General features: G+C 44.6%; 1 protein-coding gene across 2 annotated transcripts; it reads left to right on the top strand.

The window, feature by feature from the left end:
* The first annotated feature begins 15,744 nt into the window (after positions 1-15,744).
* RIC8A (RIC8 guanine nucleotide exchange factor A) lies at positions 15,745-66,343 on the top strand. 2 transcript variants are annotated; one of them, XM_040433937.1, is made up of 11 exons: positions 15,745-15,907; positions 36,908-36,955; positions 46,624-46,716; positions 49,144-49,758; positions 54,417-54,511; positions 55,290-55,440; positions 55,888-55,983; positions 56,793-56,937; positions 60,592-60,736; positions 62,660-62,779; positions 65,192-66,343. In XM_040433937.1, the coding sequence occupies exons 1-11, from the start codon at positions 15,824-15,826 to the stop codon at positions 65,310-65,312; spliced, it is 1,713 nt and encodes a 570-aa protein (XP_040289871.1). In that variant the 5' UTR covers positions 15,745-15,823; the 3' UTR covers positions 65,313-66,343. The 2 variants fall into 2 exon arrangements, with proteins under 2 accessions (XP_040289871.1, XP_040289864.1); XM_040433930.1 differs by lacking the exon at positions 46,624-46,716 and having other exon boundaries at positions 65,192-66,338.
* The last annotated feature ends 5,746 nt before the right edge of the window (positions 66,344-72,089 follow it).

Raw genomic sequence — 72,089 nt, 5'->3', positions numbered from 1 at the left:
GTTGATCCAGGGAGTTATTCTGATTGCCTGATTGGAGTCGGGAAGGAATTTTTTATTCCCCTAAAGTGAGGAAAATTGGCTTCTACCTCACAGTTTTTTTTTGCCTTCCTCTGGATCAACTTGCAGGATGACAGGCCGAACTGGATCAACAAATATCTTTTTTCGGCCTTATGTACTATGTTACTTTTTTTTTTTGCACCTGTGACCTACTTGAACCCGCCGCCCGCCCTGCGTGTGCCGGCCGGCGGCCGCGGCACTCATCGTAGACTCGCTCATCCTCCTCTCATAAAGACGCCCCCTCCTCATGTTGATTGACAGGGCCAGCGGACGCGCTCGTTCTCTGCTGGCCCTGTCTGCATTCAAAATCTGGCGCCGTACCTGTCTTCAGTCGGCGTAGGCGCACTGAGGGGAGGCCGCTCCATCCTCAATGTGCCTGCGCCGGTGACGTCACATCTACACCCGGCGCAGGCGCACTGAGGAAGGAGCGGCCGAGCGAGCGTCCTCCTATCAGTGCGCCTGCGCCGACTGAAGACAGGTACGGCGACGGCGACAGATTTTGAATGCAGACAGGGCCAGCAGAGAACTTAGTTGGATGCTGGATGTTGGTTACAAAGATTGTTTTCCTCTTTGTGTAACCTAGGAAGGGGGTGGGGGGGGGTCTCAGTTCTCAGTCCGCCCCTGGGCAGGTACCGTTCCTCTGTGTCCCTGCCTTCTAGATTGCTGAATACATAACGTTGGACGAATTCTGTGTATACAGCTCAGGAAGTGCTATGCCGCATCCTGTTCCGCATGACCACCAGGGTCAGGAGACTGCAGGAGCTGTTCGGTCTTCCTGAGACCGCAATCAGCCCTGCAGTGAGGCTGTAGAGCAAGGATGGCCAACCTGAGGCTCTCCAGCTGTTGAAAAACTATGACTCCCAGCATGCCCACACTGCCTACAGCAAGGTATGGTGGGAGTTGTAGTTTTACAACAGCTGGAGAGCCGCAGGTTGGCCATCTCTGCTGTAGAGCATAGTATACTTCCATACAGCCTCTCTGGGGGCTGTATTCCCAATGTAACTAGGGTTACTATGTCAGCCGCAGTTACAGGAGAAATCAGCATTCAAAAAAAATATGATGTTAAATGTCCCCCAAAAGGTTTTGCATGACCTTATGGGGGACACAAAGTGTAAAATAAAAGTTAAAAAAATAAAAATAAGTGTTTGATAAAAATTAATTATTAAAAAATAAAAATTTCAGATGCACATATTTGGTATTGCCATGTCCGTCAGGTGAACACTGTAAAATAAAAATTATGCAAAAACAGCTTCCCTCGTCTCCCAAAAAACATAATATCAAGTCATCAAAAAGTCTTATGTACCCCAAAATGGGACCGATAAAAGATACAGTCTGTCCGGCAAAAGGCAAGCCCTCTGACAGCTATGTTGTCAGAAAAATAAAAATGTTATGGATGTTAGTATGTGGAGATGCAAAATTTAACAGATTTTTTTCATAAAAAGTGATTTTATTATGAAAAAGTAGTAAAACATGAAAAAAAAATATACACTTAGTATCGTCATGAACCTGCAGAATAAAGTTATCATCATATATACCACATTGTGAGCCTCATAAAAATTAAAATTTAAAAAACACTGACAGAATTTGAATTTTGGCCACCATACTGTCACGGCTGAGGATGGGGAATACCCTCAGCCGTGCGGTATCAGCAGATGGAGTGGTCGCTGCGCAGCCAGGACAACAGGATTAAGGAGCTGGTGGCCTCCTAATCGCATCCCTAACCTGACCCTGACTCCTAGCTACATGAGCCGACCTTGATGGTAGGAGGGCTCATGCTCCGGAACCTAGAAGTCCCTGCTAGCCCTCAAGATGGCCCTAAACTAGGAGCTGGGTAGACAGCCCGTTCCTCCTGGACACGGAGGAACAGGAGTCTAAAGTGGCCAAGTAACACAGACAAGGAAACATAAATAGACATATGGCAGTGACAGGTAAGTGAGCCTAGTACCACACTTACCTGCCACAGACACACAACCTGGAACCCAAGTGCTGCTGTCCACAAACACCAAAGACAGTGCACGCAACACACATCACAGGAAACCAGGAAACCATATGCTGCAATAAGAAACGACCAAACAAACATCTACCAAACACCATACATGAAGTAAACACACATCTTCATAAACATAGAGAATCACAATTTATGACCACTAGGGTGGCCCTCACTGGCAGATGGAAATGTGACCAGGAGAGTTCCTCCAGCTTACAACAAGGCTGGAGTACCCCTCAGACATCAGGTCTAAACTGAGGCTTTATAGCCCATGCAGCCACACCCACAAACGGACACACCCAGTGCACACACACACTAGGAAGGAAGTTAACCCTTCCAAGCCAGGGAAGGGAAACACACACTTAAAGGAGAAGTGTCCAAAACACGAGACACACTGTGGCTGTTGCCGCAGGCAACGACATGGATGGCACTCATGTCCTGGGAGTCAGCCCGAAGGCCGGGACACTGCCACCACATGTACACAACGACTAAACGTTGCCACGGGCAACCACAGTGAGGGGAACATGTAAGTGCACACCACACAACACAGAGTGCACACAAACATACCAAAGTGCATACAAACACGCACACAACTCCAAGGGAACCGCACACAAAGCTGTTGTCCGCGGCAACCGCACTTGAGGCTAACAACATAATGCCTCAAGCTGCGATGGAAACTACGACCCAAACCGCGGGCAACTGTATGCGGCTCCCAAGGAGTCACGGCCAAAACCGTGGCCGTGACACATACTTCCCAAAAAATGAGATAAAAAGAGATCAGAAAGCTAAATGTACCCCAAATGTTGCCAATAAAAACGACAGCTTGTCTCGCAAAAATAAGCCCCCACACAGCTTAGTCAACAAAATTTTTTAAAGTTATGGCTCTCTTCTGATCCTTGGCATATCCCCGAAGAGCAGTTTATGACCACAAATTGAGTCTTACTGTATTCAGGAGAAAATGGGTAGCAAAATATGAAAAAGAAAGTTTGGGCTTAAAGCATTTTCTTGTAAAAAAAAAAAAATGAAATTTTTGATTTTCACATCCAAATGTTTATAAATTCTATGAAATGCAACATGTCGCCCAAAGACCATTCCAGGAAAATCTTCCCTCCAAAAACCATATTGCGCTCCTTGCCTTCTGAGCACTGCTGTGTGCCGATGCAAAAGTTTACGTCTATATATGGGATGTTTATGTAAACTGCAGAGTCAGAGTAATAAATATTGAGGGAGGTTTGTTTTGTTAACCCTTGATGTGAAAAAATTGATTAAAATGGAAAATCTGCAAAAAGTAACATTTTGAAATTTAATCTCTATTTTACTTTAATTCCTGTAAAATACTAAAAGGGGTAACAACTAGTGTTGGTCGAGCACCAAAGTGTTCGGGTGCTCGAGTAGAACACCTCGGGATGCTCAGGTGCTCTACCGAGCACCTGAGCACAATGGAAGTCAATGGGAGAACCCAAGCATTAAACCAGGCACCCCCTGCTCTGAAAAGGGGAGGGTGTCTGGTTCACATGATAAGATCAGATATTGATGAAAACACCACTGAAATGGTTCTGGAACAGCATGGGGAGGAGGTCTGGATGCATCTTGGACTCCCAGGTCGCTGCTGGGAACAATGTTGTCTGAGTAGTACATAAATTTTACAGACTGACAATAATACGCACAAAACCGGAAATAAAATCGATTTTAGAGGAAAAATTGTTAGGAAACATTCTTTCCTGTATATTTACTTGTATAAAAAGTGCAAGTGCTGGCAAAAATTACAAGGAAGAGGCACTCCGATACAACCTGTATATTACATAAAGGAGGGCCTCATTCACATTGTGGTACAATTGTTCAGGTAGTGGGACTCCTACACTCATAAAGCCTATGCACTAAGTGAAAGGGCTGCCAAAAATTGCAAGGAACCGGCACTCCAATACACCCTTAATTACACATAAAAGGAGGGCATCATACACACCCTTGAAAAATTATGATTGATGGCCTGCTGGTGACCCTCAAAAACATTAGGAGCAAGGGCCTGCTGGTGACCCTCTAAAACATTAGGGGCGAGTGCCTGCTGCTGATCTGACCAAAGAAAAAATTATGGGCGAGGGCCTGCTGCTGAGCTGACCATCTAAAACATTATGGGTGAGGGCCTGCTGCTGAGCTGACCATCTAAAACATTAGGGGTCGAGGGCCTGCTGCCGAGCTGACCATCTAAAACATTATGGGCGAGGACCTGCTGCCGAGCTGATCATCTAAAAAATTAGGGGCGAGTGCCTGCTGCTGATCTGACCATCTAAAACATTAGGGGCAAAGGCCTGCTGGTGACCCTCTAAAACAGTGGGCCGCACTAGACATGGTATAAATTTCGCGGGTCAGAACCAGGTAGCTTTGCCAGAAAGAAATGCAAACACTGTGAGGGGGCACATATGAGCATTACTATTGTAAAGGGGCAAATATCTGGGCATTTTATCTGTGAAGGGCGCACATCTGGGCATTACCTCTGTAAAGGGGGCACATCTGGGCATTACCACTGTAAAGGGGGCACATCTGGGCATTACCACTGTAAAGGGGGCACATCTGGGCATTACCATTGTAAAGGGGGCACATCTGGGCATTACCACTGTAAAGGGGGCACATCTGGGCATTACCACTTGTGAAAGGGGTCACATCTGGGCATTACCACTGTAAAGGGGTTACATCAGGGCATTTACCACTGTGAAGGGGTCACATCTGGGCATTACCACTGTGAAAGGGGGCACATCTGGGCATTACCACTGTGAAAGGGGGCACATCTGGGCATTACCACTGTGAAGGGGCACATCTGGGCATTACCACTGTGAAAGGGAGCACATCTGGGCATTACCACTGTGAAAGGGAGCACATCTGGGCATTACCACTGTGAAAGGGGGCACAACTGGGCATTACCACTGTAAAGGGGGCACATTTGGGCATTACCACTGTGAAAGGGAGCACATCTGGGCATTACCACTGTGAAAGGGGGCACATCTGGGCATTACCACTGTGAAAGGGGGCACATCTGGGCATTACCACTGTGAAGGGGAGCCCATCTGGGCATTACCACTGTGAAAGGGAGCACATCTGGGCATTACCACTGTGAAAGGGAGCACATCTTGGCATTACCACTGTGAAGGGGGCACATCTGGGCATTACCACTGTGAAATGGGGCACATCTGGGCATTACCACTGTGAAGGGAGCACACCTGGGCATAACTACTGTAAAGGGGGCACATCTGGGCATTACCACTGTGAAAGGGGGCACATCTGGGCATTATCACTGTGAAAGGGGGCACATCTGGGTATTACCACTGTGAAGGGGGCACATCTGGGAATTTTGTAGTAGTAATGCCCTCTGTGCCCCCTTCACAGTAGTAATGTCCTCTGTGCCCCCTTCACAGTAATAATGCCCATTATGCCCCCTCCATACTAATAATGCCCATTGTGCCCCCTTAATAGTAATAATGCCCTCTGTGCCCCCTTCACAGTAATATGCCCTGACACACACACCACAGTGGGTTGTTTTTTTTTTACCGAAGCAGCAGCAGGCTCAGCTCGGCTGCAGTGTACACTACAAGGCACACAGTTTTCAGGAGGACTAGAGAGGAGCTGGATCGAGCGAGTGGCTGCAAAGATGGAAAGTTTTTTCCTACCTGGAGGAGGGTGAGCTGCAGCTCTCGGCAAGCACAGAAGTGATGAGAGATAGGTGCGCGCACACTTCCTGACTCAGAGCATGCCCGCTACTTCATAGGCTGATCCCCCTGCTGCTGCCCTGCCCACGTGACCTCCCCTCCTCTGTGGTCACTGCTGGCTGCGCTCATCCCACCTGAGCCATTCAGTGAATGATTCACTGAATGGCAATGGCCGGCCGAGATGAGCGCTCACACATAGTTCGCTGCCTGATGCCGGCGGCACTGTACGGATTTGGCCCGCGGGCTGTCGATTGGGCATCACTGCTCTAAAACATTAACAAGGGCTGGCTGGTGACCCTCTAAAACATTATCGGTGAGGGCCTGCTGGTGACCCTCAAAAACATTATGGGTGAGGGCCTGATGGTGACCCTCTAAAAAATTATGGGTGAGGGCCTGCTGCTGAGCTGACCCTCTAAAACATTAGGAGCAAGAGCAGCCTAATAGGCATGTTGATATGATGGAGGAGGAGGAGGACGAGAAAAGGGAGATTTAACCATACACCCTTTTTAGTGGTGGAAGGGGTGCATGGGAATACAGTGTATTCAATACACCATAAAAGCCACATTTAGAGTGCCTTTATGTTCTGCCGCTTTTCTCTTGTGGAGTAGAGAAGTCAGGGGCAATCCAGGCCTTGTTCATTTTTATAAGAGTCAACCGGTCAGCATTTTCAGTTGACAGGCGGATGCCCCCAGCAGCACTAAATACACGCTCTGACAAAACGCTGGCGGCGGGGCAGGCCAGCACCTTCAAGGCATAGAGCGCCAGTTCGTGCCACGTGTTCAACTTGGACACCCAATAACTGTAAGGCACAAAGGGATCACTGAGGATGCTGACACGGTCTGCTACGTACTCCTTCACCATCTTCCAAAAGTTTTCCCTCCTTGTGACACTAGGCCGCGCATCAGGTTGAGGGTGCTGGCGAGGTGTCATAAAACTGTCCCAGGCCTTGGAGAGTGTTGCCCTGCCTCTGTTGGAACTTCTGTGTGTTCCCCTTGTCTCCCCTCCTCGGTTGGCCAAGGAACTACATACTCTGCAGCCAGCGTTGTCAGCTGGAAATTTTTGGAGCAATTTTTCCACAAGGACCTTCTGGTATTGCACTATTTTGCTCGTCCTCTCTACCACAGGAATGAGAGATGAGAAGTTCTCTTTGTAGCGAGGGTCGAGAAGGGTGAACAACCAGTAAACGGTGTTGGCCAAAATGCGTACAACGCAAGGGAAAGGCAGCCTAACATAAAGTCAGCCATGTGTGCCAGAGTCCCAACAGACAAGACTCGCTGTCCTCATCAGGAGGATGACTCTCAATCTCCTCATCCTCTTCCTCCTCTTCTACCTATCCATGCTGAACAGATGGAATAAAACTTCCATGGGTACTACCCTCTGTAGCGGAGAGAACCGTCTCCTGCTCCTCCTCCTCTTCATCATCCAATTTGCGCTGAGAAGACAAACTGAGGGTTGTCTGGCTATCACCCTGTGTACTGTCTTCCCCCATTTCCACCTCTTCCACATTCAAAGTGTCCGTCTTAATTGTGAGCAGCGAGTGTTTGAGTAGAAGTGGGATGGTTGCGCTGATAATAGCGTTATCGCCGCTCACCATCTGTGTTGATTCCTCAAAGTTGCGCAAAACCGCACAGAGGTCAGACATCAATGCCCACTCGTCGCTTGTGAAGAGCGGAAGCTGACTGGAAAGGCGACGACCATGTTGCAGCTGGTATTCCACTACTGCCCTCTGCTGCTAACAAAGCCTGGAGAACATGTGGAACGTCGAGTTCCAGCGCGTGCTCACATCGCACAACAGTCGGAGAGCTGGCAATTGCGGAAATGTGTGTGCTGTCGATGACTTGCGGAAATGTGTGTACTGTTTGTCACCTAAGCAGATCAGTTTAAGCACGTCCTGTTGCCGCTTCCCCACTGCAGTGCTACACTACTTTGAGCTACTGACTGATGTCTGACTGGTGCTGCAAGATGATAATTCAGAAGTGGAGGAGGAGGCGGAGGAGGAGAAGAAGGAGGGTTGCAAGGGGGGTTGCAGCCACTAATGTAGGTGGTGGAAGAAACCCTGATGGAAGTAGGGCCTGCAATCCTTGGCGTCGGTAGCACCTGTGCCATCCCAGGGTACAACTCGCTCCCAGCCTCCACAATGTTCACTCAGTGTGCCGTCAGGGAAATGTAGCATCTCTGGCCAAAAGCACTTGTCCATGTGTCAGTCAGTGGACCTTCCCAATAACTGCGTTGGTTAGGGCACGGGTGATGTTACGGGACACATGCTGGGGTAAGGCTGGGACTGCACACCGTAAAAAATATTGGCGGCTGGGGACAGAGTACCGCGGGACAGCCGCCACCATCAGGCTGCGGAAAGCCTCAGTGTCCACAAGCCTAAATGGTAACATTTCCAGGGCCAGCAATTTGGAAAGGTGCGCATTTAGTGCTATGGTCTGTGGGTGGGTAGCTGGGTATTTGCGCTTTCGTTCAAAGGCCTGGGGTATAGACATCTGTACACTACACTGGGACACAGAAGTGGATGTGCTAGCTGATGGTGCTTGCGAAGGTCCAGGTGCATTGCGGGAGGCATCCGGGCCTGCGTCTTGTACAGGGGATTGGCCAGCACGTAACAGGGGAAGAGGAGGCAGTGGTGTGACCCGCAAACACTGGTTGTGGACCCAGGCGTTTAACCCCCCTATTAGGGTGCTTTGATGCATGTGGCGAATCATGCTGGTGGTGGTGAGGTTTCTAGTGTTCACGCCCCTGCTCATTATGGTACGGCACAGGATGCAAATGACAATTCTTTTATCGTCCGCACTTTCCTCAAAAAAGCGCCAGACTGTGGAACACCTACCCCTTGGCAAGGGAGGTTGCCACAAGGGGGTTCTCCGGGGAACGGTTAAGGGCCTGTTTGGTGTGGCCCGCCTTCTCCCTTTTACCACCCCACTGCCTCTTCCAGCCTGTTGCGGTGCTGCGGATCCCTCCCCCTCTGTACTGCTGTCCTCGCTCGGCTTGCCACCTTCCCAGATTGGGTCAGTGACTTCATCGTCCAGTAACTTCTCTTCCACTTCCTCACACTGGTCATCCTCCAGACTTGTTGACCTAACAACAACCTCAGTTATTGACAACTGTGTCTCATCCTCATCATAAACCTCTTGAGACACTAATTGCGGTTGACTTATAGGCAACTGTGTCTCATCATCATCATCATCCACCTCGTGAAACACTAATTGCGGTTCCCCACGATCATCTTCTTCTGACTGTGGATGCTCCAGAGTTAGGGAATCAGGGCATACGATCTCCTCATATCCCTCTTCAAGCGGGCTTGGAGAGAGGCCCAAACTAAGGAATAGCGATGAAAACAGCTCCTCGGAATATCTGAGTGTGGGATCACTTGTTTGCCAAGACTCTCCACGGTGGATGGAAGGAGTATCAGGGTGAGGATTCTGTTGACCAGACTCTTGGAAGACAGTTGACCAGACTCTTGGAAGTGGTAAAAAATGCAGGAGGATAAAGTGACAAGTGCACGGAGCCACCACTAATCCTAAACTGGTAAAGACAAATAATACATGAGGCTAAGTGAGACAAAGCATTGTCTATACTAGTGTGATAGATGGTAATACCACTTCCAAGAGTCTACTTTGTGGAAGACAGGGTGGTGCTTAACCGACTGGAAGCATTATCTGCTACAATCCAACCGACCACCTGGTTGCACCGGTCTGACTTCGAGAGTGGTGTCCTGCGCCTCCCTGCAAACTGGGACATGAAGCTAGGTATCGTGGATGAGTTTCTTGTGCTCTGGCAGCAGGCACAGTTTTACCGCGCCCAGGGCCACAGCCTCTGCATGCACCGTCAGCAGCACGGCCACTTCCCTGTCCCTTACTGCTCGCCTTGCGCATATTAAATGGTATATATGCTTGCAAGTATGTCACGCGTACAGCAGCGCAGGTTTTGTAAGTGTATGCGCAAATAAAGTACACAGAATATCACAGATATTTTTAGGATGCGCACACGCTAAACAGGAGGTATAGCACAAGTAATGTCGCTGTCACCACCGCCTAATAAAAAATTACACTGAATGAATGTCACTGATATTTAGGATGCACAAACGTTATACAGGAGATGTAGCGCAAATATGGTAACTGTCCACACCAGATACCATCTACAGAAAAAGTACACTGGATGTCACAGATATTTTTAGGCTGAGCACAAGTTACACAGGAGATGTAGCGCAGATAATGTCGCTGTCACCAGCGGCGAAAAAAAATTACACCGAATGTCACAGATATTTCAGATGCGCTAACGTTATACAGCAGATGTAGCGCAGGCAATGTAGCTGCCACCAGCAGCAAAAAAATTTGACTGAATGTTACTGATATTGCAAATACTCAAACGTTATACAGGAGATGTAACACAGGTAATGTAACTGTCCGCAGCGGACACCGTCTACGGAAAAAGTACACTGGATGTCACAGATATTTTTAGGCTGCCCCCTTGTTAGACAGGAGATGTAGCGCAGATAATGTCGCTGTCTGCAGCCACCAAACAATTGCAAGCTATTTAGCGCAGGTTGCGCTAAAAATATATATTGCTACCAGATACAACTATAGTCCTTAAAAGGACTTTTGGGTCTCTAACATGTTTTAGCAATTTAGTGCAGGTTGCACTAAAAATATATATTGCTGCCACACACAACATTAGTCCTTAAAAGGACTTTTGGGTCTATGACAAGTATAAAAGCTAAAATATTCCTATTTCACTCCCTACACTATCTCTCCCTTCTGCTCTCCAGCTCTCCCTGACTAAGACTGAGCCGAACACGTGTCACCGGGTGCTATATAGCACCCGATGATGTGTTCCGGCCAGCCAATCACTGTAATGCCAGTAGCCAACATGGCTATGGCATTACAGTGAATTGGCAGTACTTACCTGCATGTTTATTGGCTGTATTCGGCCAAACACCACGATGTGCTGAGCATCACAATGCTCGAGTAAAATTAGTGTTCGGCCAAGCATGCAAGCCCAACACTAGTAACAACATTTAATAATAATAATAAAATGTATTTATATAGCGCCACCATATTCCACAGCGCTTTACAAGTTCATAGGGTTCATATACAAAACAAAAATAACTGGATAATATGCAACTGAAACACTAGGAGTCAGGGCCCTGCTCGCAAGAGCTTACAATCTATGAGGAATTGGGGGTGACACATAAGGTAGTTGATTGTGATAAGTAGGATTCCAGCCATTTTTTGAAATGACAGGAGTGGTGCTGGACGATCTGCTTCGGGTTTGGGACTACTAGAGGATCGAGTTTTGGCCAGCGGAGTTGGTGGGGGAGGTTTAGTCGGGGAATAGTCAGTTTAGGGAGCTTGATAAGCCTGACTGAAAAGATGTGTTTTTAAGGCACGTTTGAAGGTGGAGAAGTTGTGGATTGACCTAGTATTCCGGGGCAGACTATTCCAGAGAGTAGGTGCAGCTTCGAGAAAAGTCTTGAAGATGGGAGTGAGACGTACGAATTATGGAGGATGTTAATCTTAGGTCCTAACAGAACGGAGAGCACGAGTCGGGTGGTAGATGGAGATTAGGGAGGAGATGTGTGGAGGTGCAGCACTGTGGAGAGCTTTGTGGGTGAGAAGTTTGAACTGTATTCTCTGGTGGATGGGCCACCAGTGAAGTGACTGGCACAGACTAGTAGCTTCAGTGTAGCGGTTGGATGGATAGATGAGCCTGGCTGCAGCATTTAGGACAGACTGAAGGGAGGCAGTTTAGTGAGAGGGAGACCGATTAGTAATGCGTTGCAGTAGTCAAGACGAGAATGAATCAAGGCAACAACAAAAGTTTTTGCCGTTTCCACCGTAGGAAAAGGGCGGATTCTAGCGATATTCTTGAGGTGCAGACAGGAGCGTGTAAGTGATTGAATATGGGAAACAAAGGAGAGATTGGAGTCAAATGTCTAAAATCAGTTTTGAATAACTTGAGGGGTGTAGTTTCTAAAATCCTCAAAGTGACTTCAGAACTAAATTGGTCCTTAAAAAAGTTGATTTTGGAAATTTTCTTGAAATTTTTAAAAATTGCTTCTGAAATTGTAACCCTTCTAATGTCTTAAAAAATAAAATAATATTACAAAAATAAAACATAAAGTAGACATGGTGAATGTTAATTAATAACTATTTTATGAGGTATCACTATCTGTCATAAAGAGGTTGTCCGAGTTATGAAATATATATATATATATACTGTAAATCTGATGGGCAGTAATATATAACTGAGCTAAGAAAGTTTTAAGTAAAAAAAATAATATTTCCTCATTTCCCCGATTCTCTTCTGGCTCTTTGTTTACCTTCAATAACAACAATCTCTGCCCCACCCCCTGCTGTGCAAAGGGAGTGAATACAAGTGCTGCCCTGAGTGACATGTCTGCCTGTTGGTAGACTCAGCAGAATGTTGTATTTGTAGGATTACAAGTCCCATCTGTACAATGACACTGCTGATACACACAGGATCTTCCCCCTACCTGTTCTTGTGCAGAAGTTGAACTCCTCTAGTCTGTGAGCTCCTGTGCCCAGCATTTGTCTCCTCACTGCCTGCAGCTACTCAGTAAAGCCTTCAGCCCTGAGTCTGTGCAGTTGAAGGGGTTAAGAATCCAGGGAGAGAGCAGACAGCAGCAGATGGCAGAGAACCCCCTTCTGTGCGTGGCCAGCACAGTGACATCTCGTTTACAGACACATCTGTTCTTTCAGGCTTGTGCACAAATCATCAGAGCAGGGAGAGAAGCTGACATCACAGGTCATGTGACCCTCAGTGAAATCTAAGAAACCAGCAACTGGAAATAAAGTAAGTGAATTGTAAAGTCCTTTCATTTGCCTAGTTAGAAACATACAAAGAAGAAAAAAATAACTCGGAGAACCCCTTTAAAAGCAGAGAGATTCAAATTTAGAAAATATAATTTTTTTCTAAATTTTCGGTAAATGTGGGGTAAAAAATATGGAATCACAGAAAACAATGCACTATAATAATAGATGCAAGCATAACATATGGACTAAGCCCTCACTCTATTGATAAAATCTAAAACACTTAGTCAATACATTTTGATCAAAACACATCTAAGCCCATCTATTAAGAAACAAGGTGGTCTCAGTTCAGGCGGGTCCTACGCTAAACCTGCCTATACATTTATGTTCAGGAGCGCAGACCCCGCACATATAGTGTGTTGCTCCTAGTTACCTCCATGTGCAACAGCAACCGGTGGGAGGAGGAGCTCACACACCTATATGTACCACCTTAAAGGGAACCTGTCACCGGGATTTTGTGTATAGAGCTGAGGACATGGGTTGCTAGATGGCTGCTAGCACATCCGCAATATCCAGTCCCCATAGCTCTGTGTGCTTTTATTGTGTAAAAAAAACGATTTGATACATATGCAAATTACCCTGAGATGAGTCCTGTCCCTGAGATGAGTCAGGGACAGGACTCATCTCAGATTAATTTGCATATGTATTAAATCGATTTTTTTACACAATAAAAGCACACAGAGCTATGGGGACTGGGTATTGCGGATGTGCTAGCGGCCATCTAGCAGCCCATGTCCTCAGCTCTATACACAAAATCCCGGTGACAGGTTCCCTTTAAATCAAGGTCGACTATTAGATAGGTGGGGCAAAGGTGCACATGAATACTACTCCCAAAATAGGAGCGTATTCACAAATCAAGGTGCCACTCCTTCAAGACAAGTTAAACAAATCACGGAAAAAAATATATAGGGCTTAGTCCATATGTTATGCTTGCATCTATTATTATAGTGCATTATTTTCTGTGATTGTATAAATGTAGCCATGTACATCCGCAACATTCATTATCATATCGTGCAAGATGTTTTATATATTTTTTTCCGTAAATGCGGATGCGGACAGCACACTGTGTGCTGTCCGCATCTATTCAGTCCCCATAGAGAATGAATAGGTCCGCACCCGTTCCGCAAAATTGCGGAACGGATGCGGACCCATTTGCGGACGTGTGAATGGAGCCTAAAAGTCTCCATTACCTCAGCCCCACATGGTAGCACACGTTCTATTAGTGGGCATTAACAAAAACCAATAGAAACATGAATAAATAACGACAAACACGAATATATGGATGAATAATGGCCACGATGTTTATTAAGTGGTTACACAATGGTTATAATAAAAACTTTTATTCAATAAATAAATACCAAAAATGTTAAAATATAAACCATTAATAATCCATCAAGCTGAACCATGTCCACTAACCCCCTTTAATAAACACCATGACAGCTAAAACAAAGGGTGGGAAGATGGGGGCGCTGGTCTTCTTTCTTCTCAGACTGGCACCGAACCTGGTGAGGTCTTGTAAAGGGCAAATCTTCCCGCCACAAGCTTGAATAACCAATAGGCTGTTGTCCATGATATCCCCAGTAACATCTGAAGTGACCAGAACCAGCTCATACCAGATATACAGCTTGACCCAAAAATAGCCACTTGGTAAGTCCACTGTAAAACAAGAGGGAAAGCAAGGGGAGAGGAACAGAGGACCGTACCAATACAATAAAGCCCACAGAACGTGTGTCCCCCAAGCTAAACGCTCTGGAGGGCCCTATCATGACCACAGTCTGTCTCTGTTCTTCATGTCTCATTTACTTCATTCCTACAGAGAATCAGCTGAAGATCTTATCATCTGGATTCAGGATCATAATCCCAGACAAGTAGAGCAGAGAGGAGGATGAGGCAGCTCTTTACCTCAGTGCTCTGAAGAAACTTGTCCTGCTGTGTGATTAGGACAGGTTTTGTGTGTACTAATAGGACAGCGGCCATTTTGTTTCTCCTAATCATTGCTCCCCAGACAAAACGTGCCATTATAACTAATGTAAGGTAGTTGGGAAAATATTTCTAATAAATAAATGAATAACTGATAGTAGGCACTACCCCACCTTAAATGACTTGGTTCCCACTGATATAGTAAAAAACATTTATTTGTTCACATATGATAATAAAAAAATCTATAAATATCATCTGATTATCTGCAGGGCCCTGCTGATAATGATATTTTATTGATTTTTCTTATCATATGTGAACAAATAAATGTTATTTCCTTTATCAATTAGAAGTCATTTCAGATGGGGGAGTGATAGTTATTCATATAACCACCAACCTGACCAGTCGTCCTCCTGGGTGGGCACCTTCTGTGGACAGGCCCCAAAGCAGCCGCTTCCCCTATAGCTACACCCTTGGACCTGATATTGGGTAGTCAGCTAGTAGAGCACCCCCTTAATCCATAGTCTGGGAAGAGGTGAGCCTGGAGAAGCCCTTTTCAGACAGACACATGGGGTAGACAATAATGGGGGCACACGGGGTAGACAATAATGGGGGCACACGGGGTAGACAATAATGGGGGCACACGGGGTAGACAATAATGAGGGCACATCTGGTAGACAATAATGGGAGCACATGGTGTAGACAATAATGGGGGCACATGGTGTAGAGTAGACAATAATGGGGACACATGGGGTAGATAATAATGGGGCCACACGGGGTAGACAATAATGGTGACACATGGGGTAGACAATAATGGGGACACATGGGGTAGATAATAATGGGGGCACATGGGATAGACAATTATGGGGCACACAGGTTACAGAATAATGGGGGGCACATGGGGTAGACAATAATGGGGGCACGGTCAGCAGACAGCCCAGGTGTATCTGGAGGGAATAAAGCAGCACCTCAGGGCAAACACTACAAGGGGCACCAGAGCCGCGGCACACCATGACTATATCCATGTGGAGGCACCCCGCACTGATGTGAAGGCAGCACGTCAGCAGAATTGCCACCACATGCAATGACTGTGAATGACATAAAGCCTGACGCCTGGGTGTTATGATGACGGCGGAGGATTTGTATAGGGAACAGCACATTGCCAGCCCTGTGCCCCTGATCCACACACGTTCCCGGCGACGTGAGCCGGCCCCGCCCCTCCCGTGACGTCACCGTGTCAGTGCTGAGCTGAAGGAAGAGCAGCAGAATCAGGTCCACTTCCTGCACACACAGGGCGAGCAGCAGGCACACACTCTGCCCCTCCTGCCATGGATCTGGATGCCATCCTAGACAAGCTGGAGACTGGAGAGCAGGAGCTGGTGCAGAAAGCACTGATCGAGTATAACAAGGAGGTAAGGGAGGCACCAGGGTGATGGCTGGATGGAAGGAGGAAGCATTCAGCTTCTAACCCTAGAAATGGGGGTGGGGGGACTGCATGCAAATCCTATTTACATGGATCCCTTTTCTTCCTTCCTCATTATGACTCCTGCCTGCAGTCCTAGAAATGCCCTTTATTTAGGGTGCACTTGTTCTAATGAGCACCCCGAATAAAAAGACTTGTTCTCATCTGGGGAACAGTAGCAATGATGTCACCTTGGTTATAATGTCTTGTCATGTGTTCGGTGCACTACAATTGCTAGTTTTGTGGTCCCGGGTAGAGGACCTGATTTGTAGATGGGTTTAATATGTGTTTTAAGCAAAAAGGACTGCTTCTTGAATAATAATAATCTGCAGTACCAGACACAACCCATGGTCGGGAGTGGCGCTGTTTATGGAAGAGGTATTATTATAATTCTGGATACCGTTTTAAAGCTAAACTCTATTTACCATAAAAATGTAGCTGGGACTAGTTAGTCCCAATATGATCTCCCCTGTGTCGCACTCCCAGGAGTCTAGGAGCACTGTGGTCATTGGTGGTTTTCGTGGTCAGCAAAAGTAGCTCTGCAGGGTTAAAGAGGACCTGTAAGCTCTTTAGTAACTGCTTGAATAAGTCTGGAGCATCTATTCATATGGCTTTATGTTGCAATCCCTATTATTCCTACTAGAAATTTATGAATGAATTGCCAGCAATCAGTAGTAAAGGTCGAGCTGGGTGTTACTAGTTGGGCTGTGTCCCTGGAGATTGCCAGCACTGTTGGAATTCGGCTGACTTAGCAGGAACCCCCTATACCTATACCATCCTATATGTTCCTGGGGGCTAATTATACACATTAAAAAAAAACAACACCCACACAGTAACCTAAACAGTCACCATAGCTGCAACCCAACATTATACATATTAAGTATCAAAATGACTGACACAAATTTAAGGACGACATTGTAATAATTTTTGTGAGAATTTGCCACTTTAGAGAATAAATTGTTATAATTTGAAAGAAAAAAATCTGCATTTTTGTTTTACCTTTTTGTTCCTTAAAGAGGACCTTTCATCAGGCTAGCTCTAGTCTAATTATTATCCTACCTTATAGGGCGGCCCCCACTGATGCCATGGCACTTTTTTTTTTCTCTACAGAATCCCCCGTTCGTCTGCTGTTGGCCCCGTATATTTTGGCGCCTTTATATTATAATAAGGCAACTCGGTAATACTAGGCGGAGACTTGTGTTCTCGGTTATACTAGGCGGAGACTTGTGTTCTCGGTTATACTAGGCGGAAACTTGTATGCTCGGTTATACCAGGCGGAGACTTGTATGCTCGGTTATACCAGGCGGAGACTTGTGTTTTCCCTGGCGTGGTTATCTTCTCCCTGGCTGTGAGCGCATCCAATCAGAGCGCCCCACTCAGAGCGCGAGAACTTGAGCTCATTCTCCCTGGCTAAGGCCTCATGCACACGACCGTGCCGTTTTTTGCAGTCCGCAAAAAAAAGGAAGCCGCCCGTGTTGCCTTCCGCAACAGGCGCCGGCAATATAAATACCTATTCTTGTCCGCAAAGCGCGGACAAGAATAGGAGATGTTATATTTTTTTTAGCGGGGCCGGGGAACGGAGTCACGGATGCGGAAAGCACACTGAGTGCTGTCCGCATCTTTTGCAGCCCCATTGAAGTGAATGGGTCGCATCCGAGCCGCCAAAACGGTGGCTCGGATGCGGACCCAAACAACGGTCGTGTGCATGAGGCCTAAGAGCGAGGGCCAACAGCGGACGAATGGGGGGTGCTGTAAAAATTTTTTAAAAAGTGCCATGGCATCAGTGGGGGCCGCCCTATGAGGTAGGATAATAATTAGACTTGAGCTAGCCTGATGAAAGGTCCTCTTTAAGGCCTCTTTCACACGGCCGTTTTTTTTTCCCGTTTACTGGCCGTTTTTTGCGGTCTGTATACGGTCCGTATACGGAACCATTGATTTCAATGGGTCCGCAAAAAAACGGAATGTACTCCGTATGCATTCCGTTTCCGTTTTTCCGTTCCGTTTTAACATAGAACATGTCCTATATTTGGCCGCAAATCACGTTCCGTGGCTCCATTAAAGTCTATGGGTCCGCAAAAAAACGGAATGCATACGGAAGTGCATCCGTATGTCTTCCGTATCCGTTCCGTTTTTTGCGGATCCATCTATTGAAAATGTTATGCCCAGCCCAATTTTTTCTATGAAATTACTGTATACTGTATTTGCCATACGGAAAAACGGAACGGAAAAACGAAACGGAAACACAACGGAAACAAAAAACGGATCCGTTTAAAACGGACCGCAAAACACTGAAAAAGCCATACGGTCGTGTGCAATAGGCCTAAAGCTGAAAAAAAAAAAAAAAGGAAAAACATAAATAAACTAGGTATTAAAAAATATAAATAAATAAATAAATGCACTAAATTGCAAACAATTGTCTGGTCAGGAAGGGGTCAAGGTCCTCAACCAAGGTCAGCACTGCATGGTCATTGAGGGGTTAAAACAGATCCCGCCTGCTGTTTTCTGGCCCACTCCAGGTCCAGTAATGGGGCGTGTTGTTAAATGGCTGTTGATGATAAAAGAGAGAAAATGATGGCGGCCGTTGTGTTTCCGCAATGTCACAGGCAGGCCGCTGAACAGGGTGAGGTCTCCCATATCTCGCCATATGACCTATTGTTGTAGAACTACAAGTCTCAGGATCCCTGATCCGTTTTCCTCCCATTCCCACTGTGCAGTAGATTAGTAGTGGTGAATGTTTTCTTCCATTCCCATCACAGACTCCGGGTAATTTATCACGTATGTCGAGGCCCCCAACCCTTAATGGGTTTCTGCCATATGATTAATGCGCCCAGCGCGAGAACTGCTCCTGTGTATGAACGGCGTGCCACGTTATCTAGGTGTAGAGGGAAACAGCGTGGGAGGAGAGAACCTGATTGGATGACGGTAGGGTATGATGTTTCTGGGTCAACTCGATTGGCTAAGACATTTTTGCCCTCTCTGAGACCGCACGGAGCATATTACAAGCAGCGGAAGGCCTTGTTCAGACATCAGTGACTCACGGACGTGTTCTGTTCTCTATGGACAACGCACCTACCCATTGATTTTAATGTGTGTATTCACATATCCGTGATTTACCACGGCGCATAGTTACACCAGGAGAACCTAGAAAGTCTCACACCTATTTAATTGATAAATCTTTATTAGTAGAAAGACAAAAATAATAATAAGTATTACATAAATAGCGGTTACAATTAGTGGTAAAATATGCAGGAGGATAAAGTGACAAGTGCACGGAGCCACCACTAATCCTAAACTAATTATCTACACACATATTCATTTACATGCTAGCCTAACATCTTTGGTTGTGTATAGTTACACCAGGGAAGCATGCCCTATTTTCATCTTTGTTTACGGATCCATCTTGTTTCGCCTATGTTTTACGGATCGTTTCTAGGCAATGCTCTTGAAATTAATTTCCAACTGAGCTGTGTCCGTGGAATGCGGATGACACACACAGGGCAGAAAACGGAAACGCAGATCCTTCACAGATGAACCAATGACCGTCTTTTCACGGATGTCATGATGGACGTGTGAATGAGGCCTGAGGCAAAAAAATAGAACATGTCCTATTATTGTCCGCATTACGGACAAGGATAGTATTGTTCAATTAGGGTCCAGCTGTTCCGTTCCGCAAAATACGGAATCCACACGGATGTCATCCGTATTTTTTGTGGATCCGTGTTTTGCGGACCGCAAAATACATAATGTCATGTACATGAGCCCTTAGGCCTCTTTCACACGTCCGTATGGCTTTTTCAGTTTTTCACGGATCCGTTCCATTTTGTTTCCATTGTGTTTGTGTTTCTGTTCCATTTTTCCGTTCCGTTTTCCTGTATGGCATATACAGTCTAGAGTAATTACATAGAAAAAATTGGGCTGGGCATAACATTTTCTATAGATGGTTACGCAAGAACGGAACGGATACGGATGCATTTCCGTATGTGTTCTGTTTTTTTTTTGCGGACCCATTGACTTGAATAGAGCCATGGAACGTGATTTGCGGGCAATAATAGGACATGTTCTTTCTTTCAACGGAACAGAAACGGAATGCATACGGAGTACATCTGTTTTTTTTTGCGGAACCATTGAAATGAATGGTACCGTGTACGGAACGCAAAAAACGGTCTGTGAAAGAGGCCTTAGGCTACATGCACACAAACATTGTTTGTTTCAAAGTCCCTTCCGTTTTTTTTGGGGGTTTTTTGCCGATAGGATGTGACCCATTTATTTCAATGCGTCCGCAAAAAATGCGGATAGCACACCGTGTGCTGTGCGCATCAGAATGTCCGTTCCGTAGACCCGCAAAAAAAATAGAACATGTCCTATTCTTGTCCGTTTTAGGCATTGTTACAGTGGATTCGGCAAAAAATACGCATGGCATACGGATGCCATCCGTTTTTTTTTTTTGTTTGTAGCCTTAGGCCTCCTGCACACGACCGTATGGCTTTTTCAGTGTTTTGCGGTCCGTTTTTAGATGGATCCGTTGTGTTTCCGGTTCCATTCCGTTTTTCCGTATGGTGTATACAGTAATTACATAGAAAAAATTGGGCTGGGCATAAAATTTCCAATAGATGGTTCCGCAAAAACGGAACGGATACGGAAGACATACAGAGTGTTACGTTTTTTTTGCGGACCAATGAGCTGAATGGAGCCACGGAACGAGATTTGCAGGCAATAATAGGACATGTTCTATCTTTCAACGGAACGGAAAAACGGAAACAGAATGCATACGGAGTACATTCCGGTTCCGTATACGGAAAAAAAAAAACGGTCGTGTGCAGGAGGCCTTAAGATTATATTTTTTAAATCTCATCTACACGGTGCGGAAATTGACTTGTGTTGCAGCTTTTGAAATCCGCAGCATGTCAGTTGTTTGTTCGGATTTTCAGTGCAATACGAAGGGTGATATCTGGAGCAAATTTGGGACAAAATCCACAAGTAATACATGCAGATTTTTGTGTGGAAACCCCCCAAGAATCTGCATAAACTACACTGCTGTGTGCATGTACCCTTATGACTAGTGCATTGGATTTAGGCGCTCGCAGTTTTTTCCCCTCCCCTCCATGACGGCACCTTACTTGGAGATTATCCTCCTCCTCCTCCAGCCAGGCAGGGACAGGAAGGTTCAAAAGGGCCCGCCTCCTCACTTATCTTCAGTGTCTTCCTGTCCCTGCCAGGCGGAAGATAGGACACGTTCGTGCTCCGGTCGGGAGCTATCGCGGAGTAGCGGGTGCATTGCGCCAGCCACGGTCTTACCTTGGGCAAGTAAGGCCGTTCCATGGAGCCTGCCGCGGTCCTCTCTATATTCAAAACTCGCGCGCGCCAGCGCGTAGTGACTATCCGCGGCATCCGGACACTCAAAGGAGTTCTTCCGGTTTCCAGGCTGCCTGCTGCCCGAGATTCTCGGCTCCGGCGGGTGACGTCATCTGGGGGCCTAATTGTGGTAGCCGGAGGTTGCCGGGCCGGATGACGTCGGAGGTCCTGGGGAGACTTCCGGCCTACGTAGTGTTTTAAAAACTGGCGCCCTGGTCAAGTCGGATGTCGGCCTCTGACCAGAGAGTTTGCAAGTTTCCTGCAGCCTCAGATATCCGCACTTATGGATCAAGAGGAAGCCATGGACCAACCTGTAGCTGTGAGTGACATCCAGGTTGTGAGTATGGAATGCTGCTTGCACTGTTACTAAGTCTTTTCTCATCTTTTTCCCTTTTTCTGTTTGGAAGAGTGACAAAGATAGCTCTGTAAAACCTAAAATATCGCCGAAATCTAAAATTCCCAGATGTCGCGTATGTTCTGCCAAACTCCCCGATAATTACGCTAAAAAACTGTGTGGAAAATGCATTGATAGCATTGTTAGGGAAGAAGTCCCGTCCCTAAAACAGGAATTGCAGTGCCTGATTAAGCAGGAAATAAAAACCGCTTTTTCAGATTTTGCTGCAGTCGCCAGCGTTCCATCAACATCAAAACAGGAGCCCAGGAAAAAATCCCCCATAAAAACCTCTTCATCCTCCTCTGATATTTCTTCAGATAGTGATGAGGATAGTAACAACTCTGACTCCGATGGCGATTTTAAAAATTTATCTATTTTCATCTGACGATATAAACGATTTATTGAAAGCGGTCAGGGATACTATGGAAATTAAGGAAGAAAAAGTACATAGGTCCGCCCAGGATAGAATGTTTTCAGTGTTAGAAACTAAAAAGAAAAGGGTATTTCCTGTACACAAAAATCTGCAGTCTCTTATCCTAAGGGAGTGGAAAAATCCGGACAGGAAGTTTTTTTTTACCCCGAACAATTAGGAAAAGGCTTCCTTTTGACGAAGAAGAGTTGTCCCCGTTCTTGAGTTGTCCTAAGATTGATGTTTCACTCTCCAAACTAGCTAAAGGTTCTTCTTTGCCATTCGAAGATACAGGATCATTGCGTGATCCTATGGACAAAAAAGTGGATGCTAATCTTAAAAGAACCTGGGATGCGGTCGCAGCTTTGTTTAAACCCAATATCGCTGCCACGTCCGTTGCTAGGTCCCTAAAAAGTTGGTTGGAACAACTAGATGTTCTCTTAAAATCCAATACTCCATATGAAAACTTTGCAGACTCCTTCCCTCTTTTATTAAAGGCCGTAGATTTTTTGTCAGACACAACAGCGGATTCTGTCAGGCTGGCCGCAAGAGCTACGGCTTTAGCCAATAACTCTAGAAGGGCACTTCGGCTAAAAGCTTGGTCCGGAGACACAGGTTCCAAAGCAAAACTATGTAACATCCCGTTTTATGGTAATCTTCTCTTTGGTCAGGACTTAGATAAAATTTTAGAAAAAGCTTCTGATTCCAAAAAGAACTTCCCAGAGGATAAAAAGAAGAGGAAAGCTCCCTTTTTTCGTCCCCAAAAAAAGGTTAGTTTTCAAAATAAAAGGAGTAAAACGGAAAACTGGAGATCAGGAAGACAGAAAGGGAAGGGTTTTATGTTCTCTCCCCGTTCCGAGGAATCTTCCAAAAAATGACGCCAGAGCCCCAGTGGGGGGGAGACTGGGAAAATTTGTGGATTGCTGGGAAAAATACTCATGCAGCCACTGGTTACTAAATACCCTCCACAAAGGATACAGTATTCCCTTTGTCAAAAGTCCCCCCTCTTTATTTGTTCAGACTCCAATTCAGAGCTCGGAACATCTCCAGTTTTGCATGGAACAAGAAATCGAACTGCTAGTCCAGATGAACGTCTTGGTTCCGGTACCAACAAACCAAGTCGGTCTGGGCTGTTATTCCAGGGTGTTCTTAGTAAAAAAAACAAACGGGAAAATGCGTCTCATCATAAATATGAAAGCCCTGAACAGGTCCATAAAGTACGAAAAATTCAGGATGGAATCTATAAGAACCACGGTCAAAGTTCTACAAGAAGGGGTGTTTCTAGCATCCATAGATTTTAAAAGATGCGTATTTTCACGTACCCATTCATCCAGGGTCACAACCGTTCTTGAGAATAGCGGTATGGGTCCAAGGGCATCTAAAACATTTCCAGTTTCAAGCTCTACCCTTTGGGATAACGACGGCCCCCAGGCTTTTTACAAAAATTATGCTAGAGGCAATAACCCCTCTGAGGAGGGAAAAGATAATGATAGTCCCATACCTGGACGACCTTTTAATAGTGGGGGACCTAGAGATCAATCTATCCAAAACGATAGACAGACTGGAGGAATTGGGTTGGATTTTAAATCGGGAAAAGTCCCACTTAGTTACCACACAAAGAATAGTTTTTTTGGGAATTCTCATAGACTCGGTGAGCCAAAAATGCTTTTTACCAGCAGAAAAGATCACAAAGATCCAATCCCAAGTAAAACTATTCAGGCAACAAAAATCCCACACCATAAGACAAACGATGGCCCTGATAGGATCCTTTACAGCTTGTATCCCGGCAGTGAAGTGGGCGCAAATACATTCCCGTCCTCTTCAGACGTTCATGCTAAAAATATGGAACCGAAGACAAGATTCTCTAGACAATCTAATAACAATTCCGGATCCCATTCGATCCTCACTAAAATGGTGGGAATCAAATTTAAATCTACAGAGGGGAGTTCCTTGGATAGTGAGAGATCAGTTGATCCTCACCACGGATGCCAGTCTATGGGGCTGGGGAGCACATCTCCAATCAGTGTCAGCCCAAGGGGAGTGGTCACAATCCCAGAAGAGGTACTCGTCAAACCACCGGGAACTTCTGGGGGTGTGGGAGGCTCTGAGTTACTTCTCAGAAAAATTAAAAAGGTCCAACGTACAAATAAGGTCAGACAACAAGACGGTGGTTGCATATATAAACCACCAGGGAGGAACAAAAAGCAAACAACTTCAAGTCCTAGCCAACAAAATTTTCTTATGGGCGGAGGAGAATCTCCTCTCCCTATCAGCGATTTTTCTAAAAGGGACGCAAAACATCCAAGCGGATTTCCTCAGCCGCAGGAAATTAGATCCGGGGGAGTGGAGTTTAAAAGAGGAAATTTTCCAAACCTTAACACAAAGATCCATGGGATCCGAGAAGTGCAGGAACAGATGCACTAGCTCTTCCTTGGAATTTCCAACTGGCATACTGTTTCCCACCTCTGCCTCTGATTCCAAGGGTTCTCAGGAAAATAAAAGAAGAGACAGCCGAGGTAATCCTAATTGTTCCCAACTGGCCAAGGAGATCCTGGTTTCCTCTCCTGGCAAAGATGTCCAAGGAGGATCCATGGATTCTACCCTGGTCGGAAGACCTCCTCTGTCAAGGGCCAGTTTTCCACCCAAAGACGCAAAGTCTGCATCTCTCTGCTTGGATCCTGAAAGGGCAGTCTTAAAATCTAAGGGTTTATCGGACAGAGTAATTAATACCATGCTAGCTGGCAAAAAAGATGTCACTAATAAAATTTACCGCAAAATCTGGAATAGATATGTTTCCTGGTGTTCAGAAAATACTCCTGACTCCGTGGGAAGTATTCTATCTATTCTAGATTTTCTTCAAGAAGGTTTTAATAAAGGGTTAAAACCTAGTACTCTTAGAGTCCAAATTTCAGCTTTAAGTGTCTATTTAGACGAGAAAATAGCTCTTAATCCGTGGATCATTCGCTTCATGAAGGGAACCGTCAGACTCAGACCCCGGAGTAGACCTCTGGTCGCTCCATGGGATTTAAACTCTGTCCTCTCCGGTCTCACTAAACCCCCCTTTGAGCCCTTGGAGTCAGCCAATATCCGATATCTGACCCTTAAAACAGTATTTCTAGTGGCCATTACCTCTGCACGTAGGGTTAATGAAATACAAGCTTTCTCGGTTAAAAAACCCTTCATGACGATCAGGGACGACAGAATAATTCTAAGGTTCGACAATTCCTTCCTACCTAAGGTTGTCTCGGAGTTCCATAGGATGGAGGAGGTGGTTCTTCCTTCATTCTGTGAAAATCCCAGATCTAAAAAAGAAGAGGCTTTTCACACTTTGGACGTCAGAAGGTGTGTTCTAAAGTATATATCTGAAACTAAAAACTGGAGAAAATCTAATAACCTATTTGTCCAATTTTTAGGAGGTAGGAAAGGATTAAAAGCGTCCAAACCGTCTATTTCACGCTGGTTAAAATCAGCTATCTCAGAAGCCTACATAGCAATAGGGGAACGACCCCCGGTAAATATCAAGGCTCATTCTACAAGGGCAGTTTCGACCTCATGGGCGGAAGAAGCATCCGCTTCCTTGGATCAGATCTGTAGGGCAGCAACCTGGTCGAATCCTCATACCTTTGTAAAACACTATAGGATAGATATTGATTCTAAAAGAGACCTATCCTACGGTAGGAAAGTTTTACAAGCAGTTGTCCCTCCCTAATTTACTAATCTGTTAGTTCTCCAAGTAAGGTGCCGTCATGGAGGGGAGGGGAAAAGTTGAATTAGTCTTACCGGTAATTCCTTTTTCGCGAATCCTCCATGACGGCACCGCTTATATTCCCCCCCCCCCAAAAAAAAAAAAAAAAAAGGGGACTAGTTATAAAATTAAATAATTAGTCTAGAGTTATATGTATGAAATTTAATATGTATAACAGAGAGTGGATAAATAATTGGTGAAGGTCACGAATGAGTGTGTAAGTTTAGGGCCTGTCAAGTCCAGAAGACACTGAAGATAAGTGAGGAGGCGGGCCCTTTTGAACCTTCCTGTCCCTGCCTGGCTGGAGGAGGAGGAGGATAATCTCCAAGTAAGGTGCCGTCATGGAGGATTCACGAAAAAGGAATTACCGGTAAGACTAATTCAACTTTATGTATTACAGGGACTTTACCCTTTACGGTATTTAGCAATAATCCATACATTGGAAAATCTCTGCTGCGTCTGCTCTAACGCTCGCAGTCCATGGAAATCTTACCACGAGACGCTCCCGAGTACATGTGCAAGATGTCAACTATTCAGGAATGGCAGTTTTGGAAATGGGTCGTGTGTAACAACTTCCAAATCGTGAAATATTTAGAGCTGCCGTTGCGAGGAAGCATGGTCTTTAGTGACATTTTATGCAGTCCTGTGTGTGTATAATAGCAATGCTGACACGTTTTGTACATTGCACATACAGAGGATTTAGTTTTAATGCTAAATAACCACATTGTACCTTGTTTTAATTTATTGCGTTTTTGAATCCTCTTAGGCCCCTTTCACGCGAGCGAGTTTTCCGCGCGGATGCGTTGCGGGAGGTGAACGCATTGCATCCGCACGGAATCCTGACCCATTCATTTCTATGGGGCTGTTCACATGAGCGGTGATTTTCACGCATCACTTGTGCGTTGCGTGAAAATCGCAGCATGCTCCTCTTTGTGCGTTTTTCACGTAACGCAAGCCCCTTAGAAATGAATGGGGTTGCGTGAAAATCGCAAGCATCCGGAAGCAAGTGCGGATGCGGTGCGATTTTCACGCATGGTTGCTAGGAGACGATCGGGATGGAGACCCGATCATTATTATTTTCCCTTATAACATGGTTATAAGGGAAAATAATAGCATTCTGAATACAGAATGCATAGTAAAACAGCGCTGGAGAGGTTAAAAAAAAATATAAAAAATCCTTTAACTCACCTTAATCCACTTGATCGCGATGCCGGCATCTCCTTCTGTCCCCTTTACTGAATAGGACCTGTGGTGAGCATTAATTATAGGTCAAGGACCTTTGATGACGTCACTCCGGTCATCACATGGTACGTCACATGATCTTTTACCATGGTGAATCACATACATTGGAAAACCAAATGGCTTCGAACTTGGAACGAGTGATGTGCTCAAGCCTTGGGAATGCAGCGCTCCCCGAGAAACCCACCTCAACAATGACAGTGGCATCTGAGGGGTTAAATAACTGGGATCGGCATCATCACAGATCCCAGTCAATGAGGCCCGAGGCTGTCCCAGGCCATAAATGGGTGAGGCTAACATTAAAGAGGACCTTTCACCGATTATGACAATGTGAACTAAGTATACATACATGGAGAGCGGTGCCCGGGGATCTCACTGCACTTACTATTATCCCCGGGCGCCGCTCCGTTCTCCCGCTATGCCCTCCGGTATCTCCGCTCACTAAGTTATGGTAGGCGGAAATTTCAGTCACTAAGTTATGGTAGGCGGAGTCTGCCCTTGTTCTGCTGTAGCGCTGGCCAATCGCAGCGCAGAGCTCACAGCCTGGGAGGTTCTTTTCTCCCAGGCTGTGAGCTCTGCAATGCGATTGGCCAGCACTACAGCAGAACAAGGGCAGACTCCGCCTACCATAACTTTGTGACCGAAGATACCGGAGGGCATAGCGGGAGAACGGAGCGGCGCCCGGGGATAATAGTAAGTGCAGTGAGATCCCCGGGCGCCGCTCTCCATGTCTGTATACTTAGTTCACATTGTCAGGATCAGTGAAAGGTCCTCTTTAACACTGTCCAAGGTGGTCGGTCCTGGCTGGGGTTGGGGTGTTCCTGAGTGCGGTGCTTAGATGCCCCAAATTTACCAACTAAAATGTTGGTAAGTATACCAGTACAGATGTAAACTAGTGCGTACTTGCCAGTGTTTTAGTTGGTAAATTTGGGGCATCTAAGTCCCACCAGGAGGAATGCCCCAACCTTGCCCGGGGTGCCCACTTGGAGGCAAGTTTACAGTTAGCCCCTCCCATTTGTGACTCAAGACAGCCCAGTTTTGTCAGGACTGTCTCTGAAAATCAGGGAGAGCCCCTGCAAATTCGGGACAATTGCCAAATATGCTATTTGAAACAAAGACATTGGGGGGCTGTTTGGCGGGTACATTTGCACCCTAAGTGTCATACAGGGAGGCTGAAAAGGAACACTCCCTTTTTCTGGGAAGTTTTACATTGCGTATCACATGCGCTTGTCTCATTAGCTCTGGAAGTAATTGGTAATCGATTGTACCGCCTGTGACTGTCTCTGAATTGCTGACTGGCTTCAGACATGGTGCAATTGCGGTGGTTGGGTGTGAAATCCACAGCAGATCTGAAGCAAAGTCCACATTCATTTACACATAGGATTCGTATTGAACATGGTGTGCCGTTATCAGGTAGCCTTGAATCGGCCTCCACATTGTCCTTGATTAATTATTTTGCGTCGGCCCAGAGACTGTGCACATACGGCAGGCGAGAGTTTCAATTCTCTCCTTGCTTCTCAGTATAATGGAGACATATGATCTTCATAAACAAGGTTTAATTGCTCCCTGTAGAGCTCTCAGGATAGAGATACTGTGTGATTATGTACCTCGCGTCTCTTAAGACTTTTTCTGTTTTTTACTTTTTTATATTAAACATTTCAGTATAAAATTTTGATTTCTTTGATACTTTTTCCACAGGCTGTATAAAATAGATATTAGAACTCTTTCATAAAACATTCACTAGCAGATTCAGTATTCATCCAGTCTGTTCCCCAAAGGCCATCGATATACCAGAGCCATACTTTAAAGAGGCTCTGTTACCAAGATCAACCCTATTAAACCGGGCATACTGCCTGGTAAGGCTCCTCATGCTGATTAAAAAATTCTTTTGTCTGTATGCTAAACAGCTGCAGAGATATCTGTGTTGTTATTCTAATGCAAATGAGCAAGTTAAAGCACCAGGAGGTAGGGCTGAATACTTTGAGCAGTGCTTTGTAACGCCCATTGTGCTCTGCACACTCCCCCCTTCCCTTGATTGACAGGGCCAAACATCAGCATGCTGAGGGCATAGCTGTTTCCTAGCATGTACATATCATATACACTATGTACTATAGCTTCACCACACTAAGGCCAAGTTCACACTTCAGTTATTTTTATCAGTTATTGTGAGCCAAAACCAGTAGTGGAGGTAATGGAAAGATCTGCACCTGCTATGTATTTTTTACCCTTTTTTTTTTTTTTCTTTGCTTAGAAACCTGAAACCTATTACTGGTTTATTCACAGGCACAATATATGATTATTAAGAAACCAGCCTAAAACATAATTCTCAATATGATAAAGATATAGGGGGTCATTTATTAAACAGAAATACGCCTTTATTAGACATATTTCTGATGCAGATTGCGGTGCAAAAGTACTTTGCACCGCAATCTGCGTTTTTATTTCCCCCCCACTCCTACCACTCTCTTTCCGATGCTCACTAGGTTGCTGCTTCTTCTTGATGCCTGCTTGTTTACCTCAGATTTTGTGACTCAGGCCATCAATTGACCTTGTCTATACCCAGGCTGGAAGTAAGCAAGCTGGGAAATGGAAGGTACCCTACACTAGGGGGTTACCTTAAAAAAGGTTTCAATCCTGGAATACCCCTTTTAAGGGAGTTATTCTTATGAAGAAGAACATTTTATGAACTACCTTTCTGTATTCCATACATCCATAACTCCATGGCTCTATGTCAGGGGGCCAAATTATTAGACACTTCTCACTATTGGACATACAGGTATATACTTAAATTCTATGTGCACCTTTTTAGATCAGCTCTTAAATTACAGAGGTTTATGGACAGTGTCTCAGATACAGAATGAGTAGGTGATAGAGGTCTCGGCCCACTGGAATTGATACCTATTTTGTATCTGACCCCTGGTATCCTCCGTTACATTGAAAGCTAAAACATAGTTGTTTTTTTTTAACATTTAGTTTATAGTAGGAACAATAGGAATATGTGTTAATGAGCTGAGTTACAACTAGTTATTTGAAATGTATTGGAGAGATAACCAGAGGTCAGTACCTTGGCTGATGGCCTAGTGTACAAGCCCATTATAGCTGATAGAATGGGTCCTTGAAATCCGAACTTCTGTAGGACCTAATCCAGGAACCCCCAATGTACCCTGTCAAACCCTTTTTTGGCATTAAGAGAGACAAATAGTGTGGGGGCCCTGGACGGGTAAGCCAGCTGAATAAGGTCAACCATGCGCCTAGTGCCATCCCTGCACTGCCTCCCAGGAACAAACCCCACCTGGTCAATATTCACACAACCATGGTTTTGGTCCGCATCCGAGCCACATTTTTTGCGGGTCAGATGCAGACCCATTCTCTTCAATGGGGCCGCAAAAGATGCTCCATTCCGTGGCCCCGCAAAAATTGAGGAATGTCCTATTCTTGTCCGTTTTGCGGACAATAGGCATTTCTATAATGGGCCTCCTGTTCCGTTCCGCAAGATGCGGAAGACACACTGGCGGCATCCGTGTTTTGCGGATCCGCAATTTGCGGACCGCAAAACACAGCACGGTCGTGTGAACAAGCCCTTAGGAGGGAAGGAAAGTGTTAACACGAGTAGCCAAACAGTTTAAGGTATACATTCAATAATGATGTAGGACAGAAATTTGCAGGATCATCAGGGGATTTTCCGGGCTTGGGGAGTGTGACAACGGTAGCCATCAGCATATCTGGGGGGATGTCTCTCATGAGGACAAAGCCATTGTACAGCTTGCTTAAATAAGGAACCAGATGCGACTGGAAAGTTTTATAATAATTGGAAACGAAGCCATCAGGGCCTGGAGCTCTGCCTAATGGGGTGGCTTTAAGGGCTGATAGAATTTCATCATCAGAGATGGGCCTGTTCAGAAACGTGAGCTGTTCACTTATGAGGGAGGGCAAGGCTATCGATTCTAGGAAGGATTGAATATCCTTCTGAAGTAGATTGAGGGGTGGGAGTATCGCTATTTAGATTGTACAGTCGGGCATAATATGAGGCAAATGCGTTTGTAATCTCCTGTGGGTGGGTGACCACCGATGCATCATAGTAAAGCTTCTATATTCTAGCCTCCACCAGTCTGCGTTTAAGTCAGCGCACGAGCAGCACTTCCGCCATAACCCCCATGTGGTAGAAGTTTGTCTGCATACGTCTCAATACACATTCATGTTGGTACAGGAGGAGAGTCTCTTGAGACGAGCAGCAGATTGTAACAATATCCCCCTCATATATGCCTTATGTGCGAGCCACAGGGTTGGTAAAGATACATCTGAAGTATCATTAATACTAAAGAACTCTTGAAGTCGGGCACGGTACTCCACTACTATCTCCTTACTTTTAAAGGGAACCTGTCACCAGTTTTATGGTGTCCTAACTAAGGGCAACATAAATAAGTGACTGATTCTCTTAGCAAAATGCTGGGTCACTTTCTTTAATTGACCCAGTCAATCTGCCAACATCTTGTATTGAAAAGCTCCAGCTCATAATGATGAGTCCTGAATATTCATGAGCTCCTGACTCTCTCCGCCTACCTGCTGCCGATTGACAGTTATTTTCCATATGAATCAGCAGCAGGTGGGCAGGGGAGTGGCTATAGCTGTTAATTAAATAAACACTGGACTCAATGACATCACGCTGGACTCAAATCAGCTCATTAGCATGCGGCATGTGGCATCTTTGTGTGTATATTATGAGATAACCATCTGTCACACCAGTAAGTGTACTTTTTAGTAGTTAATGATTGTATATAATTAGTTAGAATATAATCAAATATCCACATGACAGGTTCCCTTTAAGTATGTATGGGTTTAGTATCCATTGCGGGGGCAGGGAACCTGGTAAACCAGTATTAATCTCTAGGCTGATATGCGCATGGTCAGACCAAGAAGCGTACCCAATGTCCGAACTGACCACCTTGTGTATTAAATCTAATGCAAATAAAGGTCCCCGCTTTCCGCTTCTTGGCGGCTGGTGAGTGAAAGATGCGAGGGAAACGACGGTGTACACGCCTCTGCGGGTCTAAATCCTGACTCAGGGCAACTGTCAGACCAAAGAGAGCTCCTGAAAGATGAATTCGGACCTCTCACATTATTAGAGTAGAACTTCAACCCCATATCAGGAAAGTAGATGATTTGCTAGACACAAGTGCCTGTAAGCATACAGGACAATTCTCAAACCGGTATATGCATGCATAGGATAAATTGCAAGGCTCTGAGCCTCAAGGACAAGTAAAGAAAAAGGGGAAAAAAGAGTCCAAAACTAACAAGAAACAAAAAACAGTCTCATTAGGTAGAACTGGTGCGGCTAAAAGCTAACATAGAGAAAACAAGTAGCTGATCAGAGGAAAAACATCTCCACGGAACAGAGCAGACGGTGTGGGGGATATTGCAGGTAGTAGTCACTTACGTGTCCCGTCCCCCAGGCACTCAGCAGGAACAGAGCAGAGATCCAGTATTCTTTTCAAGGGATTTCCTATTAAGGGACAATCCTATCTGGTCTGGAGGGAACCTCTTTGAGCAGTTGAGGCAGGTTGGAGAGTAGCCCACAGCTGTGGAGTTTGCGTGCCGCATCTTGGGGGGTGAGGCAGACATGTTGGTTATCATCATGGAAGATCAGGAGCTTGACGGGGAAGCCCCAGCGGTATCTAATATGCTTATCCCTCTTAGTAACCGGGGCAAATCTCGCTCTTTCTCCCTGGCTGTGAGCGGTCCGCTCTGATTGGATCACGCTTACAGCCAGGGAGAAGGAGACGCCCACAGCAGAACACTGCGTCTCCTCCCCATTGCGAGTTTACTGCTCATTTATAATAATCATCGGGGGGGGATGGAAACAAAAAACACCCATGGCATCAGTGGGGGCCGCCCTACAAGGTAATACCATAATTGGCCTATGTCAAAACTGATGAAAGGTCCTCTTTAAATAAGTATTTATGCTTCTCAGTAGTTTAGAGATAAAGTTTGTTAGATTATGGCACAAAGTAAAAGTATCAGTCACACACTTAGAAAAACTGTTAATTCTTTGACAGAATGGCTCAATATTTTTAATAAAGGCCAATTGAAAATATAATTGTTAGCCAAAAATAAGTTCAAGGCAATCGTTAAAAAATTGCCTCCAAAGGTGTACATAACCTTTAATTTCCCAGGTCAGTGGTCAGTCCACATAATCTGTTGGCTTCATGGCTGATGTTGATGTCTAAGTTCATTTGGAGAAAAACCTACACAGATGACCTATGAGGGCCACATATATTGACTAAATCACAGCCTATAACACTCTGTGCATACCCAGATCACCAAAGAAAAAGCGACCATATGTAAGCAAAAAATACACTGCTCAAAAAAATAAAGGGAACACTTAAACAACACAATGTAACTCCAAGTCAATCACACTTCTGTGAAATCAAACTGTCCACTTAGGAAGCAACACTGAGTAACAATCAATTTCACATGCTGTTGTGCAAATGGGATAGACAACAGGTGGAAATTATAGGCAATTAGCAAGACACCCCCAATAAAGGAGTGGTTCTGCAGGTGGTGACCACAGACCACTTCTCAATTCCTATGCTTCCTGGCTGATGTTTTGGTCACTTTTGAATGCTGGCGGTGCTTTCACTCTAGTGGTAGCATGAGACAGAGTCTACAACCCACACAAGTGGCTCAGGTAGTGCAGCTTATCCAGGATGGCACATCAATGCGAGCTGTGGCAAGAAGGTTTGCTGTGTCTGTCAGCGTAGTGTCCAGAGCATGGAGGCGCTACCAAAAGACAGGCCAGTACATCAGGAGACGTGGAGGAGGCCGTAGGAGGGCAACAACCCAGCAGCATGACCGCTACCTCCGCCTTTGTGCAAGGAGGAACAGGAAGAGCACTGCCAGAGCCCTGCAAAATGACCTCCAGCAGGCCACAAATGTGCATGTGTCTGCTCAAACGGTCAGAAACAGACTCCATGAGGGCCCGACGTCCACAGGTGGGGTTGTGCTTACAGCCCAACACTGTGCAGGACGTTTGGCATTTGCCAGAGAACACCAAGATTGGCAAATTCGCCACTGGCGCCCTGTGCTCTTCACAGATGAAAGCAGGTTCACACTGAGCACATGTGACAGACGTGACAGAGTCTGGAGATGGCGTGGAGAATGTTCTGCTGCCTGCAACATCCTCCAGCATGACCGGTTTGGCATTGGGTCATTAATGGTGTGGGGTGGCATTTCTTTGGAGGGCCGCACAGCCCTCCATGTGCTCGCCAGAGGTAGCCTGACTGCCATTAGGTACCGAGATGAGATCCTCAGACCCCTTGTGAGACCATATGCTGGTGAGGTTGGCCCTGGGTTCCTCCTAATGCAAGACAATACTAGACCTCATGTGGCTGGAGTGTGTCAGCAGTTCCTGCAAGACGAAGGCATTGATGCTATAGACTGGCCGCCTGTTCCCCAGACCTGAATCCATTTGAGCACATCTGGGACATCATGTCTCGCTCTATCCACCAACGTCACGTTGCACCCCAGACTGTCCAGGAGTTGGCAGATGCTTTAGTCCAGGTCTGGGAGGAGATCCCTCAGGAGACCGTCCGCCACCTCATCAGGAGCATGCACAGGCGTTGTAGGGAGGTCATACAGGCACGTGGAGGCCACACACACTACTGAGTCTCATTTTGACTTGTTTTAAGGACATTATATCAAAGTTGGATCAGCCTGTAGTGTGTTTTTCCACTTTAATTTTGAGGGTGACTCCAAATCCAGACCTCCATGGGTTGAAAAATTTGATTTCCATTTTTTTATTTTTGTGTGATTTTGTTGTCAGCACATTCAACTATGTAAAGAACAAAGTATTTCAGAAGAATATTTAATTAATTCAGATCTAGGATGTATTATTTTTGTGTTCCCTTTATTTTTTTGAGCAGTGTATATACTTTATTAGAACACCACAATAAAACACATATAATGGAGTCTTACATCATTGGATGGAGTAAAAAAGGTATAAAAGAGTGACACGGGGGAGGGGACCAATACATGTGAATACATATAGGGGGAGCAGCAAATGTAATTTAAATTAAAAAAAATACACAAGTGTGAACGCTACCCCAAGTTAGTAACAGAAAATGTAGGAAATAGATACTACAGGGAGTGCAGAATTATTAGGCAAGTTGTATTTTTGAGGATTAATTTTATTATTGAACAACAACCATGTTCTCAATGAACCCAAAAAACTCTTTAATATCAAAGCTGAATATTTTTGGAAGTAGTTTTTAGTTTGTTTTTAGTTTTAGCTATTTTAGGGGGATATCTGTCTGTGCAGGTGACTATTACTGTGCATAATTATTAGGCAACTTAACAAAAAACAAATATATACCCATTTCAATTATTTATTTTTACCAGTGAAACCAATATAACATCTCAACATTCACAAATATACATTTCTGACATTCAAAAACAAAAACAAATCAGTGACCAATATAGCCACCTTTCTTTGCAAGGACACTCAAAAGCCTGCCATCCATGGATTCTGTCAGTGTTTTGATCTGTTCACCATCAACATTGCGTGCAGCAGCAACCACAGCCTCCCAGACACTGTTCAGAGAGGTGTACTGTTTTCCCTCCTTGTAAATCTCACATTTGATGATGGACCACAGGTTCTCAATGGGGTTCAGATCAGGTGAACAAGGAGGCCATGTCATTAGATTTTCTTCTTTTATACCCTTTCTTGCCAGCCACGCTGTGGAGTACTTGGACGCGTGTGATGGAGCATTGTCCTGCATGAAAATCATGTTTTTCTTGAAGGATGCAGACTTCTTCCTGTACCACTGCTTGAAGAAGGTGTCTTCCAGAAACTGGCAGTAGGACTGGGAGTTGAGCTTGAATCCATCCTCAACCCGAAAAGGCCCCACAAGCTCATCTTTGATGATACCAGCCCAAACCAGTACTCCACCTCCACCTTGCTGGCGTCTGAGTCGGACTGGAGCTCTCTGCCCTTTACCAATCCAGCCACGGGCCCATCCATCTGGCCCATCAAGACTCACTCTCATTTCATCAGTCCATAAAACCTTAGAAAAATCAGTCTTGAGATATTTCTTGGCCCAGTCTTGACGTTTCAGCTTGTGTGTCTTGTTCAGTGGTGGTCGTCTTTCAGCCTTTCTTACCTTGGCCATGTCTCTGAGTATTGCACACCTTGTGCTTTTGGGCACTCCAGTGATGTTGCAGCTCTGAAATATGGCCAAACTGGTGGCAAGTGGCATCTTGGCAGCTGCACGCTTGACTTTTCTCAGTTCATGGGCAGTTATTTTGCGCCTTGGTTTTTCCACACGCTTCTTGTGACCCTGTTGACTATTTTGAATGAAACGCTTGATTGTTCGATGATCACGCTTCAGAAGCTTTGCAATTTTAAAAGTGCTGCATCCCTCTGCAAGATATCACTATTTTTTGACTTTTCTGAGCCTGTCAAGTCCTTCTTTTGACCCATTTTGCCAAAGGAAAGGAAGTTGCCTGATAATTATGCACACCTAATATAGGGTGTTGATGTCATTAGACTACACCCCTTCTCATTACAGAGATGCACATCACCTAATATGCTTAATTGGTAGTAGGCTTTCGAGCCTATACAGCATGGAGTAAGACAACATGCATAAAGAGGATGATGTGGTCAAAATACTCATTTGCCTAATAATTTGCCTAATAATTATGATCAGGTAGATCATAAGAGTTACTATGGATCTTCAGTCGTAAACTGGACTATTGTGGTATGCTGGTGAATTTTCTTAGTCTCTGTGAGTTAATGTGGTTTTCTTTTCTCTTTCAGAATTCCCAATGTTTCTTCTTCAATGCGGAGCAGAGAGAGCAGAGAAAGGTGAGAATTGTCTTTACAGGAGGTTAAAACATTTTCCAGTCTTCAGTAACCTCATGCCCTGTTCTGTGCAGATCCAACCCTTATTTTTCTCTTTTAACCTGCCCCGTTCATGCATTTAGGGTGTGGCATTTTAAGTTGCTTAGCAACCACTTTAGGATGTGTCTGGGTGACAACTGTTTGAGTTTGTGTTGATTTATCCACTATACTATATACTATACTATATCCTTAAAAGGTATTCTAGGATTTTAATATTGATGGTCTTTCCTCGGGATAGGCCATCAATATCAGATCGGCGGCGATCTGAAACCCCGCACATCCCGATCAGCTGTTTCAGAGTAGTGCTGGCACTACGTGTCTCTATGCATTCTGTAGTGGTGGTAACTGCAGCAGTTACAAGCTCCTTCCACTGCCCAGTGGATGGACCTGTGTTATTCCACTGATGACCTCCAGTGCCAGAACTATTCTGAACAGCAGGGGTGTTGGACTCCCACCGATCAGGGGAAAGGCCATTCAATATAAAAATCCTAGAGAACTCCTTTAAAGCGGTTGTCCAAAGATTTAAAGTTATTTCCTTCCCACAGGATATGTATGTCTGATTGGTGAGTCCAACCACTGGGACCTCCAATGGTCACGAGAACAGAGGTCTTGTGAAATGGCGGTCCAGCATAGTTCCCTTCCATTTATCTCTATAGAACTTACTGGCGATAGTGGAGTACCTTAATGAGTAATGGCGTAGCCGCTTTACGGCTCCTTTCATACGAGGTGGGGTCAAGGACCCAATTTTGTGATCAGTGGTGATCCCAGTGGTCAGGCCTCCCATCATTCAGACATTTATTGGGTATAAGTTAAAATCTTCAGACAACCCCTTTACTATGAAACCTGTAAACTGTTACGGCGTCATTCTGTGCATCTCCAATGTGCACAGTTTTTTTTTTTTTTTGGTTAGGAAGAAGTGGGGTAAACAAGTGTACTGTGCTCCATCATGTTTTCTTCTCTAGAAGCTTATGATGGCAAGAAAAGAAGAAATGTGTTTAACATCACTTCAACCATGTGTAGCATTTCATCCAGCTTATTTGTCATCTGGATACATTTGGGGAAATCGCTCTCATATTTACTTTGTGTTGTTCTGTCTGTCTCCTGGTTGCTGTGGATTACAATATCTTAAGCCGTATAGCTCTGCATTATCACATTTTTAAATTATCCACCCTCCCTTTTTTCTTTCTTGAATTTACTTTCTTCTGTGTCAACTCCCTAAACTGCAGCGCCAGGAGCTGGAAGAGGTAACCTAATGCCATAGTCTAGGAGTAGGCGGCACCCTCCCTTTGTGGGCCAGTTAGATCCGTATTGGCTGATGAATGCAACTGGTTTATGTGAATGGAGTAAATATTGCAGCATATTCTACAGTTCTTCTCCGTGTCTTTGCATCTGTGGCCAGACGTTTTCTGGGTGTTTAATATTGATAGCCCATTGTATTCTATGGGTTGCTGGACCATGATGTGGATCATCTTCCCCATCTCTAGCCTTAAAAGGAACCTGTCACATTTGCAGGCGGCATGTATTTTATTTGCTGTTGCTGTGGTGATAATCCATAATCACTAATTATTGTGTTCACATACCACTTGTTTAATAAGATTCCGTCCATAGCAACCGCTCCTCACAAGACTTTTTTTCTGACTATCTTCTCAAGATGGCCTTCCCACAGGATATGTATGTCTGATTGGTGAGTCCAACCACTGGGACCTCCAATGGTCACGAGAACAGAGGTCTTGTGAAATGGCTAAGACCTCCCTAACTACCCAGAATTATTTCGGCTGATCTCGGGAACGCGCAGTCTCAACCAATCGGCTTTCTCCAGACTTAAACATGCCCTCTTCCTCCTGAGTAATCGCTAATTTTTATTGTTAATATCGGTACTATCACGCATAGGCTGGCACTTTTTCCTATCTATCTAACTATCTATCAATCTATCTTTATTTATTTATTTTGATTTTGGGGAAAGGGAGTGATTTTGAATTTTAATTTTTAATATTTTTCAAAAACATTTTTTTAACGTTTTGTTAGGTCCCCAAGTGGACCACAATTTGCAATCATCAGATTGCAACTTGTACAGAATAATGCAATTTCCTCCATTATTCTGTACAGAAATCACTATATTCCAGTTCAGTGTTGCCACCTGTCGGCCTAAACTTGGATATACTAATAATGAGCCTGGAAGCCTAGTACAGGCTGTGGCTCATTATTACAACAGGGCACTTTCTCCCGATCTCCGCCGGGGGAAAGCGCGTCTGACCTGGAAGCATGCTCTTCTGGGTTTTGGCGTTCAAGATGCCATGGTCACATTTGACCACGGCATCTGAGGGGTTAAATGTCTGCGGTCGGCATTACCGCCATTCGCAGACATTAGCCGCGGGTGCCTGCGGTATGAAACAGCAGGCGCCTGGCGGCTATGGCGCTCACTCCGCTCCAGAGTGGGCACTATATTTAAAGACCCGACGTACGGCGGATGTCGGGAATGGGTTTAAAAAAAAAGCCCATTTTTTTTCCCCAACGGTGCTGGACTGGTCCTCCTGTCACTGGTTGTTTACAAACTGCGGTGGGGATGTGGCATTGGCATGTGACCACTGCAGCCAATCGCCATCCTCAGCAATCTGACGCTACAATGTTCCATACACCTGCACTTTACGGTGTAGCTCACCGATGCTGTGCTCCCAACACTGTCACTTGTGTGGTGATGTGCAGTTGTACATAATGTCACTGCGGCAGCAAATTGCTGACCTCAGCAGTTGTACAGAACGTCACTGCTGCAGACAGTCACTGTTCTCCTTCCGACAACATCATAAACAGCTCCAGGAGGACCGGACCAGCACCACAGAGAACAGCGCTTGAAAAAAAAGGGTGAGTATAACATGATTTTTAAATATTATTTTAGACTATTGCAGGGTTAATCTAAGGTAGTTAATTATCTCGGACAACCCCTGTACTAGAGAGAGGGCGGCTAAAGGATGGTCCTATGGAATGGAATATACATAAGACATGTAACTAAGAACCCCTTTGAAGGGAACCTGTCACCTGTACTATGCTGCCGGCACTGATGCAATGTGAGGGAGAGGAGTCTGCCGAGGCTCGGTGCCACCGTCCTCCCCCACCATCTCCTGACGATGACAGATGGGTTTCTTTCCTGTTACACATAGGAAAGAGACCTGTCTGTCATCGTCAGGAGGCGGGGGAGGGTGGGGACAATGAGCCTCATCGGACTCCTCGCCCACGCATCTCTGGCCTGCGCTGACAGACCGTGTGGGCAGCATAGTAAGCCTTCAAGCCATTGTAACCCGCAGTAATAGAACTTCTTACTTGCCACTTATGAAATAGAACAGACCTCGTTTGTTTTATTCTGGCTGATGCTGTCCTCCGTGATCACAAAGTGGTGGCGTCATAGTTATCCCTGGGGTTGGGAAGGATGAGATATGTATTCCTTAGCAATGCTAAATGTGCGTCAGCTGAAGATTTGGTTAAAGTCAAAGCCATTCTTCTGTACGAGAACATTCATTCACTGAAACAGTCAATGGCTTACAATAGGCTCACTCAGTACTGATGGAGGTCACGGAAGGAGCAAAAATGGAATCTTCAATTATAGTTCCCATTATGTTCTCCTGCGTATAACCAAGGCATACAACTGGACCAGGAATAGACATTTCCCTTTGTTGAGTTAAAGGGTTTTTGTCACCAGAAATACCTAAATGAAACTGGCTGACATTAGTGATGTGCTAATGTCAGATGAACCTAACCACCCTATTCCTAGTTTTATCCATGCCCCCGTTACTCCATAAATGTAACTTTTATAATATGCAAATTAGCATCTAGGAGCGGGGGGGGGGGGGGCGTTGCTCCTGCTCCTAGAGGCTCCGTTCTCCCACCTCTGTCACCTCCCTCCAAGTCTTGATTGACAGGGCCAGGCAGCGTTCACATCCTCCTGCCGGCCCTGAGTGCATGGTAAATCTCACGCCTGCGCCGTGTCGTTTAGTATTCGGCGCAGACATGGTGAAGGAAGGACGCTCGCTGGCTGCCGACTTCCTTACTGCGCCTGAGCAGAACACTGAACAGCACGCCGCAAGCGCGAGATTTACTATGCACTCAGGGCCGGCAGGAGGATGCAAACGTTGCCTGGCCCTTTCAATCAAGACTTGGACAAAGGTGGGAGAACGGAGCCTCTAGGAGCAGGAGAAATGCCCCTCCCCCTGCTCCTAGAGGCTAATTTGCATATTATTAAAGTTACATTTATGGAGTAACGGGGGCATGGATAAAACTAGGAATAGACTAGTTAGGTTCAGCTGACATTAGCACATCGCTAATGTCAGCCAGTTTAATTTGGGTATTTCTGGTGACAGAAACCCTTTAACTTCAGGGACCTTGTGTGGAAAGTTACCTGTGACCGCAATGCGTAGGATACACACTGCACACGTGGTATATCAGTGATAAATAAAGTAGTGACAGAAATGCTGATTTCGGCGGTGTGTCACTCATGAGCTAAAAGTAAGTGGCTGCTGAGAACCAGCATCATAATCATTGCAGCACAGGCCTTGAAAAAAAAGTCAAATCTACTTGAGAAGAGTCCTAGTTATTCCTAATCTCCTGCTCTCTCACCCATCTGCTGATGATTGGCAGTTCTCTCACCCATCTGCTGATGATTGGCAGTTCTCTCCTAGAGAGAAAGGGAGAAAACTAGGTAGAAGACCGTCAGTCATCAGCAGGTGGGCAGGAGAACAGGAATTCATGAATAACCAGGACTCTTCTCAGGTGTCCGTGACTCTTCTCCAGGCCCAGTCTGCAATGATTGTGATGTTGGTTCTCGGCAACCACTTACTTTTAACTTATAAATGACAGACCGCTGAAATCAACTCACCTGTCTCTACTTTATTCTGCCGTTAGTGTGGGTAGTATAAAGTTGATGACAGGTTCCCTTTAACCCCTTAAGGACTCAGGGCGTACCGGTACGTCCTAAGTTTAAATCGCGATTGCGGCGCCGCGGGGGGGAAATCATTCAGCCGGCATCCTGTCACAACGCCAGGGGGGGTCATGTGACCCCCCCCTGTATCGGCGATCGCCGCAAACCGCAGGTCAATTCAGACCTGCGGTTTGCGGCTTTACCTGCGGTTTGCGGCGGCGTCTGGCGGTGCCATCGGGTCCCCATGCGGCTGTAGGGGGGACCCGATGGCATGGAAGGCAGCGCGATGCCTAAGCAAGGCATCGCGCTACCTTCCGGTGATGAGCCTGTGAGATCCAGCCCCCTGGATCTCACAGGCAGGAAGCTGTATGAGTAATACACACAGTATTACTCATACAGCCAATGCATTCCAATACAGAAGTATTGGAATGCATTGTAAAGGGATTAGACCCCCAAAGTTCAAGTCCCAAAGTGGGACAAAAAATAAAGTGAAAAAAAAAGTGGAAAAAAATTAAAGTTTCCCCCCCTCCCCCAAATTTTTTTTAAGTTTCAGGTAAAAATAAACAAAAACGTCATTTTCCCCAAATAAAGTAAAAAAAAATCACATGACCTAACCCCTCAGATGAACACCATAAAAAATAAAACTGTGCTAAATAAACCATTTTTTTGTCACCTTACATCACAAAAAGTACAACAGCAAGCGATCAAAAAGGCGTTTGCCCACCAAAATAGTACCAATCTAACCGTCACCTCATCCCGCAAAAAATGAGCCCCTACCTGAGACAATCGCCCAAAAAATAAAAAAACTATGGCTCAGAATATGGAGACACTAAAACATATATATATATTTTTTTTTTAAAAAGCTGTTCTAGTGTAAAACTTACATAAATAAAAAAAAGTATACATATTTGGTATCGCCGCGTTCGTATCGACCGGCTCTATAAAAATATCACATGACCTGACCCCTCAGATGAACACCGTAAAAAATTTAAAATAAAAACTGTGCTAAATAAACAATTTTTTGTCATCTTACATCACAAAAAGTGTAATAGCAAGCGATCAAAAAGTCACACGCACCCCAAAATAGTGCCAATAAAACCGTCATCTCATCCCGCAAAAATCATACCCTACCCAAGGTAATCGCCCAAAAACTGAAAAAATTATGGCTCTCAGACTATATGGAAACACTAAAACATGAATCATTGTGTAAAACTTACATAAAAAAAAAAAAAAAAAAGTATACATATTAGGTATCGCCGCGTCTGTATCGACCGGCTCTAAAAATATCACATGACCTAACCCCTCAGATGAATGTTGTAAATAACAAAAAATAAAAACGGTGCCAAAACAGCTATTTCTTGTAATCTTGCCTCACAAAAAGTGTAATATAGAGCAGCCAAAAATCATATGTACCCTAAACTAGTACCAACAATACTGCTACCCTATCCCGTAGTTTCTTAGATGGGGTCACTTTTTTGGAGTTTCTACTCTAGGGGTGCATCAGGGGGGCTTCAAATGGGACATGGTGTCAAAAAAAACTGTCCAGCAAAATCTGCCTTCCAAAAACCGTATAGCATTCCTTTCCTTCTGCGCCCCCTGCAGTGTGCCCGTACAGCTGTTTACAGAAACACCCCATATGTGGTCGTAAACTACAGAATCAGGGCCATAAATATTGAGTTTTGTTTGGCTGTTAACCCTTGCTTTGTAACCGGATAAAAATTATTAAAATAGAAAATCTGCCAAAAAAGTGAAATTTTGAAATTGTATCTCTATTTTCCATTAATTCTTGTGGAACACCTAAAGGGTTAACAAAGTTTGTAAAATCAGTTTTGAATACCTTGAGGGGTGTAGTTTATAGAATGGGCTAATTTTTCGGTGGTTTCTATTATGTAAGCCTCGCAAAGTGACTTCAGACCTGAACTGGTCCCTAAAAATTGGGTTTTTGAAAATTTCAGAAAAATTTCAAGATTTGCTTCTAAACTTCTAAGCCTTTTAACATCCCCAAAAAATAAAATTACATTCCCCATATGTCTACTTCATGTTTAGATCATTTTGGGAATGATAAGTAATAACTATTTTTGGAGGTATTACTATGTATTATAGAAGTAGAGAAATTGAAACTTGGAAATTTGCATTTTTTTTTACAAATTTTGGGTAAATTTGGTATTTTTTTTATAAATAAAAATGAATTTTTTTGACTTCATTTTACCAGTGTCATGAAGTACAATATGTGACGGAAAAAACAGTCTCAGAATGGCCTGGATACCGTATTTTTTTCACTATAAGACGCACCGGCCCATAAGACGCACCTAGGTTTTTGGGGAGGAAAATAAGAAAAAAATATTTTTTAACCAAAAGGTGTGGGTTTGGAACAAATGGTGGTCTGTGGATGACGGACACTGTTATGGGGGGATCTGTGGATGACGGACACTGTTATGGGGGGATCTGTGGATGACGGACACTGTTATGGGGGGATCTGTGGATGACGGACACTGTTATGGGGGGATCTGTGGATGACTGACACTGTTATGGGGGGATCTGTGGATGACGGACACTGTTATGGGGGGATCTGTGGATGACGGACACTGTTATGGGGGGATCTGTGGATGACGGACACTGTTATGGGGGGATCTGTGGATGACGGACACTGTTATGGGGGGATCTGTGGATGACGGAAGCTGTTATGGGGGGGATCTGTGGATGACGGACACTTATGGGGGGATCTGTGGATGACGGACACTGTTATATATGTGCCATCCACAGACCCCCCCCACCCCATAACAGTGCCATCCACAGACCCCCCCCCACCCCTTAACTGTGCCATCCACAGATTCCGTGTGCCCCCCCCCCCCCGCCGCCTCCGCCCCCCCAGTATACAAATATAAAATGTATTATTGAATTAAAAGTTATTAAACATGCCCCCCTCACTCCTAATAGTACCGTATATCCTAATTGCTTCTGTATAATGCCGGCAGGCGGGCCGGGCGGCCGGCGCGTCACTCACTGACGTCATTTGCCTGCGCCGCCTGCTTCCTTCATAAAGGAGGAGGCGCAGGCACGTGACATCAGGGAGTTACGCTGCCGCCTGCCCGGCCTGCCTGCCGGCATTATACAGAAGCAATTAGGATATACGGTACTATTAGAAGTGAGGGGAACATGTTTAATAACTTTTAATTCAATAATATATTTTATATTAGAATACCGGAGCGGTGGGGCGGGGCTATAGTACAGTGACCGCACCGCTATTGCCGGCCCCCAGCTCCTCCTCCCAGTCCCTCCCCCGGCCCCCGCTCCGTACATCGCATCCAGCGATGTTAAACAGTCAGCATTCGCCCCATAAGACGCAGGGGCATATTCCTCCCATTTTTGGGGAGGAAAAAGTGCGTCTTATGGGGCGAAAAATACGGTAAGTCAAAGCGTTTTAAAGTTATCAGCACTTAAAGTGACACTGGTCAGATTTGCAAAAAATGGCCAAGTCCTTAAGGTGAAATAGGGCTGAGTCCTTAAGGGGTTAAAGGGGAATTCCACCTTATTCATAAAAATAAATATTTCCCCAGAGAGTCTTAATGATTATTGGTAAAGGTCAATAACACAGAATCCTACACTGCACAGAGTTCCTACACGGAACGGAGTCTCTTTCCTAGAAAAATGCCAATATAAAAATACCATAAAATCAAACTCAAAGTCGATTCTGGGCTGTTACGATGAGCAAGCTATTAAGCCAAAAACTTGCCACTGATCAGCTCATCTCATGCCACCCATATTATGGGTTGTTTAAGAGCTTTAACTTCAGCTATTTATGGAATGGTGTGTATTGGTGTCCGTTTGGCATATTTGTGGCTGTTATATAATCCTGAGCACCCAGTCTCCACCTTCATTGTTCCCACGTCTCATATGAAGCAGTGGGAAACAGAATGGTCTTTGTGAGGTGTCATAAGTGACCCGTTTGACAAGTTGGCTCATCTATAGGTCCTTTTATTCGTCACATTTTATACTTTAAGCAAATCCAGAAATTGGCATTCATACCAGTGGTGAGAATTGTCAGTCAATTCAAGAGGGCAGTGGATAGAAGTCTATTGATAACTCAAGGTAAACAGAATTCTCTCAAATGCGATTGATGGTTATTAATATGACATTGTGTTATTATTTGCATGAAATTTAAGATGTACTCAAAGGAGTTGTCCAGGAGGTAAAAATGACTGGGAAAGGCCTCCGAGTGGGATAAAAGGAACCATACTTGCCACACCAAGCTCCCACTCTGATGCTTACCAGGTCCCCGCTGGTTTCTGCTTCCGGGTCCCATCTCACCATGCAGGAAACGCCTGAAGATACCTGCTCAGTCAGTCACTAGCTGAGAACGGCTTCTTTTATGTTTTTTTTTTATTTTTTTATACCACTCCCAGGCCTCTCAATAATATTTAATGTGTGGACAATTCCTTTAATGCTTACAGTAGGATTACATGTGACTATTTTGCTGTTGATGTCCATGCCCACATGCTTACTATTTTACACCTAGTTGATGTCTACCCTTGCTGTTGTCTTCAATTCCCAAGCTCCTTCAATGTGATAGGGATTATAGTAGAGCTATGCAAGTTTTCCTCCATTTTAGAATCATTGGTGTTCTACTCCGTTTTACAACTTTTACCCGATACCTATTGTTGCTGCCCATCGCCTGAATTCCCTTTGTTTTCCATCTTCATTTTCACCCCCCCATTCATATCTGTAGTTCAGGAAAAAGAAATTCCGAGACTGGGTCCCCAAGTCAGACTCTGACTATGACTCGGATTATTCGGAGGATCAGGATGTTAAACTGCGACAGGTGAGATGTGGTAAATCGATTGTACATTCGGTGACAAAAAAAAGGAGTTGTTGAAATCCAATGAAACTATGTGTGAATGTAAAGATGACATATGTAAGTGATTACAGTATTAGTGCGAAAGGATACATTTATTGGGGAAAACTGTGCAATTGAACCGAGGCTCTAGTACCGTGTTTGGGCCACCTCTAGCCTGGATACAAGATGAGGTATACAGGTTCTGTATGGTATCCTGCCGCACATTTACCTACAGATGTAGCAGCTTGGCCTTTAGATCTTGCTGGCCCCTTAAATGCTCGATTGGTGATAAATCTACCGACCGGCACACCAAGGAACTGTTGTAATCTGGCGGAGACATTCCTTGGATAACCTTGCTGTATGTGGGTGAGCATTATCTTCCTGGAAATGGCAATTGGAAGCCCTGCCATGAGAAGCAACACATGTGGCCACAGGATGTACTGCACATGTCGCGGTTAGTGTCCCTCTTATCGCTACTAGGGGTGACTAACATAAGTAGTTGCTCCCCAGATCATCACACCAGCTCCACAGCAAAGGCAGGATGAAAATGCTCACCACAGGGCCTCCATACTGGAACTCAACCTTCGTCTGATCCCAAACAGTGCCTGGATGCATTGCTAAAGACGATACAGTTCCACTCTGTAAAAGTCCAGGTTTCTTCATTCACTGTAAACAAAAGGCAATGGTGGCTGGCTGTTAATGGCAGGACACATAATGGATGCTGTGACACCAAATTTCCTTCTGCTTTGTGCCTGGAAATGGTCTGGACAGAGACAGGGATGTGTAATGAAGTTGACACCTGTGTCTGGATGGTGTAAAACAAAACCATGGGAGCTGCTCTTGCTTGTCTGTGGATCAAAGGATACTCTCTACTGGTGGTTTGTCTGGACTGCCCGGAACCTGACCGACACGTGTATATGCCCTCATATAACCACTGCTCCCAACAACTCCTAATAGCTATGTCAGAATGGCATTGATAGTGTTGACTGAGTTGAAGCAACCATCCTGCTTCTCTCAGTCCAATGATGCACCCCCTTGCAAAGTCTGTCAGCTGGGCAAAATATCTTTGAGTGCATCACAGAGGCATGTCTAGCAGTCAACAATCTTTCAACAAGAGGTACATTACCCCGAAGTAGCTTCTGATAGCCTTTTTTATAGCACTTTTCTGCCCTCTTGTGGCAAGACTCAGTGTCTCTGCCTGAGACATAACTGCATGCTGAGTTTTGCTAAACTAAAATTTCTATCTGGATGCATTATTATTTTCCTTTGTTGTTTTCAATGAGTATTTAAAGATTCATTTAAAAAAGCATTCTAGCCAAAATAAATTTTCAGGATAAATATATAAATATGTTAAAGGGGTTCTCCAGGAATTAAGAAAATACTTAAATATTACTTTATTATAAATTTATTCCCAAATACTTTTCATTAGTTATAATGGCTCATTTTGTCTAGGGAGCAAGCATCAGGAGAAATAAAACAGCCGCCCTCCTATTAGTCCACGCAAAACCTGTCCTAATCACATAGGAGGACAAGTTACTTCACAAAACTGAGGTAAAGAGCTGTCTCATCCTCCTCTCTGCTCTACTTGTCAGGGATTGGGATCCTTCCTGAATACAGCTGATAAGATCTTCAGCAGAATCTCTGTAGGAATGGAGATCATGAGGAAACAGCTGAAGTAAAGAGAGGACAGTCAGGACAGGCTGTGGTAATAAAGACTGCATACAAGTGCTGCAGCCCATCAGGCACCCCCCCACCTCCTCTCTGTACTTCATGTCTCCTTAGGAACTCCATTCCTACAGATCTTCAGCTGAAGATCTTATCATCGGTATTCAGGATCATAATCCCTGGCCAGCAGAAAGGAGGATGAAGCAGCTCTTTAGCTCAGTTCTGTGTGATTAGGACAGGTTTTGTGTGGACTAATAGGACGGTGGCCATTTCTCCTAATGATTGCTCCCCAGACAAAATGAGCCATTATAGCTAATGAAAGGTATTTGGGAATATATTTAGAATAAAGTAATATTTAAGTATTTTCATTTTATTAATTCCCGGATAACCCCTTTAAGTTTGTATGGGTTTGCCTCTTACCAGGTCCTACAGTAAGATGTCCCGTGTGGACAAGAATTGTTTCAGTGGGTGCTGTACCTCATGTAACTCTAATGCTTCCTCACTTACAACTGCCTCCAGGTCAAGAATTTTGGGTTTTGTATTTGTGGACTGGGACCAATAGATTGGTGTCCTTAAAATTCCATATAGTATGGTCACTAAATTGTAATTTACAGTGGTTTCCAAAAGGAGATTTACTATGTTGGGATTTTCTACAAGGTGAATGAAAACCCTTTAAAAACATTTTTGTTAGCAGTGTATTTGTTTTCTTCTCTTACTCACTTCACATTTTGTTTCTTGTGCTTTTAGAAACTCGGAGAAGTGGTGGTCAAGTTCCTAGAGCGCGATCTGCAGCCTTCCTGCCAATTAGTCTGTCTAGAAACCATACGCATCCTTTCTCGAGACAAATATGGATTAGCCCCTTTCACCAGCCGCTCTGCAATGCAAATCTTGGCCAGATATGCAGGTCTGGACTACTCTGATGAGATGGAGGTGTCTTGTATCCCAGATAGCGAGAGTGCAGTCGAAGCTCTGAAGGGCCTCTGTAATATTGTTTACAACAGTGTTGAAGCCCAAGAAGTGGCCACTGAGTTGCGTCTGGTGTGTGGCTTGGCTCGTCGCCTCAAGCTCTACAATGAAACCAGGTCATCTCATGAGAGCAAGTTCTTCGACCTTCGCTTGCTCTTTCTTCTCACAGCTCTCAGAGTGGATGTACGGAGGCAGCTAGCCCGAGAGTTGAGAGGTGTCAGTCTTCTGACTGACGCTTTGGAAAGCACCCTGGCTTTGAAATGGTCTGACATCTACGAGGTGGTAACAGATCATCTAGCGCCACCTTTAGGCAAAGAAGAAACTGAAAGAGTGATGGAAATCCTAAAGACCCTCTTCAACATTACGTTTGATATCACCCGAAGGGAAGTCGATGAGGTGGGTGTTACATTTTTTACATAGTAATAAAAAACACTTTCTAAAAATCTGTTTCCACTTGGAGAGGAGGCCATACATGCCTGCTGACAGTCTATTAAATACACACAGAGTGGAAGAAAATATTAAAAATGGGTTTGATGATGGCTAGGAAATGCATAATATCGGAAACATGGAGAGTATTGTGGAAACAGAGCCAGTTTTATCTGTGGTCCTTGACCCTATTCTGGGTCCCCACTTAAGGATGGTGCATCATGTGAAGAAGACACTAAAACTGAGCTTGAAACTTAGGGTTATCCCATGACGAATGTAAAAAATGAAAATCAGACATCATATAGTACATGACAATATCTTTCTAACAAAGCTAGAATCAGCGCTGTACCTCACATGGATTCAGGGTTCTCCCCATTCATTGCTCTACTAGATTTATATCAAGCTGAAAGCTCAAGGGGAGGGTCTTTCTGCTGCAGCTAAGGGGGCGTGTCCATGCTCTCCCTATCGCAGCTCGTTAGGCAGTTAAAGGGTGAAACTGAGCATGTGCGACCTTCTCAGTGAACAGGTCAAAGAAATAAGAAAAAATAAATAAAAAATGACAAAAGTATTCAGATCCAGGTGCTGGTTTGAACTGTCGAATATTTTTCGCGGGACAACTGCTTTAGAATACTGCCGCAGGAGGCACAGTGCTTAGCAGTTAGTCACAACTGGGTACACAGCTTGATGGTTACAGAGGTTTCATAAGTTTACTAGGGGTAACTAAATAATCTTCTGTGAAGGTAAGGAGCCTAATAGTACACAGCACGTCTTCTATATACAGTACCTCTCCCTGAGAGCCCTCAGCACACTGCTCAGTGTCTGACAACAACTCCTCCTAGAAAGATGGGGCAGAGCACATGGATCAGCTCTCTCTGGTCATGGCTACACTATGTATGATATCAACAATCTTCCTGCTCCCAACTGTCATCCTCCTGTCAACTGGCTCTCTCCTTCCTCTGATTCAGACTCAACATCTGATTGGCTGTCAGCTCAGCACAATTCTCATTGGTGCTCAGCACATCTCATACGCAAGAGGACAGACAGACATAGAAACGGGGACATCTCCATTACACTCAAGTGATATATGAAACAATGTAAAGGGGCTTCCCCACCCTCTTTACACACCCATTAAAATCGGTGGATGTGTAAGGGAGTTATGTTTTAAAAGGGTTTTCCAGGATTTTTTCCCCCTCTGGATAAGTCATCAGTATCGGATCGGTGTGGGTTCAACACCCGGGACTCCTGCCGATCAGCTATTTTGAGAAGGCAGTGGCACTCCGCTGCCTTTTTGCAGCTTACTACGCACAGCACTGTACATGCTTGCACTCGGCCCCATTCACCTAGAAAAAGCAGAGAGAAGGATGCGGTGCCCACAGGAGTGCCACTGCCTTCTCTAACAGCTGATCAGCGGGGGTCCTGGGTGTCGGACCCCCTACGAATTGGATACAGATGACCTATCCAGAGGACAGGTCATCAGTAAGAAAATCTCGGAAAACCCCCTTTAAGTATTGCATTAATTGAAGTTTCATGCCCTGGACCTGCCAGCTTGGTGGAGTACAACACCATCAAGTTGGTAGGCATTAGGACCACGCTACCCAGCCAGAAGTCTGTCTCCACCTCTGGCTGGGTAGCATGAGGGTTAGTAATGGAGCGAGCTCCTGAGGATATGGTGTAGAGGATGGGAGTGGTAGTGGCCCTAATGAGGTATTATGTCCCAGTGTACGCCCTCAGGCTGTTGCTTCCTGGGGATCAGTGCGCTGGAAAGGTGGTTTGAAGAATCAGACTAGAAGTAAATGAATAAAAGTCGCTCTCTTTACTCAGTGCAAAATATAAGTTGTGGCACATCCAGCAGCAATAGGTACAAAGTGCAGTTTCTGTCGCCAGTTGAGGTATGGTGTCTGGTTATGTGGCAATTAAATGGCACTGTAAAGCTGTAGGTTCTGGTCACTCAGCTGACTAAATGACTTATAGTCTTGATACTGTGAATCTGCAGTAGTGGACTCGCAGGAGAAATTGGTACCTTGAGGAAGGAGCTCTAGCATGTACCTCCTTCCTCTCCACTGTCTAGACTGGAACTCCCTCTCCTGGCAGGAAGTAGGATCAGCCTACTCCTACCAAGAAGGAAGGAACAGGGTGATTGACCCTGTCCCTGCCAACCATACCTCTTCTGCTGGAATACACAACAGAACATAATAAAACATTTGTAGATACCACCAGGTCTAGGGTACTACAGTAATATTTCTATCCAGTCTAGACACTCCTCTGTGACCAAAGCAGCCTGGACTCCATTTTCTTACACTGATACATTGTAGCTAGGGATGAGCAAATCGACTTCGAATGAAACATCTGAAGTGGATTTGCATAAAACTTTGTTCTAATACTGTATGGAGCAGGAGCTCCGTACAGTATTAGAATGTATTGGCTCCGATGAGCCGAAGTTATTGCTTAGCGAAGTCTCGCGAGACTTTGCGTAATAACTTCATAAATTAATTTGTACTGTAAAAAAAACATTTCCCGAACTTGGGTTTAGTTCCAAGTAGTGACGATAAAGACATGCTTCTGATGTATTCAACTCACACAGGATTTCCTGTACTGGAGGCCAATAGATGTGAGTATTAATAGATCTGTACAGGTTTCCAGGCTTTAGATGTAAACTAGAATGTTGCTCTTCACTGACAGCAACATAATCAGACATAAAGGGCTCATAAATAGATAATCTTGTATCTCCGTGCAGATGGTCTCCGTGGTAGATGGTCTATTTCCGGCAGTGTCCATGCCATGCTGTGTTCTAATACTTCTCAGACCTAATTAGCTGGAAATTACCCAGTGTAATTTACATTAATTACTGTCATAATTACTCTTAGTAATGAGGGCCTTGCAGCACCAAATTACAAATGATACAACCTCTTATGAGAGAGAGATCAGCATAACTCCATTCTAGCAAGACCAACCGAGGAAGATTTACTAAAGTAAATGTTATGTGATTATTCATGAAGGTGCCGAAGTCTAATGGTTGTCCACCTTTGGTTATAAGGGAGCAAAGGTTTGATGTGCCCCAGATATTCTGTTTTAATAAATCTAGTATTCTTCCTTAAAGCTAGAGCATAAAAAAAGCAGACCATCCAAAACTATAGAGAAAAGGAAATATTTCTTAGTTTTTATTTGCTCTCGTCGTCTTCAGTTTTATTTCCTCACTTTGGAAGTCACGTAAAGGGAAATTCTCATTCACCCAGAAGCATCCGGATCATGCTCTTTGGCTGGCGACAAGATCAATACTGCAGTCTAATGAGAATTTTACAGTATTACATGGATCAAATGACAAACCCTTCTCTAAACACAGCGTGGCAATCAGCAGATGGTAGTGGCTATGGCTGGCAAAAATAAAGCAATAGATGACCTAATCAAATGGGAGGTTGGTCCTGTAATACATGGCCAGGCCAAGGTCAAGTGGACGGCGCTCCCATTGGCTTATAGAGGGGTGTCCTGACTCAGATACTGTTCTATGCCATCCATATACCCTCTGGAAATAGGTTGTCTTTGTGAAAGAATCTCTTTTCAATATTTTATTTATTCTACTCACTTATATAGTGCTGCCATATTCCGCAGTGCTTCACAGTGTATGTTCACATTCACCAATGGGGCGCCAACAATATGTTGACATATCCTGTTTTCTTCAGTTCACTGGTCAGCTTTGCCGTGTAGATTGGAGAAGAAATAGCAGAGTAATCTCATTATTTAATTACTATACATATACTCACTATGGGGAGATTAATCAAAACAGGCATTTTTTTGTGTCTGTCTTGATATCCCCTGCATTGTCGGAGGATGCACCACGTTTATAATGAGGTGCAGGCCATATCGCAAATTGGGCGAATCCTTCGGCAGTCTGTGCGCCTAAACAGAAATCTTTGGCAACTCAAAGCTGCCGAAGATTTCTGGCTTCATTTGCACCATAAATCTTCCGTACATGAAGATACATTTTTCTCCGCTGTTGACCATGCCTGTTTCCCACCATTGCCCCGCCCCCTTTGGAAAAGTGGCGACAGTGGCGTAAAAAGAGGCACTTGCAACTTTTTCTAAATCGCATTTAAAAAGTCGCAAACGCACAGCTTGCTACTTTTTAAAGCCACTTCTCTGGGGCAAGGGAGATGATAAATCTCGCTCTATGTCTCCTTTTGCCACCCCCTAGTCGATTGGGACGGGCAATATACACAGTCTCTTCTCAGAGACTCTATTATTCCAATAATAATTTTATCTGACTATTAAACACGTTATCTCGTTAAGCCAGGACTTTTCCATATAACTCATTAGTGCTCCTGAGTTGTAGCCTATGGGCCACCATGTCTCCTGCTATGTTCCTGTGGTCAACAGATGTCGTCTAGCTGACCAGTTAATTTATTCAGAAAATTGAACCTTCTGCAGATTCCAAATATGATTTTTGTTAACGTCTTTCTTGTTTGATAATTTAAAAAGGGCTATTGAACAGGATAAAAAATGATAATACAGATATTACTAACATTTACTAGTAGGGATGTAGATGTTTCCAGTAGCAACTTACTGTTCTGTCACATTTGTCTCCACTTTTCCACACTTTCAATTGATTTTTATTTGTCTCCTAATGATCGCAGGAGGATGCAGCTCTCTACCGCCATCTGGCCGCTATTCTTAGGCACTGCTTACTCCGACAAAGTGACGGAGAAGACAGGACAGAGGAATTCCATGGGTAAGATCCCTACCTGGCGACGCAGTTTTTATAGGCATCTGTGATATGGAAAGAAGAATATTATAAATAGAATTTTAGAAATTACTGATCTGAATGGTATAAAAATAGCAAACAAATGTGCTTTCAGCTGATCTATACAGATCAAAGGATGCAGTCAGCAGTATGAAAATGAAAAAAAATAAAAAATCTAAACAAATCTCTACCAGCTGCAATTCTATATACAATTAACATATAGAGGGAGATTTATTAATATCATAAGATGTATGAGCAAACAAATGGAACAAATATTGCTGACACATTGCATTCCTATATGCCACCTTACGACTGCACATATACATCAATATATGAATGTGTATAGTAAGAGTGGATAAAGCAGGCTTTTCAGGTTTTCTCTAAGTCGGGGGGGGGGGGGGGGTGTAGGAGTCATGGGTTTTCTATGAGTGGGCAGGGGAATCAAACTCATAGGCTTTCTGTGAGTGGGCAGAGGAAAGTAGGACTCGCAGGCTCTTGCTATGAGTGAACAAGGGACATCAGGACCCAAATGTTTCCTGTAAGATTGAGGCCTTCTCTATAGCCTTCTCTATAGCTGGGTGAGGGAAAGTAGTAGTCACAGGCTCTTGCTATGAATGCAGGACTCAGAAGCTTGCTCTAAAACAGTGAGTGGGAAAACAGGACTCACAGGGTTTCTCGAGGAGTATTGGTAGAATTTTTCTATAATTCTATGTAATTTTATTATAAAACTAAAACCATGGTCAATAACATCTGTATTCTTGTACAGACACACGGTGAATCTTCTGGTCAATCTGCCTCTGATGTGTCTTGATGTTCTGCTGACTCCTAAGGTTGAACTTGGCTCTGTGGAGTACATGGGAATGAATATGGATACTGTGGAGGTTCTGCTTCAGTTCCTGGACAGGAGGTTGGACAGGGTCAGTAAAAAGTATTTTGAAACATATTTTGTTTTCTTTTTGGGCTTTGAAGGTTCCCGGAGACATGATGTGTATAACCATCTGTCTAGGTTAGAGATGAGCAAACTGCGGCTCTCTAGCTGCTGTAAAACTACAAATCCCATCATGCCCTGCTATAGGCAGACTGGGCATACTGGGAGTTGTAATTTTACAAACAGCTGGAGAGCCGCAGTTTACCCACCCCTGGACTAGGTCAACAATGTTTCTTTCTTTTCTTTTCTTTTCTTTTCTTTTCTTTTCTTTTCTTTCTTTTCTTTCTTTCTCTACACAACAGTATAATGTTCCTTTTGTGGTCAGGTCTGCCTGATGTTTGGCAGTACCCCAAACTCATTTGGATGCTTCTAGTGGATACTCGGTGGATTCTGCATGATACCACTTTTAAAATGATGATACTTTTTGTTGCTGTAGGGCCACAAGTTACGAGAGACGCTGACTCCTGTTTTGAACCTCCTTACTGAAAGTTCACGTGTCCATCGAGAGACTCGAAAGTTTCTCCGAGCTAAGGTGAGACAGTAACCTGTTACATCTCTGACCCCAAGCTGTTAATTACAGCTCACCTAGTAACTGGTAACTCTCCACATCATTCCCTAGTCATCTGAGAAATCCTGTGGATAATTGTAGAGGTTTTCAATAATAACATTATATTAGGCACTATTAGGAAATTCTCTATTAGAGGGGTTCTCCAAGGCCGAGAACCTTTATTTATTTATTTATTTATTTTTTTCATTTGGCTAAGCAGGGTGCATGGATTAAAAAAAAGCTTTCCTGCTCCTGACATTCTGGTTCCAGTACCAAGCTCCCTTCTCCTCCCCTTCTGGTCATTGCTAGATTAGACATCCTTCTGGACAATCAGTGGCAACATGCGCAGGTATGTCACATGACCGCTGAAGCAATTGAGTGCCCGCCAATGGTGATGTGTGTGGAGGAGAAAGGAGTATTAAAGGAGAAAGGAGTCTTTTGCACCCTGCCTGGCCATAAGAATACGGGCTCCTGATTTTAGAGTACTCCTGAGGACCCTTGTTTAACAGCCTATGAGCATTTCTTTCTGTAGGACCTGGTAAGTCAGTGCATTAACCGGAAATACATTGATTTTAATGGGGATTGTGTTGTGCTTCATTTTTCCAGTGGTGGTGCGATAGGGAATTCACCCCACAAATTACATCTGATTCCTTGGGCTCCCACCAGCAGGACACCCTATGATTAGCTCCATGCCAGGCAAACCTTCTAGCAAAGGAAACAACCCCATTAAGTATTTACAAAGGTGGGCCTGCTCTGAGAAATTTGTAGTGCTTACCAGAATGTCTGACTTTCAGGTGTTACCACCTTTGAGAGATGTAAAGAACCGCCCGGAGGTTGGAAATACCCTGCGCAATAAGCTAGTCCGCCTGATGACCCACGTAGACACAGATGTAAAACATTGTGCAGCAGAGTTCCTATTTGTCCTTTGTAAAGAAAACGGTGAGTGGCAGATGACTCCTCCTCCTGGTAATCTGGATTTTACAGAAAAGTGTTGTGTTCTTGTCATAACGGTAAAAAAGGGGCACTGTGATAACAAAGTGACATTTTATTTTTCATTTTTTATTTCATGTCAATTTATGGAAAGATAAATCATGAGATATTAAAGGGGTTCTCTCTGGGAATAATAAAATGTTATCAAGTGCCAGAAGCCTATCTCTCTAAACAGATTATTTATACTTACTTGGTTCCTGCCGCTCCAGTCCCCCACAAAACTGCCAGTGTCTCCATGTTCTGGTCCCCACAGCATGGACATGGTCACATGCAGGGCCGGGACAAGCTATTTTGGTGCCCTAGGCGGAGCAGGCCAATTGCGCCCCCCCCCAGCCCCCAAATTCATACAGAACCCAGATCAGCCCCCAAATTTATACAGGTCACTGCCATTCTTCTGCTAGTCCCAATACTGTGCCTGCTGTGCTCCCCCATGCCGGAAACACTATACTGTCAGAACAAACATTGCCATACAGGTAGTTCCCCCATAGTAATAGCGCTCTCAGACTTCCCTCATTAGTAATAGTGCCCTCAATAAGTGATAATACTTCCCTAGCGTGCTCCCATTAGTAGCAATGCCTACATATTGTGCCCAGTAATGCCCTACAGTACCCCTAGTAGTATGCCACTTCTGCAGTGCCCCCCTGTAGCTCTAATGCCCCCTTGTAGTTATAACTGTAGTGCCTATAATATATATATACATTTTTAATCAATAAAAATCTGGAAAGTGTGGCTTGCACTTGTATTCAGCTCCCCTGAATCAGTACTTTGTATGACCACCTTTCATTGTAATTACAGCTGCAAGTCTTTTGGGGTATGTCTCGAACAGCTTTGCACAGCTAGAGACTGAAATATTTGCCCATTCTTCTTTGCAAAATAGCTGAAGCTCAGTCAAATTGAATGGAGAACGTCTGTGAACAGCAAATTTCAAGTCTTGCCACAGATTCTCAGTAGGATTTTGGTCTGGACTTTGACTGGGTCATTCTAACACATGACTATGCTTTGATCTAAAGTACCTTTCCATTGTAGCTCTGGCTTTATGTTTAGGGTTGTTGTCCTGCTGAAAGGTGAACCTGTGCCCCAGTCTGAAGACCTCTGCAGCCTCTACCAGGTTTTCCTCCAGGATTGCCCTGTATTTAGCTCCATCCATCTTCTCATTAAAGGGGTTCTCCGGGAATTAAGAAAATGAAAATACTTAAATATTACTTTATTATAAATATATTCAAAAATACATGTCGTTAGTTATGATGGCTCATTTTGTCTAGGAAGCAATCATTAGGAGAAATAAAATGGCCGCTGTCTTATTATTAGAGGCTGCTCCAGAGTGATGGGCCTTCTGGCTGCTTCTCGAATAGTGCTCTGCTTGCCTGGGCTGACAGTTTAGGTGGACGGCCATGTCTTGGAAGGTTTGCAGTTGTGCCATACTCCTTCATTTTCTGATGATGGATTGAACAGTGCTCTGTGAGATGTTCAGAGCTTGGGATGTTTTCTTTATAACCTAACCCTGCTTTACACTTCTCCCCATCTGTCTGGTGTGTTTGTTCACTAACAAACCTCTGAGGCCTTCACAGAACAGCTGTAGTTATACATGAGAATACATTACACACAGGTGGACTCTATTTACTAATTAAGTGACTTCTGAAGGCAATTGGTCACACTGGATTTTATTTAGGGGAATCAGAGTACAGGGGTTTGAATACAAATACACGCCTCACGTTTTAAGACTTTTATTTCTTAAACATTTTGAAAACTTTGAAATGTATCATTTTCTTTTCACTTTACACATACTTTCTACTTTTGTTTTGGTCTGTTACATAAAATCTCAATAAAATAATACATTTAAGATTGTGGGTGTAATGTGAAAAATTTTGGAAAAGGTCAAGGGGTATGAATACTTTTTCAAGGAGCTGTATATGCCCCCCTGTAGTGCCAGTATATAATGCTCCCCCCTAGTGCCAGTATACAATGCTTCCCCCAGTGACAGTATATAATGCATAATATATATGATGGCCCCCCTCAGTACCAGTATATAATGTTCCATCGTGCACCCAGTATGCCCCTGGGTTAACTGCAGTTAAAAAAAAAACTAAACGCTTACCTTACTCCCGTTCCAGAACTCTTCCGACCCGTGGCCTATGTTGCCGCAGGCGGTTCACATGACATCCCCGATTCTGCCCCGTGTCTTGCGTGTCCCTCGTATCCCTCATATTTGTGCTTAATAGGCTCCCGGATCCAAGAAAAGAATAAGGCCTCATGCACACGACCGTTGTGTGCATCCGTGGCCGTTGTGCCGTTTTCCGTTTTTTTTCGCGGACCCATTGACTTTCAATGGGTCCGTGGAAAAATCGGAAAATGCACCATTTTGCAGCCGAGACCGTGATCCGTGTATCCTGTCCGTCAAAAAAATACGACCTGTCCTATTTTTTTGACGGACAACGGTTCACGGACCCATTCAAGTCAATGGGTCCGTGAAAGAACACTGATGCACACAAGATTGGCATCCGTGGCCGTAGGTTACTTTTATACAGACGGATCCGAAGATCCGTCTGCATAAAAGCTTTTTCAGAGCTGAGTTTTCACTTCGTGAAAACTCAGAACCGACAGTATATTCTAACACAGAGGCGTTCCCAGGTTAGAATATACTAAAAGAACTGTGTACATGACTGCCCCCTGCTGCCTGGCAGGTGCTGCCAGGCAGCAGGGGGCAGCCCCCCCCCCCTCCCTGTAGTTAACACATTGGTGGCCAGTGCGGCCGGCCCCCCCCTCCCCTGTAGTTAACTCATTGATGGCCAGTGGGCCCCCCCCCTCCCTCCCCTGTAGTTAACTCGTTGGTGGCCAGTGGGCCCCCCTCCCTCCCCTGTAGTTAACTCATTGGTGGCCAGTGGGCCCCCCCCCTCCCTCCCCTGTAGTTAACTCGTTGGTGGCCAGTGGGCCTTCTCCCCTCCCTCCCCCTCCTAATTAAAATCTCCCCCCTATCATTGGTGGCAGCGGAGAGTACCGATCGGAGTCCCAGTTTAATCGCTGGGGCTCCGATCGGTAACCATGGCAACCAGGACGCTACTGCAGTCCCGGTTGCCATGGTTACTTAGCAATTTGTAGAACCATTATACTTACCTGCGAGCTGCGATCTCTGCGTCCGGCCGGGAGCTCCTCCTACTGGTAAGTGACAGGTCCGGCCGGGAGCTCCTCCTACTGGTAAGTGACATGACCTGTATGTTATATATGGACTAAGCCCTCACTCTAATGATGAAATCTGAGATTGAGTGCATTATTTTCCATGATTTTTTATTTATTTTTTTCTTACAAAGTCTCTTATTTTGACAATCTTCTATCTGGAGGTGCCATATGTGTATGTGCTCTGTGAGTATTGTGTGTGTATGTATATAATTATACTGTGTGGGGGCTGGTTTGAGTTTTATTAACATTTTGGATTGACCGACAGCACTCTAGTTGTTTAAAAAAATTAATCCTCAAAATACAACTTGCCTAATAATTGTGTATACAGTGTATTGCTGGCCTATGGAAAAAACTTACTATGCACTATTGCTGGCTGCTACTGTACGTTGTTAGATAGTTGCATGATAGTTTTTGATTTTTGGCATACAGTATCTCGTTTTGTGAAATACACTGGATATGGTAATGCAGCTGGCCTACTTGCTGCCCGGGGATTGCTGGCAGGCGGACGCGGAGAAGGGCGATACTCTGAGGATGAAGACACAGATACAGAGGAATACAGAGAAGCTAAACCAAAGTAAGTGTACCGCTCATTTACCATTGTAATCAGTAGAACACCATATGCTCAAGTGATTATGATGCATTTGGGATAAGAGGCTGGCTAACATCAAAGGAGAAGAGCAAATGCTTTAGTAGTTGATTTTAATATTTCCTAAGGGGCCGCCGTAGTTATCAAGCTAGAATTCAGACAGCCTCCATTCCCTTAACTTATAATTTTATTATTTGATGTTGGTCTTCAGTCCCAAAGAGCATACGAAGCATGGCACTCGTAAGCAGTGGGGTCTTGGTACTGAGACCCTCTACTAGCTTGTAGGATAGGAATTTGTGCAGTCAGTTATATAGAATTTTTGCAGTCACCCTGCTATTTCAGGTTGTTAAAGGGAAACTTAAGAGGACCTTTCACTGGTCCTAACATTCCAATATTATTACCTGGCAGTGTAGGGCTTTATTAGATGTCAGGGCACTTTTTGTTTTTCAGCTCAGCTTCTCCGTTCCCTTGCTGTGCGCCCCGTTCACTTTTCCCACCCTGTAAGCTAATTAGCAGTAGTGGTACAGGGAGAAGTAGACGGCCGAGTTTCTCGAGGGGTGTCTCCTCCTCTCTTGCTGTAGCGCGGTCCTTTCGCAGCTGAGAGCGTCACAGCCAGGGAGAAGGTGAGCTTTTTTTTTCTCCCGGCTGTGACGCACTTCGCTGCGATTGGGCCGCTCAAAGCCAGGGAGACGGAGACACTCCTTGAGAATGCATCAGTTTGGCTCCGTTCCGCCTCCATTCTGCTCAGGAGGCGGACATCCGAACGCAGTTTGCAGCGTTTGGGTATCCGCCTGGCCGTGTGGAGCCAAACGGATCCGTCCAGACTTACAATGTAAGTCAATGGGGACGGATCCGTTTGACGTTGACACAATATGGTGCAATTGCAAACGGATCCGTCCCCCATTGACTTTCAATGCAAAGTCAGGACGGATCCATCTGACTAACAATTAGACTTGTATTTTTTTTTCTGAAATATAATGCAGACGGATCCGTTCTGAACGGATGCAATCGTTTGCATTATAGGTGCGGATCCGTCTGTGCACATACCAGACGGATCCGCCCTGAACGCAAGTGTGAAAGTAGCCTAAGGCAAATAAAGTTTTTGATTTTGTATAACTTGACTTTCCATATAAATTCCTTCTAGTTTTAAAAGACTTCTGCTTGCTTTTATTCAGTAAGAGCTGTCTTTATATACGTCCAATGGATAAAATTCTGTTCTAGTCATGTAATGGAAATATCAAATCTATCCATAGGCCCTCAGTTACCTGAGGGAGGCCAAAAGCATGTCCTTTTGGCCTCTGTTTGGCTACTATGTCAGCGTACCTTTTTTTTCTGCTGTATGGCATATATGCGCAATATATCTTTTTAATGGTCATTTTGCACTATTGGGGTCATTTATCAAATTGGTTTAAAGTAGAACTGGCTTAGTTGCCCATAGCAACCAATCAGATTCCACCTTTCATTTTCCAAAGGAGCTGTCAAAAATGAAAGGTGGTATCTGATTGGTTGCTATGGGCAACTAAGCCAGTTCTACTTTACACCAGTTAGATAAATGACCCCATATGTTTGTAGTGTACATCAGAGGTATAGGGCCAATGCCTCAGATGTATGCCACTGCATAGCCATACAGTAGCATCCGTCATCCATAGGCTGCTATATTAAAAATAAATTATACCATGCGGTATATCGCATGTAGAATAGTGCAGAAGACAAAAAAAAAATCCTACACCAGCCCAGTGCAGGCCAAAATGACGCTCTTATCAGCCTCTATCGTGTGAAGTGGGACCAATGATGTTTTCTATTGAATGACTGCAAGCGGAGATCTTGAAACTGAGGAGCTGATCCAGTTGTTGAGTATGACAGGGTGGATGTTGAGGTGACTTCCTTTCTTCCATTAATGTATCTGTGCAGCATTAACCCTGTGACCGGACGTGTAGAAGAGAAGCAGCCCAATCCTATGGACGGGATGACAGAGGAGCAGAAAGAGTACGAGGCTATGAAACTGGTCAGCATGTTTGACAAGTTATCTCGGTGAGAAATTGACCACTTTGGTTGCTGTACTTTTTTTTTTTTTTCTAGGTAGCTCCTTAGTTATATTGGTTCAAATGAAGCATCTTTATGACTAATCAGCCTGCCACAGGACCGCTGTGCAAATATCAGATGTCTTCACAGCGGAGTCAGTAGGTGTCACAATGTCTGTCCCATGCGTGCACGTTGCATATACCCACAGTCTGGTGGTAAGTGGCTAGGCGGCTCTCAATTAAAATGGTAACAGCGTATACAGGTCCGTGTCATGTGCAAGGTGGGCCTATCCTAGCTGCATTAAGGAATATGAAATGAAAGATTATGGGGGAAGTTATCAAAACTGGTGTAAAGGAAAACTGGCTTAGTTGCCGATGGCAACCAGGAGCTCTGAAAAATGAAAGGTGGAATCTGATGGGTTGCTATGGGCAACAAAGCCAGTTTTCCTTTACACCAGTTTTGATAAATCCCCTCCATTATCTCTATATGAAGACGTCTTCCTTGCCTTTTCCCATAATGGTACTTGGTTGACCCAAGAGAACATATTACTTAAGGCCTAAAGGAGTATTCCAGTTACAACTAGTTATCCACTGGACAGAGTATAACCGTAAGGGTCCATTCACACGTCCGCAATTCTGTTCCGCATTTTGCTGAACGGAATTGCTGACACATTCATTTCTATGGGGCCACACTATGTGCTGTCCGGATCCGCATTTCCGGGTCCGCAATTCTGTTCCCCAAATAAATAGAACATTTTCTATTATAGCTCCGGCGATGTGCAGTCCACAAATTGCGGAACGCACATTGCCGGTGTCCGTGTTTTGCGGATCTGCAAAACGCATACACACGTGTGAATGGACCCTTAGGCTACTTTCACACTAGCGTTCGGAGCGGATCCATCTGATGTTTCATCAGACGGATCCGCTCCGATAATGCAGACGTTCGCATCCGTTCAGAACGGATCCGTCTGCATTAAAACTTAGAAAATTTTCTAAGTATGAAAGTAGCCTGAGCGGATCCGTTCAGACTTTACATTGTAAGTCAATGGGGGACGGATCCGCTTGAAGATTGAGCCATATGGTGTCATCTTCAAGCGGATCCGTCCCCATTGACTTACATTGTAAGTCTGGACGGATCCGCTCGCCTCCGCACGGCCAGGCGGACACCCGAACGCTGCAAGCAGCGTTCAGGTGTCCGCTCACTAAGCGGAGCGGAGGCTGAGCGCTGGCAGGCGGATGCATTCTCAGTGGATCCGCCTCCACTGAGAATGCATTGGGGCCAGACGGATGCGTTCGGGGCCGCTCGTGAGCCCCTTCAAACGGAGCGCACGAGCGGACACCCGAACGCAGGTGTGAAAGTAGCCTTAGAATGATGACAGCTGGAACCTCCACTGGTTTTGAGAACAGGACACCCATGTCTCCTGTTTGAATGGAGCACTGGTTGCACATGCACATCACCACTCCATACAGTTCTACGGGACTGCTGTAGATAGCTGAGCAATGTACGTGGCTATCTCTGGCTGTCCCATAGAGGTGAATGGAGCGGTGGGGCACACCGCTCCATTCAATCAGGTGACACGGGTCCCCCATTGTTATGATATTGGAACTCCTTGTTTGCGGACTCTCACTAAACAAGCAGTTATCTCCTGTCCAGTGTAGATACCTCTCTGCATATTATTTCCCCTATCCAGCGGACAGGGAATAACTTCTTCTAGCCAGAATACCCTTTTAAGTGTCCATTCACACTTCTGCAAGTGTTTTGCGGTCCGCACATGGTCGGCACTTTAAATAGAAATGCCTTTTCTTGTCCATGTCTGCAAATGAATGGGTCCGTCCGTATCCATTCCACAACATTGCGGAATGGATCCGGACCCATTTTGCGGGCGTGTGAATGGACCCTGAGTATATTTAAAAGTATTCCATTCTCCTGCCTTGTGCTAAGGGCCACTTTGAAGTCCATGTAGGCTGGCTCTTACATTCTTCAAACATCTGCCCCATGGGTGATGTTTCAGGGTAGTGGCAACGTCATCCCCTTATGTCCCCACATCTTGCACACACAGCACAGTACATGGGGGGAGAGTTATCAAACTGGTGTAAAGTAGAACTGGCTTAGTTGCCCATAGCCACCAATCAGATTCCATTTTTCACAGCTCCTTTGGATAGTTTGATAAATCTCCCCCATGGTATTTACAGACCTTTTCCCATAGACTTTAATGGCAAGAGGTAATGGACGTGCTGGGTTACGTCTCCATTCAGTCTCCCCCTGTATTAGATGCCTCTCTTGGTGTATCATTTGATGGACCCCTGTTCTCCTAGTAGGGGAGGTCCCAGAAGTGGTCGAAAGACCACTTTAATATTTCTTTGTCTTTGACAACAGTTTGGAGTCATTGATATTTAATCAAATGTGTTTATTTGTGTACAGAGAGCAAATCATCCAACCCATGGGAGTAACATCTGATGGAAGGCTGGAGCCTTTAGATGAAGCTGCACAAAGGATGCTACAACAACAAGAATCTTCTGATCTGGAGACTGATTCAGACTAAAAGTCTTCACAAGCTATAAGCACATATTAGAAGTCGGAGCAGAAACCGAGCCCGAGAATCAGAGACTGCGATCAGCTCTATAAGCACCATAAACGACATGGGAAACTAAATGTAGATTACTGTAGATGTATCTTTAAGACCTTGGCGGTAGACAAGACACTGGGGTGTTATATCGTATAATATGACCCTACCTAGGAGCACCTTCAGCCGCTGAGGACATAGAAATGTAAAATGCCTACTGTTTCCTGAAGACCTTGGCACGGAGTGCTAGCTGCTCTGCTTGGGTAGATGTCCTGTCAGGCATGTGAGCTTTGTCAACCGTTTTAGAGAGTTGGAGGTAAACATTTTTTCACCACTAGAGGGCAGTACTTGTTAGACACACTGCCAACAGAGGGCGACTGTTTTATTATTAGATGTCCGTAGATCCAAGCAAAGAACTTAAAGACTGCAAGAATCTTGATCAACCTAAAAAAGTGATCCCCAAGAATCCTGGAAGTCATTTTCCAAAGACAAGACGATGCTTTTAGATTCAGTTGTTCAGGCTATACTGAAGCATAGTGTAAAAAATGTATTAAAAGCTTTCAGTCAGTCCCCCATGAAGTCACAGTAGTTACAAACTTAAGAGGAGGTAGGATTCAGTTCCTTTAACATAGTGATGAGCAAATGTGAAGAAAAACGTATACAAACCGAAAACCTAAGTAGCCATGTATGTCTCAAGTCAGTGTGACAAAGCTGCTATAGACGAACGTGAAGAATATCCTTATCATGATGGATCTACATTTAGGGATTTCAATATTTAATGTGCGTGAAAGGTTCGCATTGTTATCTGGTATATTACAAAGAGAACCCTCAAGAGTGAACAGATTGGAAACACAGATTAAAACCTGTAGTGAATTATCAATGATCTATTTTATAAAATCGCCAAATATTTCATTGTGCTGCTTGTTTTTATGTTTTATATTGGTAGTTGACCTACTATAGTAAATATTACTGTGTGTGAAGCCAAAGAAATTGAAATACTAATTCCACCACCGGGGACCAGCAACCATGCTCTGTCTAGAACAAGAGTACTGAACTGGTGCACGACTTTCTGAAAATGGACCGGGGACCCCATAGCCTTACTGCCATACATGCACTGGAAGTACTGCTGAGGGCCCAGGAAACAACATGTCCTGGCGCTGGCCAGCATCAGTGTAGTGTATTTGTAGGGCTTAGTCTGGGGTCAGAATTATTTACAGAGTGCTAGTCTGGGGTCTGAACTAATTGTAAGGGATGTAATTCTTTAAAGCGTTTGGTCAATTCTTACCATTTTTCCTAAATGCTCTTAAAGTGTATTAAGTAGCAGCTGTTACAGCAGTATAGAAGTATTTCTCTTCCCACTTCCTTGCTGGTTAGAAGGCCCCCCTGCTGATCTACTGACAGTTTGCTGGCTGTGCTTGGCTGCATCCTCTTCTGTGCAGGACAGCAGCCGAACCAGTCCAGCGACTGTGCAGAAGAGGATATAGCCAGGAAAGAGGTAATGTAATGCACACAACCCTAGCCATTTTATCCAAAATACAGAAGCGGTCTGTGTGCCATTAGCATTTTTTTGCGGACACATTGACCTTAATCGGTCTGTGGTTCACATTTTGCATTTCTGCATCTTTTTACGGAACAGACATACGACTGCGGAAAGCACATGGATGATCCGTGTACTATCCATATAATTTGTTCCGCAAAAAGATAGAACATTTATACTGGAAGTCAATGGGTCCGCCAAAAATGTACAACATGGACGTTATCTGTATTTTGCAGATCGCAAAATACATAAGGTTGTGTGCATGAGGCCTAAATCACGTGACTGCCGCCAGCTTGATTCTAAAGGACAGGCACGGCTCGCCATTGTTTACATGGGCCAGTGGCAGCCGGGTGCCTTGTAGCCAGCGATGAAGTGAGAGAAATGCCTCTGTACAGCTGCTAGGGACGCTGCATGCATTTAGGAAAAAATTGGTAAAGGTTGGCCTACCCCTTCAAACTTACACATTCCAGGGTGACTTACCTCTCATCCAGCCAATCATTAAAGCGTAACTGTCATTTATTTTTGGGGTAATGTGTAGGGACAGGGAGAATTTTTCTAATATACTGTACTTTATTTAGGCAAAACGTTTATTTATAGTAGAAAGCTGAAATGTCCCTTAGCAGTGATCTTTTTCAGAGAGCTAAGGCTACTTTCACATCTGCGCTTTGTACTCCGGTTTTGAGATCAGGAAGAGAATCTCAAAACCGGAGCAAAACTCTTCCGTTTTGTCCCCATGCATTGTCAGTGGGTACAAATCAGATCAGGAAGAAAGCTGCAGTTTTGTGTCCGGTCTACGAAATGGAACAAACCAGATCCAGCACTAAAAACAATGTAAGTCACTGGTGCCAGATCCGTTTTTTTTGAGATCCTAAAAAAAAAAAAAAAAGGATCTGTCACCCATTGACTTACATTGTTTTTACTGACGGATCCTGTTTGTTCATTGTCTATTTAATACAACCCCATCCAAACAGAACGGATGCATCCTGGTCCGTTTTGTTCCGTTTTTTAGATCCTATGCCTGATCTCAAAACCAGAATCCAAAGCACAGATGTAAAAAGTAGTCTGAGGGACATCCATCTTCCTAACAGCAGAGCGCTGCACTGACTAGGAAGATGGGCTGCGAGGTGCTGGGCGTCTGCCATCACTGTCAGTGAGCTCTGCTCTGGTACTCCTGCCACGCTGTGTAATTAAACCACCGCCTAGAGAGAAGCCTGCATTACCAGTAGCAAGTGCTTATCGCTCCATGCGGCTGGTTCATTGGAGCGTGTCGGGAGTACAGGCGAAGAGCTCACTGACAGCGCTGGGCAGTCTGATCAGTGGGCAGGAACTAAATGTATATACGGTATTTATATATTTAGTTATCATTGTATCGTTCCCACTATATGATTGAGCAGTGAGGGCAGACGTCCACCATTTCCCAATTTTGTCTGGCAAAAGGCTATTATTCACAGGGGACACCCGATGAACCCCGTTGTGGCGAATGGGATTCATTGGGTACCGGCAGATGCTGGATGCGGCTGTTCCAGTATTCTGCCGAAACAGAATACCGGAATCTAAGCAAAGATGTGCACTTAGCTCTAGCTAAACAGCCTGAACTCATTGGTGTATTGTAGCAAACTATTAGTTCACTACTGCTGTGTTTAGTAATGATGATTCCCTGGAACTATGAGAAATGTAAGGTCACAATGGATTTTCATCGTTTGAGTGAAAACAAGAATGGTTCCATTCACCAACAGCAAACAGATATTGAGAAGAGTGAGAAAAAAAATCACAAACTAAAAGTTCTAGAACTTTATTATTCAGTCATCTAAAAACTCTTGTAAAACGGCTGCAATCACAAATGGTACCTTTTATTGTTTTGTCTGATGGTTAAAAAATTAACTTTGAAGCCATATGCCAATGAGCTTGCAAATGCCCAGGGGCGTTGTCTATTGCTGCAAGTGCCCGGGTCCCCAAGACTTTAACCAGGCATTACTCATTGATATCTCCTCCCCTGTCTGGCTATAGGCCTGCCTAGTATCCTCCTGATGTCACTATCCTCTGCTACCGAAATTCTGCTTCTGTGCACATCACCGCCGGGCCCAGACATGTGCCATACAATACAAAATGTGGGCTGCGACATCAATGAAGGGACTGCGCATGTGTCGGCGAGGGATGTCAGTGAGGTCAGGAGGATACTAGGCCGACTTACAGCCAGACAGGATAACTTCTCACCAAGTAACGCCTGGAGACCCAGGAACTTGCAATTTCGTTTGCATATGGCTTCACAGTTTTCTTTTGGACAGCAGAGAAAGCAATAAAAGGTACCATTTGTGATCTGTATTTGAATTGATTTGAGCATTTCTATATGAATAAAATAGATGACAGACTCCCTTTAAAATGTCCTTCTGGGCTTGTAGTGATGACATCACAGTCATAGTTCATCTGAGCACTGCAGTCAGTCTCTGGCCCCAGTGGTCATATATTCACGAATGGTACATCACTGCTGAGGCCAGTGATTGGTTGCAGAGTCATGTGTACGACACATGACGCTGCAAGGATCGAAGCAGTGGGGACTTTATAAAGGGACATTTTTTCTATTTTACAATGTTCCCTGCCTAATAAAAAAAAAAATTATATGGGAAATCCTTTAAGATGTTTTCTGGTTTTATGCCAGTGTTATTCCTCTTTAACATGACTCCCTGCTATAGGCAGCCATTGTATTGCCTGTAGAAGCTAGACTATTTGTCAGTACCTTCTACACAGATTTGGTCAGGAAGCATCACCGTAAAGTCATGGGCAGTTTGCATTTCCTCACAAAATGGGTGGTAACACTTTTTAACCACTGTTTAGTTCATTTAATGCAGGGGCCTTTTAAATGGTTAAAGGGGGGTTATCCAGGAATTTATATTAAATACCTATCCTCTAGTCTACATAGTTCATCAATATCAGATCGGTGGGGGTCCGACACCCTGGACCCCATCCGAACAGCTGTTAGAAGAGGTCAGCACTCTGAGTAGTGATGGCCTTGCGGTTCGCGGCGAACTTTGCTTGTTCCCGATTCTCCGAACATATGGCGATATTCACGCCCGCCATATTCTTTTACATTGTGAAGAACTTTGACCCATGACACATCCATCAGGTGGTACAGGACAGCCAAATGAAAAGTTTCAGCACATGGACATACCCCCTACCTTATATATAGACCTGATCTGGCCGCTATCTTACATTCAGTGTTTTGCCAGTGTAGGGCGAGGTTGCTGTGTGGAGCAGGGACAGACTGTTAGGGACACAAATCGCTAGCTAATAGGGCCACAAAAGTCCTTTTAAGGACTGGTATAGGTGTGCTATCGATAGGTGTGCAGTACAGAGGGGTGCAATATACTTATAATATACTTTCTAACATAGAAAGCATATTATAGTGGATTTGTATTGTGCAGCAGTGGTGGTGAGCGGTTCTGCAGCGATACTACAGCTATACAGAGGGACAAACGCAATTACAAAAAATAATTATAACTGGTGTGATATACCAGTCGCCCCCCAAAAAACTGATAGAAGCAGGGGTGTTATATACCAATAATATACTTTCTATATAGCGCATTTGGGTACTGCAGCATTTGTTTGCGGTTTTTCTGCGTTCCCTCAGCTACACAGTGACAAACGGTATTGGAAAAATAATTATAACTGGTGTGCGCATGCGAAAATTATATTGCCGATATTTCGCATTTAAAAAAATAATGAATGGAGATCGCAAATTCGAATAATACATCTGGTACTGTATATCACTGTCCATGTTGTGGGACGATTTGTGCACTTCTAGTAATTATTTCTTGGCTGCAAATATGAGCTGAAGGTTTTTCAGGTTCGCCTGCCATTAAAATAAATGGGACCCGCCGCAAACTTGCGGTTCGCGAACATTTGATCGCGTTCGCGAACCGTCCCAGCAGATGTTCGTCCATCACTATCTGTGAGAGCCCCGGCCTCTTCCTAGGCCATGTGATGTCACTGTACATTGGTCACATGGCCTGGTTGCAGCTCAGCCCCATTCAAGTCAATGGGGCTGGGCTGCACTGCCACTATACAATGTACGGCTCTGTGCTTGGAAAGCTGCCAGGAGCTCCGGCGAGCATGGCAGCTCCCTGAAATAGCTGATCGGCAGGGACTCAGACTCCTCTTGTTGCGATAATGGTGACCTATCGTGTGGATAGGTTATCAATATCAATTCCTGGATAACCCCTTTAAAGTTTCATAGAAAAAGACATCCCTTTAAGTGTTGCACAATATTACATAACCTGACTTTGTTGATGGCTGTTGTCCGTTAGAATGCAGTTTCGCAGCGTCAGCTCGCTGAGATATTCAGTAATTATGTTCCCTCCGGCTTGGGAGCGGTCTTGTTTGTCAGCTTTGCTTGTGACGAGGAGAGACTGATTTGTGAATATCCATTGCGTGTAATCCTAGGGCTCATAAGACATCTGATGGTGTCACTGCGTGCTGTACAAAGGTTGAGCATGCAACTGTCCAGACCTGTCAATGCAACCTGCAGCACCACTAAAACGCGTCTCTCAACTCAAGGACCTTTTTTTAACCCCTTTCCATCCACACCACATAATTAACTGGGCTAATTGCACAGACCTTATACAGAGCTCCAAGTCTCCAGCATAGATATAGAGTTAAAGGGGTTTGGCACAGGAATCATTTTTTGCTTAAATTAATTATTACTTATCTCAGTGATCCCCCACCGCTGTTGTGCCGATACTGCCCTGTTCTTCTAATTTCTAGTACCTGGCTCTACAACGGAAAAAGCTTGGACTGGTCACTCATCCAATCACTGTTAGGGTCCATTCACATGTCCGCAAAATGGGTCCGCATCTGTTCCATCCATTCACACATCCGCAAAATGGGTCCACATCCGTTCCGCAATATTCATTTTCAAAATAGAACATGTCCTATTCTAGAAAAGGCATTTCTATTATAGACAAGAAAAGGCATTTCTATTATAGTGCCGGCCGTGTGCGGCCCGCAAAATTTGGAACACATATGGGCGATGTCCGTGTTTTGCAGATCCGCAATTTGCGGACCGCAAAACCATTGCAGATGTGTAAATAGACCCTTTGAGGCAGGTCAGTGGAATAACAGATTATCAGAGGCCGATCTGTAAGGCCAGACACACGAGCGAGTCGAATGCGTGTTTCAGTGAAAGGTCCCGTTCTGACCTCCCCTTCTCTGACAGGATGGATTTA

This window comes from Bufo bufo, chromosome 1 (assembly GCF_905171765.1).
Source record: "Bufo bufo chromosome 1, aBufBuf1.1, whole genome shotgun sequence".
Classification (NCBI taxonomy): domain Eukaryota; kingdom Metazoa; phylum Chordata; class Amphibia; order Anura; family Bufonidae; genus Bufo; species Bufo bufo.
The sequence above is the reverse complement of the archived record's forward strand: the minus strand, read 5'-3'. Positions and strand labels throughout refer to the sequence as shown.

Excerpts from the sequence above, each read along its gene's own strand:
- RIC8A (XM_040433937.1), top strand. The coding sequence starts at position 15,824 with ATGGATCTGGATGCCATCCTAGACAAGCTGGAGACTGGAGAGCAGGAG. Across the intron at positions 49,759-54,416 it reads CCCGAAGGGAAGTCGATGAG|GAGGATGCAGCTCTCTACCG; the intron begins GTGGGTGTTACA and ends TAATGATCGCAG. Across the intron at positions 60,737-62,659 it reads TACAGAGAAGCTAAACCAAA|CATTAACCCTGTGACCGGAC; the intron begins GTAAGTGTACCG and ends GTATCTGTGCAG.